This window comes from Ailuropoda melanoleuca, chromosome 17 (assembly GCF_002007445.2).
Source record: "Ailuropoda melanoleuca isolate Jingjing chromosome 17, ASM200744v2, whole genome shotgun sequence".
Taxonomy (NCBI): Eukaryota; Metazoa; Chordata; class Mammalia; order Carnivora; family Ursidae; genus Ailuropoda; species Ailuropoda melanoleuca.
The window spans coordinates 40,633,629-40,705,248 of NC_048234.1; the positions used below are offsets into that span (position 1 = coordinate 40,633,629).

Here is a 71,620-nt window from a genome sequence, read left to right on the forward strand (position 1 = left end):
TCCAACACCATAGACCTCACATTTTCCAGACACACCCTAAATTTCTTAACTTCTGAGACTTTGCTCGCCCTTTCTTTTATTGATAATGCCCTTCCCACAGTCTCTACCTGCTGAAATCCTATCCTTCCAGGCCAAATTCAAACGCCATCTCCTTCATGACATCTTTCCTGATCTATTCATCCCTTTAAGTCCCATTCTGCTTGATGTATTCCTTTTTAAAAACCAATGCATCATATTCTATATTATATTTAGTTGTACACCTATCTTCATTTATCTAACATATTTCTTTTCAAAATACAAAAAAAATTTGTTGCCTTTGTTGTTGTTGTTGTTTTTAAAGTTGATTTACTTAAGCAATCTCTACACACAATGTGGGGCTCAAACTCATGACCCTGAGATCAAGAGTCACATGCATGCTCTGCTGACTGAGCCAGCCAGGCACCCTGCCTTTTTTGTTTTATTTTGAATAATTATAGAAATGGTGAAATGCTTGAAAAAATAGGAGAAAATAAACACACTTACAAAAGTCAACTTTGGGACAATCTGGGGGATTTGAATATGAACTGGGTATTATGTGACATAAAGGAATTATTGTCAATTCTGTTTGGTGTAGTAAAGCAGGGTGGTTAGGTTACCAGAGGAGGAGAGAGGGAGGGGATCAGGTAAAATGGGTGGGGTGGGCGGGATGGGCTTTCAGTTATGGGATGAACAAGTCACAGGGATGAAAGGCACAGCACAGGGAATACAGTCAATGATGTTGTAATAGCGTCGTATGGTGACAGATGGCAGCTACACTTGTGGTGAGCAGAGCGTAATGTATAGACTTGTCAAATCGCTGTTTTGTACACCCGACGCTAATGTAACATGGTCTGTCAACTATATTTCAACAAAAAAAAAAATCCTTCTTTGTTAGGAATCCATAATGAAGTATCTGTCGGTGGAATGGGACGATGTCTGGGATTTGTGTTAAAATACTCCAGCAAGCAATGAGAAATTGGAGGACAGACAAAACAGAACGGGGAAATGTTATCAACTGTTGGAACTGGATACATGGGGCTTCATTATTCTATGCTATATCTGTATGTTTGAAATTTTGTTGTAATAAAAAGCAAAGTAAAACAAAACAAAAATGCACATATATGTGTCATTATATTTATATACATTTGTAGGGAAATAGAAAGAATTAGATTTTAAGGTTCCTCGTGTCAGCGACTATGGTCCTGTTACTCTTTTTATCCTGCCCGGAATCTGGAACAGTGCCTGGGTCTAGATGGGGTGCTATGCTCAGTAACCAGCTGTGACAGGAATGCACAGAAGAGGCGAACAGTAGCCATAGACCTCCCACTGGTAGTGCTTAAGCCTGGGGGCTCGGAAATCCATGACTTGCTTTACAATTTCTAGTGAATCTTGTAACCTTCTAGTGTTCCCATCTGTAAAGTGGGCAAAATTATAACAGGTACTTTGTAGGGTTTATTCTTTTTTTTTTTTTTTAAAGATTTTATTTATTTATTTGACAGAGATAGAGACAGCCAGCAAGAGAGGGAACACAAGCAGGGGGAGTGGGAGAGGAAGAAGCAGGCTCCCAGCGGAGGAGCCTGATGTGGGGCTCGATCCCAGAACACCGGTATCATGTCCTGAGCTGAAGGCAGACGCTTAAGGACTGCACCACCCAGGCGCCCCGTTCTTTTAAGAAATACTGTACTTAACTGAGTGCTATGTTCCAGGGATGGTTCTAGCCTTCGGGGATACAGTAGTAAATACCATAGCCAAACATCCCTGTCTTCAAAGAGCTAACATTCTACTAGGGTAAGAAAGACAACAAACAAATAAGTTGGCTAAGTATACAGGATGTTAGAAAACACTTAATGCTGTGGACAGACTTAGGCAGAAGAGGGAGATAGGGGTGCTGGGGGAGCTGTGGATTGTATTTGCAGTTTTAAGGTAGGGGGGCAGGCGACCCCTGAGAAGGCGACCTTTCAACAAAGACCTGAATTCAGTGAGGGAGTGAGCCATGTGTCTGTCTGGGAGACAGAATGTCCAGTCCTGGTGGAGGGAAGAATGAAGTGCAAACGTCCTGAGGGAAAACAGTGCCTGGTGTGTTTGAGAAATAGCACGAGTTAGCATCATGTCTGTACAGTGGCCAGAGTGAGTACATGATTTAACGTGGAGACGTTATATTCTAAGTCAGGGCTGGCAAGCTTTTTCTGTAAATGGCCACACAGAAAATATTTTAGGCTGCGTAGGCGGTGTGGCGTCTGCCCCTGTGGCACGAAAGCAGCCCTAGACGACACAGAAATGAACCAGCATGTCGGTGTTCCAATAAAACTTGATGCACAGAAACACGTGCCCGGTCTGGATTTGGCCTGGCGGCTGTCGTTTGCTAACTCTCCCTCTCAATACATGGCTCCCTCTAGGATTTTGGAAAATAGAAGGAAGATAGAGGGAAAAACTAACACACAACAAAGGACCCGCTCCCCTATTCTCCGTCTTCCCATTGGTTTCAGCTCGCCACCTTCTCGGGGAAGGACGCGGTGGCGGCGACGGACGCCTGTCCTGGCCTCAACGCCCCCGGCGCCGCGTCTGACTCGGGCTTTGCATTTGTCTCTCTTTCTTCCTCGCCCGGTGGTTGCTCAGATGTCCGGGCCTCGTCGGCCGCACCGCCCGGCTCCCACGCCTCCCTCGCTTCCTTTCGCCTCGCGCACTCGGTGCCGCTCGCTCGGCTCTCTGCCTGCGCCAGATCCCGCGGGTTTGTGCCCAGGACTCCCCCGGGGCCTGAGCCACCAGGAGTCGGCTCCCCCTCGCAGGCCCTCCTCCGCCGCACCCGGGCTCTGGAGACACTTCCCTTGGCCTTGGTGCGGAGTCCGACTTGACCAAGTAAGGATCCTGGGGTAGAGGGAACAAGCACGAGAGGAGGAAATTCGGCAGGGGTCACAGCTGACAGGTGGGGACTTGTTACCCAGCTGGGGGCGTTGGGGCAAGCGCGAGCACGCATGATGTGGCTTCTGTCATCCCAGGTGGGCGCAGGCTCTGTCCTCAGTCGAGGAAGGGTAGTTCATAAATGCAGCCATCCTCCCTCGCTTGCACGTTGCAAATGCCATCTTAATTGTGTGTGCCTTATGATCACGAGCCATTAGAGACCATTAGTAAATGAACTATGAGATTTCAATCGTGAAATGCAAACTCTCTTGTGAAATGCAAACCTAGCCTCACATATTAATTGCTTCTAATTAAGGAGGAACATTTTAGCCAATTAGCTTTCGGAATTTAAGTGTAATCAGAAGGATAATTCAGAGATTTGCTAATTGCTTCCTCCACTGCGGCAGTTTGCCTTTAGTGCAGACATATACTCTGTGCACCTGGTTGTGCACCCCCCCCCCGGGGGGAGCGGAGGGGCCCAGAAGCTTGGCTGCTTTGGAGTGGTGCAGACAGCAGGCGCCCAGACCTTTGAAATTGACATGGAAAGCACGGGTGGTGGAAGGGAGGCGATAAGATAAGGGAATAAGAACATCAGACTGCACTAGATTCGGGTCTGAAGTCTGGCTTGACCCCTGAAGATGCTGGCGAATGTTAAGGATGTCATAGCACTTCCCCGGCCTTCTTGGGTCTACGATGGCCAAGGCCTCGGACAGCTTTGGCCTTCCATGATTCAGGACAACTTCCCAGGATTCATGATAACCTTCCACGAGTCCATGTCAGGTGGGAGCTGAAGAAGAAAAGAGAAAGCATCCATCGGGTAGAAGGGCCAAGTGTCCTTATTGACGCTTTGGTCCCTATAGAAGTATTTTGGGCACCAAGGGCTCTCACAGCCCCTGGATGTTTTGAAGATCTTTGTCTCTGGGCGTTGAGTTCTATTCCACTTTTTTCCATGCCTCTTCCTCATTTGAATGGTCTCGTCCTAGTTTTGGTGGCCCTGTGGCCCTTTCCGCGGCATCGGCCTCATTCTCTGGACAGCTGAACACGTGCCGTCTGACGGAGAGCTGTTTCCTGCTCAGCCCGCAGCGGACCGCCTCCTGCTTTTCTCCCTTCCTGCCTCATCTTGCTTCCGGCCTTGCTGCACAGAGGCTCTCACCAGGAGTCCACCTACTGCCGCCGCTGATTGAAATTTGTAATTACAAAGATTATCCTTTTGGCATCTTCGCGTGGGTTTAAGGCTGCCATCCTCACCAGTCCAGACTTGCTCATCAATGCCTCCTCCATCTACGTGATTTTTCTCTTTATAAAAATAAAACCGGTTCTGATCCACCACCACCCCTTTCCACGAGAATGTACGCTGCTGTCCGTTGTGTACAAAGGTGTTGCTGTTGACGGAGGTATTTTCTGGGCTTGCTTTAGTGTGAACTCTTCTCTGGGTTTATTTTTGCTTCGGTGATAGCTAATATCACACTCCTGTGCCCTCGGTCTAGGTCCTGTGGGCAGGAAGCAATGAATGAGAAGAACACACCGCAGGAAAAAGGAATGTAAAGGGGTTGAATTGACTGTGAGGAAGCACGGCGGTGCTTGCCTCTTCTAGCGACGCTGCTCACTGGGGTGTGTCTCATTGTCAGGGCAAAGGCTCCCTCTCACTTGAAAGGCCCATTCTCTTTGCCCTCAGAAAGGGAATTCCTAAAGAGTAGGTGGGAACCAATGGTAACGAAAACACCCTGCCATGTAGAATGCACCTGCTTTGGCAAGGCCAAGCTTGATTTGGGTCATCTCTATGTAACAGAGAGCCCTGGGTCCCTCTGTTTTCCTGAGGTCCACCGAGTTCCTAACGAGATCCCTAAAATGGCAGCTGTTGTCATTTCCGGGCAGGGAACCTTCACAGAAAATGGTGTCCAACATACTCTCCGTCACGACAATGTGGACGACGAGACAGATTTGTGTTCGAGGCGTATTCTCGTTAGGTGCAACCTTCGTTAAAAGTAATTAAAACTTGGCAGATATTCTTTTTGGGTGATTAATAGGCTATCTCCACTTCTCCTTTTCGGAGGTCAGTTGCCAGTTACCAAAATGAAGCACCTGCCTTTACATCAACGTGGCTGCTGCCCGAAATTCAGCAGCATGCAGCATTCCCAAAGCTGTTAAATATGCCCATCGTGCCAAAAATAATGGGGCCTTATGTTTACCTAAGTCCTGAATAAATATGGTGGATTTTGGGACACAAATCTGATTAAAAACTTCTCCCCAGGCCAACATGAAAAACTAAATTAGCTTACTTAGTTAGGTATATGTAATTTATAAAGAATATAAAATTGGATGGCAATGAATGGTCATTTTGGTGGTATAAAACACGTCTAAAAGAAAGCGTCTCTCAATCTGAATTCCAATTAATGCAATTAATATTTTCCACGCTCGGTTTCAGGGAGTACCTATTCCCCATGGCCAAGTGAGCATTATGTATGAAGTTCACCACCCAAGGGCTTTAGGAACAGACTGTTGATTAGACCAGGAGATAGGAGGATGAGGTTATAAGACAGGAAACCCTGCTTAACACTTTACGACTATTGTTTTTAGGTGAAGCATCCATTAAGGAGGACATCGTATTACCCCAAGTGTCTTATTCAGTGTGGGGTCCACAGAGGTTCCCTCTGGGCCAGACCTCATCACAACCATCACTGCTTACGACCTGCGGAAGTCTGCAAAGGCCACACATTATCTTTAGTTTATATACAGATGAGGACACAGAGGCTCCAAGGTTTCAAGCGACTTGCCCTGGTCAGAGTGGGTCAACAGCAACGCTCTCAGCAGCAAGGGTAGATGGGGGTCTGGCCTGGAGTGGCCTTCCTCCCCTGCCTGTGGGGTCAGAAGCCCACACCCTCCATGGGGATCCTGCCTCACAGCGGTGGCAGAGCACTGAAAAGGAATTCCTCTCTCTGGACTCCCAGACACAAATGCGGTTGACAGGTCTCCACTCTTTCCCATGGGCGAACACGTGTTTTTGTGGAAAGACCACACAGAGGAGCTGGCATCTCCACACTGTTTTCCGATCTGGCCTGCACGGGCCGTGTGGCCCACGTCAAATTATAGAGCCATGGCCACATGCAGCTGGAAGGGGCTTAGGGGTCGTCTCTGCTGGTGCATCACAACCACACACAGCTGGTTAGCACATGGATCCCTGGGCCTCACTCCCCGGATTCTGACTCTGTAGGTCTGGGGTGGCCCTGAAGATTCTGCTTTTCTGGAAAGCTTCCGAAGCACGCCAATGCTGCCGATCCTGGAACCCCACCTGAGTATCACTGGCCTGGGATAACCCTATCTTAAAATGGGTCAGTGAACTGTCTCAGGGGCCAGTTGGAAAATCATCTTAGGCTCCGTAGGCTGCACACTGGGTCACAGCTATAAAACTCTGCCACCGTAGCTGGAAAGTGGCCACACACTATCTGTATGTCAGTGGGTGTGTCTGTCTTCTGAGAAATCTTGACAAGAACGGGAGGCCCGTGAACTGCAGTTTGCTGACCCCTCAACCAGGTGTTTGTAACAACTTGGGTCTCAAGTCCTTCCCCACCACTCCTTGCTTTCCGATGGGTATGATATTCCTTGTCTTATTTTTCTCCATGGCTACGATGAAGATGAAATGCAATCATATCATAAACACTCGGAAAAAGCCATTCTGTATCAGGCTACCCTGTTTAAGTATGGTACCTTCATTTATTGTAATAATCATCACATTTGTCTTGATCAATGTTCCCTCTAATTATTAGGCATTACATAAAAAAAATAAGAATGTTAAGAGATGACAGAGGGGATCATCTTGAGTGGTATTTAGGAACTTTCTTGGCGTCAGAAAATAAAGACCTATAGTTCTTCTTAGGAATGCTCCTGTGAGGTGGAACAAGAAAGGACTCTTTAGCAACGTTACTAAGACAAAACACGAAGTTTATGGTGGCCTGACAGGCTAACTGCCTTTGTAAAACATTATAATTTAAAAAACATTCTATCAATAGGGGCACCTGGGTGGCTCAGTTAAAGGTCCGTCGTCTCTTGCTTTCTGCTCAGGTCATGATCTCAGGGACCTGGGGTCGAGCCCCACGTTGGGCTCCACACTCAGCACGGAGTCTGCTTGTCCCTCTCCCTCTGCTCCTCCCTGCTAGCACACACACGTACACACTCTCTCTCAAATAAATAAATAAATACATAAAATCTTTAAAAAAAATTCTATGAACAAAGACATAACCAACAAGTTATATTATTTTTATTCATGTTAGAATTTCTATCAGTGTTTGAACATTAATATTTAGAGAGTTTGTACATTTTTGCCTTCCCAGGTTTAAAATGAGAACCACACTAGGTCACAAATGGTAACGAATACACATTTCACAATTGCATGAATATTTACTCGATCTCTCACTCTCTTAACACTGTTAAACATTTTCTTTTCCTTGCTGTACTTTACAATGAAAAGTGTGCCCCACTCATGTCTCAGCAAAGTTCCAGACATTATGGATTCATCACATATAAATTCTTTAAAAATATACTTCTGTCGAAAGACTTGATGACTAGTACTATGTACACTACAAAAATAAATTTTCATATAAATAAATTATATGGCATACTTTTATCTTTGTAATTGAAATGACGCAAACCCATTTCTGCCAAAACTGGCAGACAATGAGACCCAGTTTGAATATTTACTTCCTTTAAACTCCTTACACTAACACCTACCATGAGTCTTTAATGAAAATGTTATATACTCTGAACTATTTAACATTAGTAAGCACTCTATACAAATAAAAATTCTGTTCAAAAGTAAAACATAGCTGTAATAGTGTTTCCAATAGAAATAAAATCCCTGCATTTTTTTGTTATAAACTGGCATGACAAATACTGTAGGAAAACATTCTTATGATACAAAATTATAAATATCAGCAAAGATTTAAAAAAAAAATTAAAACACCCAAATGAACAAACAAGACAGACAAAATAAAACTATTTTAAAAAGAGAGAGAGAGAGAGAAATTCTGGCTGCCTGCCTGCCCCCGAGTTCTCCTTTGCCAGTGTGACTGTGGGAGAAAGTTCCACACCGTGCAGAAAGCGGGGCCGTGCGAGCTCTCATGCACCACACAAGCTGGGCTCAGGAAAGGAGCGAGGAGGGCATGCCACGAGCCAGAGGGAAGCAGACCTCAGAATTTTGCACCATCTCTCTCTTGAACGCAGGACGTAAGTTTTCTGAGCAGAGCTGGGTGTTAGGTGGACAGTGTGGCTGACGGAGGCACCGAACAGTAGACGCGGGCCCGCGGGGGCCCCTGGCACATGAACACACACACCTGGCGGCCACAGGTGGCTTCCAATTAGTATCTTACAGTTTTGTGGCAAGTTTTCGGGTCTGAGGTCACTATACTGCTGGGTACTACTGGGAGCCCGTTGCCTTCTGACAGTTTCTGTGGGGACGGGAGGGCACAGTAGGAGCTGCCATTCGCGCGCTCTGACGGTAGCTGAGTCTGGGTACCGACGGCTTCCCTGACGCTCGCTGGTCTCCGGCTAGGGGCGGAGGAAGACCAAACCTCAGAGCAAGACAACAGAAGCAAGACAGAAGCAAATCTTTAAAAATAATGCCTGCTTGAGATCTGCCTCCATCCACGATCTTCAGTGGGGTGTGTGCAATGGACATCGCCCTGCTCTTCGGTAAACGTCCCATTGAGAGAACACGAATAAGGCTGAGAAGAGGGACACAGTATTATTTCGGAAGTGTGTGCCCGTAACATTAATATTCACACACTGGGAAGGATCCTTCGGAAGCTCTTAGCCTGCAGAACTGCTGACTCCCTATCACCACACGGGAGGCTCCCTATTGATTTTTCAAGAAGATACAAACAGATCCAGAAAGCCCCAACCAACTGTGCCATTTAGGAAGAGGGGGGAGTTTAAATTGCAGGACTCAAGACATCACCTCTGGACTCACTGTGGCCCGGATGAACAGGTTCTTCTACTCATAGCAGGTCATTGTCTCTGAAAGATTTCCAATGTGCCCTTAAGCTTTTGAGGGTGCGTGTGTGTGCGTGTGTGCGTGTGTGTGTCACGAGAGGTACAACGAAGGCTGCATACTCTAGAGTATACGTTCATGGCCCAGCTGAGGCTCACCACTAAGCGTGTTCTATAATAACGCTTTAATACCAATGAAGATGAACAGATGTTAGCTCTAAACCCTGAGGTTCCAACGTCCACCACAACGATCCACGCAACGGAGCCCGTCTCCTCTGAGGCATGAATTGGGAGTCTCTGGATAGCAGCCAATGATCGCAAGAGATGCCCTGGACCTGAAGCAAGTCTGGCGAAAGGATAAGGCGACATTCAGGGCTAGCTTTCCACCAGCACCAAGCAATAGAGATATCCTGACTCTTCCAGCCTAACTAGGGCAGAGCCCACTTAAGGATTATAGACAGTGAAAAGAAACAAAAAAAGAAAAAAAAAATAAAGTCACAGTACAGTACATTGGGAAACCACACACGTGTTCACACACACACAGCCAAACAGAACCACATCCAACAACACCTGGAGAAGCCACCGGGGTTAACGTACTTTCTTCATATCTGCTCATTAAACAACAAAATTATCACGCATAGCGTGTTTGAAGTTAACAGTAACATTTCATACTACCACAGGGTTGTGATACGCAAATTTAAAATATTTTAAACAGAAACCTTTACAAAATAACCCTATTACATAAGCCATATTTGCATAGAATTATACAGGTAAATTATACAATATTTAAGCAGCATCAACATATGCTGAAATTTAAGACTAAGTTAAGCTTGGTTGTGGCACAGAGACCCATGCACAAATCGGGAGGGGCCCCGCGGTGGCCTCCCCACCGCCCACTCTGGGGGCAGGAGTGGAGGAAGCCCAGATCGCACTACTTTACATCCGTTCCTTCGTATATTACATATGTGTACACCTCTTAAATATTTATAGAACTATTTCACAAAATAATACAATCGGTTACAGTAACGCAGAACTGCTCTCCGGGTGCGCATGTCTGTGGAACTCGAAGCGGTTCTCTTCAAGCAGTTCGGGGGCGCGGGGTGGGGGGCTTCCAATCTTTGGCCTCTTTGCTTCAGATTTTACTCACCCTTTAAAAGAAGGAAAAGTCAGTCAAACGAAGCAACAGGTGTATGAGTCCGTATTCAGAAAGCACAACATCAAGGAAACTGGTCGATGGTATTAGAAATCGGGACGGGGAGCCGGGTGAGGGCAGGAGGGGCTTCCCGGCGGGTGGGTCCCTGTCCCGAGCGAGCGCCGGCCACGTGGTGTGTTCCCTGTGCTACCACTCACCCAGCCGCATCACACATTCCTGTTATGGTGCTTTATCAGGATGGAAAGACAGGTGACAGCTAGCGCCCCTGTGAACTTGCACTAACCCTCAACAGCTCAGCAGCGAGGTGAGGGACCCCGTGCGGGACTCGACCGGTTCCCCAAGGACGACAAAGCTTGGACGCGGCCGCTTTGCCTCGGAGATCGGAGGTCACTGGGGTTTGCTGCGGGCCCCACTGATGCCCAGGGGCTCCCGAAGGATGCGGGCTGAGAAGCCCTGCTCTGGGCGCCCCCGCGTGTCCCTCCACTGCTGCGGCGGTGCAGGGAGTCCCGGACCAGCGCCCCCCGCCCCGCCCCCCGCCCCGCACGCACCTCAGTTGGAGCTGCCGCCCCGGGGCCTCTCCTCACATTCCACGTCCTGCAGCTCTATGACTTCCACCTTGGAATCCCTCCTCTCGCACCGCACGTTAAAAGGCACGTGGGGGTCTTCAAACAGCCCGTGGTCAGTCTCGGGGTAGTCCCCGTAGCCCGGGCACAGGCCCCCTCGGGGGTTCCACGCGGAGCTGGGCCCGGGGGCAGGCGGGGGGTGTACGGCAACAGTCACAGACGCAGAGGCCGTCACAGTGGTGATGGGCTGGCAGTAGCTGGGCGCGGAGCTGCCCATGGCAGTGAACGCTGGGCGCCGAGGGTTGTTAGAACGGGCTCCCCGGGGGCCCGCACGGTCCCTATTGCTAGGGCCAGAATGCCCGTCAGTAGAAATTTCGAAAGCGTCTCTGCGCGGTCTGTAGGGGGGTGGCCGCAAGCCTTCTCTGGGGGGTTCCCTCCGGGGCTGCTGGCCTGGTCGTCCGGGAGGCAGGGACTCTGAGTCCAGGGGGGGCTGCTGTCGAGGGTTTGAGGGGGGGTGATGTCTCGCTTCGGGATGGACCACCTGCAGAGGGCGAGGGCAGGTTAAAACAGGCGGGCGGCTAACCCCAGGCGGGGCATCGCCCCTCGCTGCGCCCAGCCTTCCCTTCTTGGCTCGGGCTCCCGCCGGCCACCCACACACGCTCTCTTCACCAAGTGCTCAGTCAACCCCACAAATGGCTGGGAGAGGCCCCGGGGAGCCAACGGGCCCTTCCACCCACAAAAGAAAAACCTTTTCTTTTAGAACCTCCACGACGTGGCAGAGGAGGGCCTTATTTGGACCCTAGGTCTAGGCTCTGTCCAGCACAGCTGGCCGGACACATATGGTGTGGCCCATAAATGCAGGGCTGTGGTCGGAGAGCACCCAGGCTGCCTCCCACCCACAGTCTGCAGCCCCACCCTGAGCTGCAGGGTCAGATCCCCAGCTCCTCCTCTTTGAACACTGCTAAGCATCTGGCTCCAGCTCGCCCCAAGGCAGCGTGTTGGCAGGACTGTCTCTACCTACACTGTTGAATACGGTAGCCACCAAGAACATACGGCTTTTTCCACTTAAATGAACAAAATTCCAAATTCAGCTCCTTCATTGCACTAGCCGCATTTCAAGGGCTCGACAGCCACATGTGGTTAGTGGCTCCTGTATCAGCAAGCACAGAGGGAGCATTTCCATCCTCATCGCGGAAAGTTCTACGGGGCAGCACTGCTCTGTCCGGTTGTTAGGAATCTGGTTTCTGGGTCTCTATACAAAGCATGGAGCAACACAGTGGCCACATCAATCAAAAGGACCGTGACCAACTTCAAAGTCGTTCAGCTTGTACCTATTTTTAGGCTCCCGCTGAACAAAACCAGATTCACACTGCAGCTCAGCAGGCATCGTCACGGGGGGTAAGAGGAGGAAAATTTAGGTTATTTGGTTGGCCTCTCTCTCTTTCATGCAAGGGCTGCTCTGGCCTGGGACTGGAATACCCATTTCCTGGAGGGACAGCAGGAGGCCCTCAGTGGGAGCAACACGAGTCTTAGAACCTTCCTCGGGTTTTGTGTCTGTGCTCTAGGCCTGGGGGGCTGAGGACATCCTGGGGAGCACAGAGTGCGGGACATGGCTGGGGCTCTCGGAGCCTCTGAGAAGGCGCTCCCAGGCTGCGTATGGCTTTCCTAAATTACCGAAGGCTAAGCTTCCCACTTCTGGTAAAGTCTTAGACATTAATAACTGAAATCATTTTGTACCAAGGGCATTTAAATGTAACAGAGGTGGGAGGAAAAAAAAAATCACTCTGTTGGCAATAAAAACACCACTACATCTTTAAAAAAAGTATTATTCTAAAATGACATGCAGCCTAAAAAAAAAGAAGAAGAAAAAAGAAAAGCAGCAGCGGCAAGGCATGCTTTCCCTGTGGCCCTTAAGGTCAAATTGCACTTAGCCCGGACAAGATACGTGCCAATGTAGCTCATAGCTAGGGTTACTGGCCCCCGCCCTTGGCAATCCATAGGACACCCAGCCACATGCAACTGACGTTTTTATAGTGTAAGAGTCAAATATTGGCAATTTCAAAGGATTCTACCTGATCTCTACTTCATTTTAAACTCCTATCTGTCTGGGACCTGCAGCTCAGAGGAGGCAGGGGCTGTCCCCCCAGCGTGACTTACAGTGGAGCGGGCAAAGACAGGGTTTTCTGTGGCTTCCACGATCACTTGGTGGGCAGGGCCCCCAGTGCCCTGCTGGGCCTCATAGTGCCGAAGCTCCTCGCTGATGCCCGACACTGTCGTCTGAGAACTGTACTCCGAGTCAGAGGAATCCGACCCATTGTTTGCATGACGGGGGGGCACGGCAAACCGGACCACACTGGGGGGCGGCTCAGGGGAAGGGGTGGGCAGTCGGTTCAGCCCGTTGGCTGGAGACACCTATTTAAGGAAATTCCACATTAAAAGTGTTATCATCCATTTACCTGCTGGTCACACTCGAAGCAAAGCAAAGCACAGTACTGTTCAGGGGTCTCTGTACCTGTCCCCCCACTGCCTTGGCCTCTCCCACTCCCCAGTGCTCACCGCCCCCACTCTGCCACCTCCAGGACCATCGGGCCTGGCAGCTGGAGCACAAGCAGCTTTTGCACTTTGGAAAGGCAGGCTGTGCCCTTTTTCCTTATTTTCCAGCCCGGATATTCATCTTGAGTGGCAAATGCTTCACTGATACAGAAGTGCCGGACGCAGACTGCCAAGTTGGTTTAAAACACCAAAACAAACACGGTACAATATCCCCCAAACTATTCAGTTGAAGGGAAAAAAGCCAGTCATCAAAATGTTTACTGAAAACGTAAGCAGTAATGTTGAGATACCTAAATATCTCAACGAACAGGGACCCCGGGACAAAGAGCGTTCTGGTGACCTGAGAAGAGTACATTATACCTGCTGTGATTACTGACCTCGGGGTACGGTCCGAAGAAGGACAGAAGGACTGGGAGCAAAACCAGCCCATTGAGAACGCCCAGGATTGTTAGGATTGCCAGGACAGCAAAGAAATACCTTGAAGATAAAAGGGAAACCGGAACATTCACTGTGGTGAAAGTAAATGAAGCCAGCCTTCACGTGGCCAAATATTATGCAGCACGTCAAAAAAACCCCAAATTAACAAAGCCCACGCGGTTGCAAAGGCTGTTATAAAACTGTGGTTCAAATTCAGCATGAGATTAGTTTTTTTTTTTCTTTTTTTTTTACCTTGTGACTCTCGAGGACTACATTCCACAACCCAAAGTGTTAGTTCGTGAAGGGAAGAGAGAAAAATTAGTGTGTTAATTTGCTGAAATCTCCTGGCATGTAATGTTATTTATGAACGTGTTACACAAACACAAAAATATGGAATGTGAGCTGAATGGCTGAGCAGATTGGAAGCACAAACACAATGCAGAGGGGCCCCGTCCGCGAAAACCCAGCAGAAGCAAACAAATGGACTGAAGGGTGTAGGATTTAAACAATTTAGCGCAGGAGGAAAAGCAGCCCACTTCTGCAGGCAGCTAATCCACTGTGAAATGCTTCCGCATCTTGGAGCAGAATCTCTAATGAAGTCTCCGGCGTATCAGGTAAGGCTTTCCCTGGGCTTTCATTAATCACAACTTTCTGCCTAGAATTCTGTGAGTTCCAGTTTTACCAAACGGCTCCAATCGCAACCTTTTTAGCACACAAGAACCAGCTTTCTGCAAAGAAAACGCTGCCCATTCTGTGGTTGCCGGGGCGTTTGCGGGGGAGGGCGGTCCACAATGAGGGGCTGCTCCGTGGGCCGATCTTTTGTTGAACAATTTAGCATCTCTGAACACTCTTGTTTTGCGTCAGCCAATTCAAACATAAAGGCCGCAGCACCATGAAGAAGAGGAGAGTGCACAAGTGGCCCTGCTTTCCCACCACTGAGGGCTAAGGTCTGGGATCCCTCATGAATACCAAGGTAAACCTGTCAGCTCGGGACGCTGCACACAGCTGGAGGGAGTGGGCTCCACGCAAGTGCACGTCTTCTGGAACTAACAATATCTGGGGCAATTTTGCTGGAGGGAGGCTGCGGTGGGGGAGAGCTCAGGATGTTCTGGGAAGAGGGAGGGCAAGATATCTATCTGTTAATGGCCCTCGTGATCATAAAAGAGAACAGGCACCCAACTTTGCCATGACTATGTATGTTTCGACATTAGATGAAAGGAGCGAGAATCCCTATAAAAATACAAATACCTCGCAGCTATTGTAAACATTAGAAACTTCTGAGCTGCATTAGTAAAAAGCAAGCCGCCAACGTCTTGCTCTAATGTAAACTGCGGGGACTTCAGGCTGAAGCATAGATCAGCAGCAGCATTAAGACGCTGGCATCCCATCCATCTAACTGCAGAATAAACAGACCAATTAGATTTCTGACGGCTTCGTGTATACAACGTCTGCTCATTTAGCTGACCTCGGTGAGGGCTTTATCAGGTTCATCCATCCTGTTCTAGAAAATGGGAAGCCCTTTTAAGTGCTTGAAACAAGAACCCTGATATCTCTGGGAGAGAACAGGAAGCCACAGGTTAGATGAGAGCTGGGATTCTGCCTTCCATCCCGGTTCCCAGCTGGTCGCTCCAATTCTGGCAAAGATCCCCTCAGCATCCCAAGGCAGAGTGAGATCCTCTGCGATCCCATCGCACCCAGCATATCCCATGCTTCCGAGTGGCTCCCTCTCCCCCCACAGACTGTAAGCCACATGGAGGGGGACAGCGTCCACGTTATTCGCTGCTGCGTACGATGGCACTTGTAAGGTGCTTGTTACATTGTGTCGAGGGAGAAATCATGCAAAAGAAACTCTCCTTGACACAGGGGTTTTATACCGTAAAGAAACATCTACTAACGCCCGTATACGCATATGCTAAGGGAATAAAGGAAAAGCCAAAGTCAAGTTAAGAGCTGAAAATAAAACTCTGGCCAAAACCCTGATCTAATTTAGGCGTACATCTACCTGGTACTGCAAACAAGAACGCACTAATTGGCTCGTCGGCCAACAGTGTTGTGTTGAGAAGACCAGAGCATGGGTATCACCTGGGAGCCGGCTGGAACGGCAAACTCTGCTCCACACCCTCCCTGCCCCCCACGAAATCCGAGCTGATCTGCAGAGCCTGGGATGATTCATGAGCACATTATGGTCTGAGAAGTTCCGGTCCGCACTGTGACCGCCGCCCCGGCTCCCCATGAGCCCGCACTAACTACTCCGAGGGAATGCTGGCACTCCTTCGAGGACGGCTTCGTCTATGCTGCCCAACTGCCCAGTGGGGTAGGCCACAGACCAATGGCCTGATCTTTTTTCTGTAATAAGGAAACTTGGACTGAAACTCAAAACCCTCCTCTTTTCACTTGAAAATGCAAGACCTATCACAGGCCCACACAGCGAGAAAGCCTGGTTAGATTCTCTGTCCAGATTCCTGAAGCATGCCACGCCAGGCAATCATGTCTCACATTCGGTTCTGCTTTACCGTGATTCTAATTCTGGACTATCTTTCACTTCTGGATGGTTCTGGCCTTGCCCCTTCACGGAGCAGTGGCATTCCATCCAAGAGTGGCTACATCCCAAAGCCATGGGGGCTGTTCACAGAAGAAAACAGTTTTTCCCTGCAGTGCTCAAATTTTTTTCAGAAGGCAAACTTGCTCTCCTTTTCTACGTCACAAACTCGTATTCTTCATAAATCCACCAGAAACTGCTTGCCTGGGGATCCAAAAAGAAGTTTCCAAACTAGGTCTGGATTTCCAAATTTGACACTCAAGTCACACATTTACTGCTCCCTAAATCTTACTAAGAACTTGAATGTGAAGTCTGGGCATGCCACCTTTGCTTTTTAGAAGAAGAAAATGTAGGTGACAAGTTTAGGTATTTGTAAGTTTTCTTTTCTATCGATTTGAAAGAGAAGTGAAGGTCAAACTCAGCAAAGGGAAACCAAGGTCAGAACTGGGTCGCGGGTGGTCCCCTGGTTTCATGCTGTGGAACTCTTTGCTGCTAGTCACACTCTCCATCTCTCCCCCCACCCCCAAGATGTTCCCTAAGTCGGCTCTAGAAAGAGCTTGTCCTCCTACTTCTCGGTGGGTCTCTGAGGTAAGAAACTCAGCAGATGAGTTGCAGACTGTGGCAATCATTTCACAATGTATTTGTATAGCAAAACATCACGCTGTGTACCCTACAAATATATGACTTTTATTTGTCAGTGATACCTCAATAAGTCTGGGGGAAAGAGAGTAGAGTCACAATGAAGGCTCGCTGCTATCTATAGGATACAGAAAGATATACGCAATGGAGTTCCTAAGTGTGGCAGTGATTCTTAGAAATTAAGAACCATCTCCTCTCCTGCTTACCTGACAATGAAATCAAACTCAGATCCTGCAAGCATCAGCACTCCCAGCAGAGTGGAAACGGCGCCGTCCAGGACAGGTGCAAACATGTGCTCCAGGGCGAGCACGGCCCTGCGGTTCTTATCGCCAATGGCCGTTAGAAAGGCCTGTGCAAAGAGAAGAGGCGGGATGAGCAGATTCCCGGACTGAGTGCGGTCCACGGGCAGCTCTGTCCAACATGCTACCAGCTGTCTTACTCGGTCTGTACAGACCTTCTCACATCTTCCTTTCTAGCTGCTGGGTATTTAATCTGGGTTGCTCAAGTACGTAAATCTAGGCTTATGCTAAAATGGCCTGTCCGTGATACTGTGTCATATTCAGTGTGGATATAAATCTTGAACAACAACAACAAAAGACAGAAAGCATATTTACTTTAAATTAAAAAACCAAACCCAAACTACACAAACATGAGCAAAATGTCCCCTTCTTTACGCTGCTGCTCCCCTCGGGTTTCCTCCCCAACCCGCATGATCTCACGGCTTTCACATGGGAGGCCCACTGTGTGAAGACGACAGCACCCTTCCTGGTTCTGTGGAAGGTCAAGATCCTACTTCCCAGCGGGCTTAGTTGAGGGCTGTGTGCCACTGGATGCCAGCTATGTATTTCCTCATGATGACACAGAATTTCCAGTGCCATGTTCAAACTAACGTGTCTGTAGTACATCTAAGCATCACGGAATTCAAACCAAGCCTGTTCGAACTCTGTGTGCTCATATCCCCACCTCCTTCACTTCCTAAAGCTCCACCAGGCCAAGAATGCTATTGATACCAAATGGCAACTTTATCCAGTAAGCCCCAGCGTATCGGACTGTTGGCTTGACGGGGTGACCCAGGACCATTTTAATGGGAGTCAGTTCCTGTTATCCCCTGCCTAGCCCTTCGTTGGGACCCCAACAGGAGCCGGCACAAGTCCTTTCTCTGCCTGAAAGCTAAAGGCTGCTCTGGGATACGCTGAGAAGAGAAGGCTCGGGAACTCTGCAGGGCACAGCTCTTAAAAATCAAGGCCTATCACACACTGGGTGCACCTCTGTTCCTTGTGTAGCTTCTGGAAGAACACTGAGGTTGTTCTCTTGAACAGATGAAAAAAGAAAAGCATACAAAAATGTGCTATGAGTTTCCGTACTTCTCTCTGAAGTGCACATTCTCTAGAATGTGCGTGCTCTTTCAGAGAGGAGAAGGCTTTAGGTCAACAGAATTGCCTTTTTGTCTTGGGAGGAAAGCACCAAGACAGCCTGGCATCATGTCACTTTGTGCCATCCTTGGGCCACGAGGCTGCAAGGGTCAAGCAGGGTTTTATCATCTCGCGCCCAACTTAGCTGTGGAAACAGTGAACTGACAGGAACCCCGATTCCTTGAAGAGTGCTCTTCGCCAACTTTCTTCCATCATTTTACAAACCTTGAGAGAGCAGTGCCTGCCTGCTGTACACGGACCTTCACATCAGGACCGGGTAGGAAGGCCACATCCTGCGTGTGGATGGTCTCGTGATGGAGGCGTGGGCTGCGGGCACCGCGTGGGGTTACTGCTCACAGAGCCAAGCTGGTTCCTGAGCCTCCCTGAATTCTCGGACTTAAACCCTGCATGAAGCACTGGCATGTGCATTTATGTTCATGCTACTGCCTCACGGGTAAGGCCCAGAGCGCCATGGCAGGCTGCGGTTTTCATTTCCACTGTAAAAACCTGTTCTTGAACACTCTGGTTTGCTATGCTAGCGACCAAAAAAAAAAAAAAAAAAGTGGTTTTCATTCACATCGGAATAAAATGGGTGGATTCTGAGCTCTCAGGTAAAGTTTTCTCCTTTTTGAAGAAATGATATAAGGGTTATTTATGTTCTAAGCTCTAGGCTGGTGGGCTCAATGCCCTCTCCCGCCTCCCAGCTCAATGGAGGTAAAGAATTTGGGAAGGCTCAAAATATAGAGACTGTTGCTTCTGTATTATCACCTTCTTGTTGAAAAAGGGACAACCTCAACAAAACATTCTTTCTGAAACACAGAAGTTCACGGTCTCTAAACTGCAAGACTCCTTGTGGAGAAGCTAAGAAGGCACAAGATAGAGCCTACGTGCAGACATGCACACGTGCAGACATGCGTACCCGTGTGTTGAGCCCCAGGACAATCAACGCTAGTGACCGCAAAAGCAAGACTAAAAGTAATTTGACCCAGGCTCAGCGCTAGGTTTCCTATCTAGGCATTCCAAACATCAGCATTTCTTCAGTCAATAAATATTTATTGAGTGCCTACCAATAACCCCAAGGACTTAGGCTACAAGTGTGGACAGGACATATACCACACACGGCTAGGAGGCTTTGGAATACTTTTCTGATAAATGTACCCAATGGGTTTGTCTCTTGGTTTAGACTCTTCCTGACATTTAACTTCCTGCAACAAGCCCTTAACAGGACTGGAAATAGAGAGGAGGGGGTGGGAACATCCTGTTGAGAGCAACCCAGGTTCTCTTACTTTCCTCTCTCATGGATTTGGAGGCAGGGAGGTTGAAGGAGCTGGGTGGGCTTAGGTGGGGGAACCCATTCCTCCGCCTCACCGGCCCCAGGCTCTGTCCTCGGCTGCTAGCCTGCCTCACCCCTATCCTGCCATGCCTGTGAGCGTGGTCTCACTTTATCTCCGCTGTATCACTGTGGTTTTAAAAATTGTGTGCATTCGTGTACACTCACACACATTCACACCACCTAACTTAGGAACAAAGTTGACAACTTACAGACCTGTCATCACACTAAGGACACCAAATAAGCAGAATCCTTCCTGGCCCCCTGCTGCCCCACCCAGTGAACTTTCACCTCCAATGCCCTCCTCCTTAGACTGCCCAAGAGGGAAGGAGTCCACCTAAATTTCAGCCACTCCTTGCACAGGAACGCCTGTGCTCTGGAGCCTCTTCACTGTGACCCGTAGTACAGGTTCGTTCCTTGCTATCGGAGAAAAACCGTAAGGTCCCCAACCTGGAGACTACGAAAGCTAAAGTACACATGTCGCCTTTCCATAACGTTCTCGATGAAGAGGTCTCCCGTACCAGAGCCACGTGGACGGTGAATTCCACCCCTATGCCGACGGAAGCGATGAGGATGACCACGGGCACGGCACTCAGCTTGATTCCAATAAGGCCCATCATGCCGAAGAGCTCGACCGTCATCAGAGCCAGCACCGTCACCTTTAAGAAGATGCAGAGGTTGAGTGGACGGCACAAACACTCCAGGTGCTGACAACAGGGGAGGGCCTCCCTCGAGATGAAGAGCAGAGAAAACGCCCAGGACCCGGATATAATGAAAGCGCTAACTTGCTTTCACCCTGGACGCCTGTCTTTACTTTCTAATTCACCATCTATCTGCTGAGAAGGGAGACTTAGGGACAATTCTGGGATCGCTGTTTTGGGCCAGCAGCCTGCTTAAGGAGTACAGAGAGGCAAAGCTTGGTATTACTACCGCAAGCTCTTTTTCCAACATATCTGCTCTTGAAAGCAAAAAAGTAAAATAAAAATTAAAAAAAAAAATTTCACAACTGTTCCATTTGAATCATCTAAGAATCACACAAACGTGGACTGGTAACTAGCTACAAGTTTAACATAGTTTAAAACAAGGTATTTCCTTGTGTTTTGATCTTAATCATCAGAAACTGTCCTTCAGTTTATAACAGAATTAAAACTTGAAGAGGTTTTGGTGGCCCCACCCTCCACCCTAAAGAAAGCAGATAGGACGCGTGAATAAAAATTCTTTTACGTAAAGGCAGCTTTGCTTTTGTTCACAGAGCCCATGGGTTAAGAGAGGATGACGAGGGAGAAAGGGGACTTCTGGTCAGCTGACACGGGTCAGGTTACAGGCGCCTTCACTTTGAAGAAATGAGAAGCAAGGCCAGTGGACACAGCAGACAACTAAACCCAAGGAAAAGCTCTTATTTGCCTTCTGTCTGCCTCGTAAGCATTTGTGCAGAGATGGAGAGAAAATCTGCAAGGTAGACTTTGGAGTTTCTTGGGCCAGAGGGGAAAAAACACAAATGAAACAGTAAACTTCCCACAGATGGAAGAGAAGGAGTGAATGATCTTTCCTGGTAGGGGGTGGGGCAGTGGACAGCAGTGACGGGGAAGGACGAGTCCAGTAACAGTTCCCTTCGCTTTCTTTTAAGAAGCTAATGAAAGATGTACGACATCAATTGCTTAAGTACCATGAAAACCCCTGCAGACTAAACATTTACCTTTTAACATACCTGTTGCACAGACGTATGGTGCAGAAATGAGACCTGGTCTCTGTTTTTATAATTTTGGCATTTTGAAGGCTGTACCACAGTTTGTGGAATTTAAACACTGCCATGATTTTATTAGACTCTACATGAAACTTACTTCAAATCTGAGAGTATTATACTTGGAAAAAGGATGCCAAAAAAATTGGCTAGTAATACGAGTTCATCAACGTCTTTCAAGCTTTAAAACACACAACACACAAAACCATCTCGAAAACCATTCTACCTATATACCACTGTCCTAACTTCTCTAATTACCTCCCCTTCCCCTTTTTTAGAAGAATCTTGTCGATGTTAGGTCTGGGATGTAGTCACAAAAGGACCCTTCCAGTAAAAAAAAAAAAAAAGAAAGAAAAAAAAGAAGTTACATTTGTATTTAATAAATGCTCAGAGTGTTTGTGTTTAATAAATGCTAGGAGTGGTTATAGAGTGTGTTTTAAAACTTCCCGGTCTTTACGCAGAGAGTTCAAAGTTGTAGGAGAAGGGACACAAGACCACGGCCGTTAAAGGCTCTGCCTAACCACGCACCTCGCCACCTCCAGCAGAATAAATAGAGCCAGGATGATGCAATCTATACCGTCCTCCAGAGGCCCAGACATAAACACAGCTTCCAGGCGGCAGCAAGAGCTAGGCTAAAAGGAATCTGACGTCCACAAAAACCCTCTGAATGAACTCACAATGATCCCGGCCGTCCAGGGGTTCAGGAGGAAGACAGCACACACCAGGAACGTGCAGGCCAGCACCACACTGATGGACAGCAGGAGCCAGTGGCGAAGGCCGATGTACTGCTCCCAGAAGAGGAAGGGGTAGCCGTTGGGGTAGCTGGACAGCCCGAGGCTCGTGTAGTTGTTGCAGATGGTTCTGACTTTCTCGATGGCTTCCACGAAGTCTGAGGTGTCCCGCAAGCCGTTGAGGTAGAAAGGGAACTGCGCGTACTCGATGGGCTCTGCTGCTGGGACTGCACGGGGAGACAGTGGGAAGAGGCCACGGCTGAAGGCGTGGAGCCCCAGGACAAGGCAAAGGGGAGTGACCCAGGTCTGGAGGAGCCACCCCACGCCTGAGGGCCGGCCCTCCCAGATCCCCACTCTGCACACTCCGTGGTTCGATGGCAATGAACTGACAACGGACAGGGAAGGGCTCTGTCGCAATGTACCCCGACCGCGCGTCTTTCGATGCGAAGCACAGACAGGACCGGGGACGGTCTTTGGGCCTTTACAAGCTTCATCTCTGGTTTACAAGAGTTTTAAGCAATAATCAACATTTGCTTTTTTTCCGGTGGGGGAGGGGAGGAGCCTGGGGCCTGTGTATTTATTTAACCTTTGATTTTTAATCTTTTAGAAGCAGTCACTTTTGTGAGGGGTCCAAACAAGAATTCAATGGCGGGAGCATTTTTTGTTCGACTGACACAAGGAAAAATACTAAGTTCAAACTGTTTTACTCAATCACGTATGAGAACAAAATAACTCGAAAGTCATGCTTTCCTGAGAAAAACGCTTAACTTTCTTATCCTTTTAGTGATCTAACACACTTAAACCTTCCATGCTTCTTTTTTAATGCAATGCTAAGTCTTCAGCAGCAGGGGAAGAAATCCTTACACAACAAGCATTTAGTTACTGCCGTTGTGTGTTCCAGACCCTTTGGGGTCATTCAGTTGACTTGCTAAACATGATTTGCCCTATTATAATCTCAACTATAAATTTTCATTAAGACAAGCCTTGGCTGCTTGCCACAAGGCTCTGGGGTTTAGATACAGAGAAGCTCAACCCGCTTCCTCTCCAGCCACGTTTGCAAAGGGACCCGACTTCTTTGTCACGTCCTCCCTCGGCCTCCTATCCAAGGTGGAAGCTACTAATATCTCTAACATCAATGCAAATTAAATCCATACAGGACCACCTTTCAAAGTCAGGGCTGAGAGGGGAAAGGAAGAGGACGCTGCTGTATACAGACTATTCTCCTCCGGTTTAAACAGCTTTGACAGAGTACAGGTGCTTGGTGGCTTATAGGAATGACCCAACTTGCCAAAAATTCCTTCAACACCAGAGTTGACAAAGTTAAGATAAACATATAATCCCCAGCGATAAAACTCTGCAATAGTAAAATAACACTCAACCTGGAGGCGCCCCCAGCTTTCACATGGAACAGCTGGCATGCAAGAGAGCTGCCTGGTGGGCGTCCTGGGGAGAAAGCTACAGACCGAGATTAGGGACTCTCATTTCCCCAATGTGATAGAGCACGGGTTGTATCCATTACACATCCTCATCTGTCTCCCAGAGTTTTAAACTCAAAGAAATATATTGTTCTGTTTACACTTTTGAACCCTGGGTAGCGTCAGCAGACGAGGGCCACGGCTGAGCTTGGGAGAACCGGGTAATCGGGCCCTGCGCGGCGGGCCCCCATGGAGGGCTACTTACTTCTGAGCCTGGTTTCTGGCATGTAGTCGGCTTTGTCGTGCACCCACTCAGGACGGTGAGGCCGGATGTTGGCCTGGGAGGCGGCGTAAGCCACAGGGTCATTGCTGACCCACGCGGTCAGGTAGATATAGAATGCGCTGGGATTGATGATGCCATCTGCGTCCACCAGGCGCCGTTTGGTCAACTGCAAAATGGGAAGAAGAGGGGTCCTTCAGAAGGGGGGGGGGCATGGAACACACTCCTGTCTGGAGAGCGAAAAAAAGCAGAGCCCTGCACCAGCATTTGCAACAAAGCCAAGAATGCCCCCTCTTTGAACATACAAGAAAATCCCGTCAGAACACCTTTGGTTTCTTTCAAAATGCACTTATCAGAGGATGCAATAATCTGTGTGTTTATAACACGCACGGCTCTGCAGATGGTCCAGGAATTGACCGAACCAATTAAATCTGAATGCTAAAAGACTGTCTGCAGCCAAGGCAGAGAATGAACAATCTGGAGAAACATATTTATAGGAGGGGAAGGGGGAAAAAAACCTGGCAAGAATCCCCATACACGTCTGTGTGCAGTTAACCTCTGCTGTTAACACTGAAGGAAATGCCACCCAGTAAATGGAGGAGAGCTATAAAAATAAAACAACATCTGTATAAATTTTGCTAACACTAGCCTCCTATGACCTGTGTATTCACAAAATGCCCATCGCCAGAGAGTGGAAGGGGATGGCGCACAATCACGGTCTTTCTGGGTACCCCATTTCTGAGCGAGGTGGTCCCACGTAGTATGCCCCATCCTAGGCCACGGAATTCTGCACTCCCTCTATCTAAAGTAGGTCTTGGGGGCTCGGCTTAGGTGCAAACACCGTGAGAGAGACACACACACACATCTACACACACTCACACACACAAATATATTTTTCCTGTTTACTTTAGATTCAGGCCTGACTCCAATGCTTTCGGCCTTCTTAACAAAATGAAAAACACCAGTGACAGCAGTTAATAGAGAAAGAGTGAAGGAAGAAAGAGTCGAGTGACAAAACAAAGTTTCAGGGTCTGGATTCAATTAATCCCCAGGATATGCAACAACCGCATGTCTTCAAGCCGTCTCTGGAATTACAGAGCACAGCTCATGGCCTCCGTGCACGCAACATGCTTTCCTCCCTCCCAGGCAGAGGAAGTGATATCCGGGGGTCTGGCCCAATCCACTTTGCTCCACGGTGTCCCTGGTCCCCAAGGCCCGGCCCAGCCATCGGGCATCCCGTTGCTATCTCTCCCACAGGCTCCTCTGCCCACATCCTTGTCAAACCTGACAGTGAGCCGCGTGCAGCCGTAAAGCACCAAGTTCACACTCCATAATAACTCTGAACAATGTACTTTGTAAATCTGTCACCTTTAATGCCAGCAAAAAAGGGGAGACAATAAACAGAGCTGCTGGGAAGATCATTAGCATGACGGTTTTCTGCCTGAGGGTGAGGCAAGTAAGCTACAAGGAACAGAGGGAATGGGATCTGGGAGAGCCGGTAGTAGTGTTGGACTCAATTGAAATCTGAAGGGTCCAAACATGCTCCCCAACATGCCTGAGGCATCAAAAGGGGGATGCTGGGCTCCGAGCATCACAGAGAAGATGCGAATGCAGTTGGAGAACGTGATCGCCGGACAGAAACAGCTCTTGCTACCCAGGGGTGAGCAGAACGGTGAGAGCACTCAGGTTCCAAGAACCTGTTTGCCTCACGCATCGACAGAGCTCTGTCCTCCTTCTCCACCTGCTGGGCCAGGATGACCCCGAGGAATCGAATGCAACCAACCCTCCCATCCTCCTAGTAACCTCTCTGATCTCCTAGCTCATCCATCCACCCTAAATTCTGCCCATTCATATGACTGTTACCATCCTTCCAAGTTTGAACAGAATCAAGACCAACACGGTAACGAGTACTAGAACTCAAAAGAGAACAGTACAACGCAGCATTCCTAGTATCTGGAAGAGCCTGCAGTGCCTCGAGGGTTCTTGGTTGGAACAACAGCCAGAGGTAGGTAATCCACATGTCCCCACTTGACAGAGGAGAAGACTGAGGCACTCTGGCTTGCCTACAGTCCCACAATTGGCTGATGGGATGAAGTAAACTAGAGCCAACTCAATATTCTACCAGCCCCTGATGCCTCAGGTCTCCAGAGAGTGCAGTCTTCACTGTGGCAGCTGCCCCATAGCTCTGCTCAACGATGCCCTGGGAACTTCCAGGCTGTAGGGCAGGGGGAGTACCTGACTGATGTCGATGGGTTTATCACGGCTGCCAGTTTGCACCAGGAGTTTGTAGGCAAGGACCCCGTCATCTGATCCATTTTTGTAATTGTTTGGCATGATTTTCCCAGTTTCCCAGTCACTGTCAAATGCATCCTGAAGTCCTAGAAAAGGCAAATGTATATAACATATTATGATTCTTAACCATTATGATCCAAGCCCTAATGGGGTGTGCTGAGGACACCGAACAGGACAAGGAAGGACCTGACAACAACCTCACTCTGTGTTCTGCTTGTTTTCTATTTCAAATTCAAGTGACAGATTGTTCATGAATGAACTTCAGGTTGCTAATAATCACTGCTTCAAAGTCAGAAGAGGGAAATACTTGTTTCTGGGAAACAAATATACATATTTTACCTTTACATGAAAAAGAAACCCCTTCTTCTCCCCCATGGCTATTCCGAAAGAAAGGAAGAGAGAGAGCTTGGGAGAGCTGGCTGGCGGGGTGAGGAAGACACACAGGCTCATTAGGCATTTCACGCCACCGGAAGCCGTGGATTCTTCGATACCACCAGAAATCCCACTCAGAGGGGGGAACTCGCATTCAAACTCCCAACTTCAAACAGCAATTCAGCTGCTTCTCCAGCCCAGGGTGAGCGAACACGGTTCTGTCAATTTGTTCCATCTGTTCGACTTGGGGAGCTAATACAAGCTGTGGGATCGGCTGCCAGGTTGTGTAAAGATCACAGCCAACACCTATTCACTCTCGAATGTTCCTCTTTGCCACCCTTCCTCAGAAGGGGGGTGTGGAGGAGGGCGAGGGGAAGGATCTCGTGAGCGCCTGTGTGCGCAGGGAAATGCCTCACGGGGTAAATTTGGATCAGATTGAGAACAGGAAGCCACAGGCCAATACAAGGGGGCTCTGTGAGAACAGATGACAAACCGCAAGCCCAGGGAGGGGAAGGAAAGGGCTTTCTGGCTGTGGGGGATGGGCGAGCCCACCAGCCCACCACACACAGCTGCGCTTGGCCTCTGTAATCAAAACCATCATTACAGACCTGATGGTTTGGCTACAGCTGTAAAGAGATAAGCGTGCTGGAAGAGAAAACAGGGCCCTGGTGACCCGGCCTTAGGGGCTGAGCAATCCCGTGTGCACACACTCTCCCCCGACACCCCCACCTCCTGTCCACCGCCCTGCTCCCCCCCATCCCCTCCCAAGTAGAACTCCCAAGCGCCAGCAGTTCAGGAAACCACATCTTTCGAACTACTGCGTTCGCACGGGTTAGACATGGCTAGTCAGAAGGGAAAAGAGTTCATTTCATTTCATGACATGCCCTGAGTGGCTTCAAAGACACCTCCCCCCTCCCAATACTGGTTCCCTCACTGCTCAAAATAATTAAGCTCTTGGGGTCTGAAGCAGGAGGAGAGGGGAGCACAGGACCCTGTCTCTCTCTCTCTTTAAACCTTGCTGCCCACATTGCTGTGGGCATTGTTTTTACATGAACAATGTGGGGATGAGGCCCGTAGGCTGGGTGGTGAGAGAAGGCCCTGTGGTGGGCGGGAGGGACCACCAGCGGGCCGCGCTCCCAACTCTCGCACACACCGGTTTGCACAGCGAGCTCGCACGCGGCTAGCCACACTGAGCAGATGTTATTTTATTACCTAAAGCCTTTTTTTGTTTTTGAAAAAAAATAAACAGGAGAGGAAAAACAACCCCTCCTCCCTTCCCCACCCCCCAGAAGAGACCTGGTCTGTTTTCCTCACCTTAACAGAATTTTCATCACCTCATGGCCTGTACGGGACTTTAACCCTTTCCCTCTTGACCTGTCACTCCTAACGAGCCACTTGTGCTCAGCGACATTGGGCTGTCTCAGCACTTTACAACGATCACCCGTTGTGTGCTTCCTACAACCACTTCATGAGACAGCCCTGTTAGCCTCAGGCTTCCCACTTTCCAGATGAGGAAACTGAGGCACGGAAAGCAATCTGACCAAGACCTCCCAGCAGGGCTGCAGGGTTGACTTGGACCATGGCTGCTCTAAATCGCCAGGACACACAGAGGCGCTGAGGAAGTTCTCTGCTGAAGGCACGAATAAGATCAGCAGAGTTACTGTGGGCACCAGTGATGTCTAGCGGCAAACAGAGTGTTCCAAAAACGTGAGTGCAGTTTTACAATATTTATGCACTAAGAATCTGGGGACACCCTAGAGTGAACCAGAGGAAGAAGGTCTGATTTGGGGAGGTCAACCCTGTGGGCAACTCAGTTCAACTCCTCATTGATGCTGCCAGCCTCCCTGCGCCATTCACTGTACTTACAATACAAACACGAACGAGAAATAGTCATTGACCTCATGAAAGAGCGAAGTCCTTATAATTAGATTACTTTATTTTCTGACTAGTTACCAAAAAGCTCAAGTAACAATGATTGGCCTAAGAGTACATGGACAGCATAGGATTCTATACACAAAATGGACACAGATTTGCCTCCACTGCTCCTTGGCCAACATTTTATATTCTAACCCATGTACATGGTAGAAAAAATTTGTGACATTTTACCTATTTTACAGCAAAACATAAACGTTTTAGCTAGAACTTTTCTCATTTTAAATGTTATACTAAATATTATTTTCTAGGGAAAAGTTCTGAGCTACTTATCCCAATTGTCAATTTCTCTTTGATAAGGGACCCTAAAAAGAAAACACTAATTTAGGGGCGCCTGGGTGGCACAGCGGTTGGGCCTCTGCCTTCGGCTCAGGGCGTGATCCCGGCGTTATGGGANATTTAAATTTTATCTGCATAATTCTGTGTGAAATACAAACAAACATCATTGGTTCATGATCCCCAGTGTGGTTTTTACCTGCAACTTTGCCTTACTTGCATGTGTGTTTAAAGATGACATGTGATATTATTACTATATATTTCTGTGAGTTAACCACCCCCCACCCCCACCAAACTAGTGGAATGTTGATAAAAACCAATAGCATGACATAGTTTTTAGTGATAATTCTACTGAAAACCAATGAGGGTCCCAACACTTAGCAGCCACACAAAATGTTTTTGAACAATTCAAGAACAGCTGATTCCTTGCAGGAAGTGTTCAAAGATGCAATCAACCACTTGACAGGCCTGAAAACAGTCTAGGCAGCCCAATGGTCCTATTATCTGGCCATTCGCTATCCAGTGCTCTGTGTTGGACCTCGTAAGAGTCACATGCAGAGTTCTAGAGCTGGCTGGGAACCCGACTTGGGAGCATGAATGGGTCTCACTTGGTCTAGGTGGGTACTGTTCACTTAGCAATGAAAACAACATGATTCAATTGCACCTTTAAAAAACTGTGATTCTCAAATCCAACTGCTTTAGGTCTTTAAAGGGATGAAAGCGTAGGGATAATTTACAATATGCTATAAAAAGGTTAGCCCTCGCCACTGCCTGGAGACAATACCCTCTGCCCTCTTCCCAAGCTCTGCCTAACATGCCATATTGCGCGTCCAAAGGAATGGCTGAAGACACTGAAATCAGGTCTACAATAACCCTCCTTCACTCAGATAGCAGCAGAGCTGCAGACCTCTTTGTCATTTGTGGCAAGCTATTTGCATGTCTTTGGCCAATGGGGGAAAGATGAAAAGCAGGGAATCTCTCAACTGTCTGGTCCTGTTTTGACTCATTTTCTGAAAAACACAGCCTCCCAAACTACTGTAAAAAAATCAGACTTGGAACAAATTCACGTTAATCTCGGGAGCATGTTAAAAAACTAATATTAACGCCATGTAGCTCTCTTTGCCTTCTTTAAAAGAAGAGGTCAAATCTGGTATACACGTATGAACAAAATTCTAGCAACAGAAGTCAAGGCCAGAAACTGTATTGAAGAATTTTCAGTCGAACTCAAGTTGTTTACCATTTCATGCAAACTCGCAGGGAAATTGGCTGCTTAATCTTTACATACAAGTGTATTGACTCAAGACCAAAAAAGGCACTCAAATCTGTGTTTAAACAAGTCTAATTAAGTGGGAAATTAAGACAATCATTTGGATAACTTAAGCCAAAAAATGTTGGGGGCCATAATTATTTGGGTATTTCAGTAAAAGCATTTTTGCCTGAATTGTGTGGATAATTATCTTGATTCCCCACTTCACTTTGCATGTGTCAACATGGAATAAATGAACAGATGTTCTTGGAATCACTGAATACATTCATATTCAGTCAGCAGTTAGGAGCAAATTTAAGCCATTTTTTTTTTCTCCAGTTGACTACTATTTCCTAGAAATGTTTCTAAGAACAAGGTAACAAGCTTAAGAAAGGCATCTTAAAGCAGAATTTGATTACTTATGAAATACCGTGAGATATGATTAAGCATTGGTAAGTTTATTTCATAGGCCAAATCAAAAGGTGGTCAAAATATGGAATTTTACACTCTATTCACAAATGATGCAAAATTGACTTGTAGTAAGGCCATAATTTGTCAATAAGTCAGTCTAGAAATTCCATCGACACTCTGATTTCACTTGATAATCAAACTAACCACCGTCCAAAAAAAGAGCATTAAAAGCATCCAGCTCCCTATTTTATGACATACTTTCCCATTTCCTAATGTGCACCCATAAATTCTTACAGAAGTTCCCGAGTCCCCCGTTTGAATTGTTTGCATCATTTTATAGGTAAAAGCCAGATTTGGGAGGCTGCCCCAGAAACAGTCTATACAAGAATTTTAAGCAACACTTAGAAGTCAATGAAACACGTCAGTGTTACGCTATAATCTAACACTTTAATAAAGTGAACAAAGGGAACTTGTGGCAGCTGAACATACCGAAGACCAAATGGCAAAGTTTACAAAGGGCGAACGCCCTCTAGCAGCACCTCACCTTGGAGCCAGTCTCTGAAGTAGTGCAGCCACATTTTGGGGAGCTGTTTATTCTCTTCCAACATGACATACTTCACATTGCTGAAACTCGTGTGAAGGTCGTAAAGTAAGTGCTGGATATTCGGGTAGTCTGCTTTCTGGGTGACTATATACATGTTGTAGAAAGAAAAGTATTTGAATTGTGCAGCAATAAAGTCATATTCTCTGGTTTCCCGAGGCACAATGTCTGTAAGGTCCAGCCCATCGCGCACTCGGGTGGTCCCATAAAGGCTGACCCCCAGCAAGCCCAGGAAAAGGAAGATCACCACGACCTGTAACACAGTAAGAGGCACAAGATCAGAGCCAGAGGACACGACTAACTCTCCCTTGACCAAAGCAAGCTGTTCGGTTCAGACCTCACTTTTACCCCTACAGTGGCCCTGATGAAGCATTCTCCAGAGGGGAAAAAAGTAATCATAGTAATCACATTTTAAAACAAGCTCATGAAAAATAAAATGTTTAAAATGTTAGGAGTTGATCTAAGTTCACAGAAACACTGGCTACATAGAGATTCACTCCTGTAGAAGATGAGCTCATTAAAGCGGCCCCACATGATAAATGCGCTGACTTTTTAGGAGCCCCAAAGTAAGTCACACCCAAAGAAGCAACCTGATGAATTCCAAAGGAGACTGTTTTGTTATTTCTTGAAGAAGACAGGAAGAATCTTCTGTTTTGGTAGATTACCTTGGCTTTTGGTTTCAAGAGGAAAGGAGCATAGTGTTTCTCAGCAAAAGATGAAAGTGTCCACTTGGTGCAGGGGGGCTCAAGGCAGTGGAGGCTGGAGTCGGAGAACTGGGAGAGCAGGTCCCTCGTGGAGCTGGTGCTTTCTGGGCTCTGGCAGCTGAGGGTATCCTGGGTCATGGTGACGGGCTGCACGGAGATCTCGGAGCGCGGCTCAGCAGTGGTGTAGTACACGTGTGTATGGGGGTCGTACTCTGTGCGGAGCTGCACTGTGGACTGCATGGTGATCTGGGTTTCATGGGTGAAGCTGTGGCTGCTGTAGGGGGGCGGGGGGCTGTAGCGGGTGTTATCGTGAGTCTCCGTGTAGGCCTGAGGTTCAACCTGAATCACTCTGCTGACGCAGGGGCTAAGAGGGGAAAATATGTTGCAATGGTATACTGAAACAAGGAAACAGTGCTTTCATTTTTGCCAGTGACTGACAGTATCCATTTTACATAGCTCTAATTCAGAAGAAAAATATCATACTGTTGAGCTCCACAAACATCACCTGATTTAACCATCTGGACATAGACATGAGTAAGTCAAACGAGGCCAAATGGATGGCTGATCCTGAATTTGGCAAAATCAAGTTACATGCGGATGAACCCCTTTCAAAGCACAATTCCTAAGAAACACACAACCCCTCCCCCCAAAACCCCACAACACCCAAAGGGCTGTATTTTTTCTGGATGATTGGTTTTCAAACCTTTGTTCTGCCTGAATCAACAGAGATATGACACACTCCCAATAATCCGCCGAAGTGATCCACACAGAAATTGTGAACATGTGCATCACAACCCCGGAGCTGCGAGTCTTTAGTCAGGGGAGGGGAGAGCCTCGGTGACTAGATATCCCCAACAAAGCATCTTCCATCCATTATCTCCTCTGCCTCCATCACACTGGTGCCAGCCCTGTTAACTGCATTTACTTTCGAGTCTACAGACTAAAAAGTTCTCTAAACCTACCACTCTGAACCCAACAAATAAAGGCCACAGCAGCTCATGAAATTGTACCTTGTAAAACAGCAGAAAATATCCAATCTCCTGTCCTCACGTCGATACAAATCCATGCTGAGAATCGCAGGAAAAATGAGCAGAACCATAGCAAAATTGAATACCACTACGACAGCCGCCTAGAAGCAGGAAAAAAAAAACCAGTAGAGGTCACCAATATGTCTCCTCCCAGTCAGAGGACTGCTCTGAAAATAAAAGAGGTTTTAAACAATATCTTTCTTTCAATTCCCTACTAGAGTGTTTAAACTTGAAATAGATGTTGGAGTTTCTCATCATTTTGCTGCTCTTCCATCATTAAGAGACCATTTGACAAGAACAGGCCGCATCATTCCGATCCTTTCCATCTCTTAGAATTTCATGAACCCATGATGTACAAATACAGGAAAGAAATGAGCGTCTTGCTAGCAACATAACCAAACCAAACCTACAAAGGCCGAATACAGAATATACTTGAGACATTTTAATTGAAAACAAACATTCCCCTTTCAGAACATTTCTAAGTTTCACGCAACTCTGATTTTATACTCAGAATATTTATACGTAAAGTGGATTGGGGATATCAAAATGTCACCTTTAAAACATGAAATAAAATTTCCAACACGTCCCCTGAGGTTTTTAATAGGCACATTCCAAATAGCCTCTGGAGTAGCCTGTGGGGTGTGCGAGCACAGTAACAGAAAAGGTCAAGGAGAGTAAGGCAGAAAGAAATTCCTGTGTGTGATTATAGTATGCAGAATAAATAAGTACAGATTCAAAAGTCACTCCATAACCTAGAATAAACATGGGGCTAGATTCTGTAGTGCTTTGGCAAATCTCCTGCTGACCTAGTAAAAATTACACAATTGGGCTGTTAATAGGGGAAAGTCAACAGAGGACAGTTGAAAGGGCTCTCCCATTCAGACAGGAATGGAGAGAAGCGGCACAATGAAAAAAAAATTCAACTGGAATGCTAAGTAACCAAGAAATCATCAGAAAAGTTTTTGAAAATTAAAAAGTCTCTGGAAGTTTTCCAAAGACCTACTTAGTTCTAAAATGTCCTCCAACTGGGTAAATGTCTCTGGGTGAGAAAAAAACCTGCTTATAATGGATACCTAATAGAATCAGAAGAGAACTTTGCAAAGGGCTTCTGACAATGATTGCATATTTATGCTCAAGGTGAAAGAGCAAGGCTGAGGTCTGGAAAGGTACCTTTCAATAATTAATTCCCTGTCGCATCTACAAAACCAAAAAATCATCAAGAGTCTCCTTCTAAAAACTGCCTAACCCCTCTCTTCTTAGTCTGCTTTGAAATTCCTCATCAACTTGAAATACATGAAATCTGTGAACTTAACCACTCTATTGAATGGTCTTTAAAGTCCTGCCGGATTGGCTTGTTTTAATATGAAAATCATTATTTTGACTAAAGGATTCATCTTAGAGACAAATACTTAGAAAGGGGAGGACACGGAGCTGGGTACTGGAGACACAGAGAGAAATAAGACAAAAACCCTGTTCTCAAGGACCAACACAGCCAGACCCAAAAACAAACTACAATTCAGGCTAATCGATGTAGTAATAAAAGTTTGCGCAGTGTTCCAGAGAAGCCCAGAGGGGGAAGAGTACCCAGGTGGGGGTGTGTGGGGGGAGAGAGGAAGGTGGTCAAGGAGGTGCTCAGGGAGGTATAGAAGACAAAAACAGGACTCTGGTGGGGCCAGGGAGGATGTGCCGCGTGGAGGAACTCGACAAGCTGTGTCTGAGAGGGAGACCTAGAATTCTGTTGGGGGCGGAGAAAGAGAAAGGGGGAGTCATGGGCAGCAGGTGGTTAATACATGATTCATTGATCCCACAGCCACCAGGACAGCCATCATCACTGTTGACACCAGTACCTAACAGAGACTCCAAAGCGGAAAAGGATGGGCACCCGCCTGTGGTTACTGAGTAAATCGAATTCAAACCCAGGCTTGATGCCAAAGCCCTCAGCCTGACTGAGACCTGGGAGTTCTTGTCACCTGGCCACCTCCTGAGGGGATGGACACGGGCTGGGTCGGGGCTCCTGACCAATCTGACCACAGGGGTGCTGGCAGCGATGGGTCTGGTTCTCAGGAGATTTTTCAAGAAAATTCAATCCTGGAGGTGGAATCCTTTCAGCTTTTCTTTCTATTATAGGAATGTTTAGAATTCGGGGGTGGGGTGCAGACGAACACTCCCGGGCACCTCACTCTGGACAACAGGTCCTGAGGATGAGGAACTCGAGTGGCCCCAGTGCTCTGGAAGGAACAGCCCCGAGGCTTCCACGGTGGCTGGGGACGCGTCTGACATCAGCTTTATCCCCCGGAGGCATCCGTGGAGGACGTGAAGAACCCCAGACTCGGAAGTGCAGCATCTTGCCCACGCTCACCGTCAAGGGGCATATCGCACACACAGAGAGAACATATTCTGACACGAAAATGGCACAACTTCAACGTCCCATTCAAGGGCACCTGAACAGTAACAACCAACAAGCAGCAAGGACCTCTCAGCAAGGGACAAGTGTCACTGCTGGCACAAAGGGGGATTTAAGACCTTGTAAGAAAATCTGAAAAGATGACGGGGATGATTTGCACTGTCAATCAATTCTAATTACTGTGCTTGAAGGAAATGTCCCCACATCCTCTGTGTTCCCCCCACCCACGGCGGAATATCCATGGGGCCCTGCTGAGACACTTGCAGAGCACAGGGACAAACTGACCCTGCCCAGAGGGCCCTCATCTAGACTTCCTTACTGTGTGGAACAATATGGCATTCTGTTCTGGGAGCTTCCATTGAAGAACAAACACCATTCAGTTACCAGCAAAGCCCCAGTGCAGGGCATTGGTTCCCAAAGAATTAGATGGTGCCACTGCTTTCTGGTATAGAGGTGGCATTTGGACAGATGGATGGAGATTGACAAGGAAGTCTAAGACGGTTTCTTTGGGGGGAAAAAAGTCTATTTATTTTGGTAAAGTTAGACAACTGGAAAAGTTCCACAAAGAAAAATCCTAAATTAATATGGATTTATTACTGGACAGAAGCGCTGTGGGTCTCTTTCTTTTGAGGCTTAATCGATGGCATCCTAGAAACACCAACACAAATGGATACCCAGAGACACGACTTCAGACAGTTCACTAAAAGAAAGAGAAGCTACATCACGATTGACTTTGAATGTCAATATATTTAAAAGGAAACCAGGGTAAATTTCTGATGACTACTGCAAAAATGATGGCACATTCTCTCTCTTCTTACATTTTCTTTTTTTTTTTCTTTCCTTTTCCTTGGTTTTGTTAGTTTTTTTTNGTTTTTTTTTTTTTTTTTTTTTTTTTTTTTGGACAGACAATGAAACAGTATTATGGGAAGCCAGTCTTTAATAAATGAGGACTCCTGGAAGTCCTCAATTTTCTAAAGTGGTACCCCAGGGGCTTGGAACAGAAATGCAAAACCCACAGTACTTATTTCATCTCGGTAAGGTGCTTACCTTGGGAGAACTTTAGCGTACTGGATTTTCTAAAAGGCGTAAGGAAAACTCATGTAGCTTTTCAGACCACCACACCATAGGATATCATTAAAGGAGAGTATGCCTTGAGGAATCATCAGTGTGTACTGAGAGAGGAGAGGAGAAAATGAGAGAGAGAGACAAGAAGAAATGAAGGAGAAATAAAGAGCAGCGAGAAAAAGGCAAGCGGAAAAGGAGAGAGGCGGGAGAGGGCCCCACTGTTAGAGGAGGGGGACAATTTCTCAACACCGGCATCTGCTATATGAATGTGCAGCAAGAGCGGGAGACCACAGGTGGGTGTGCAGATGCCCGTGCAAAAAGGCATTCCGGAACTGTACCTGTACTCCAGCGGGCACCTTTCACTTATCTTCTAGATCTCTGAGCAGTTCAGCAGTTAGATGGGAATAGTTTCATTTTCCTGCACTTCAGCTGTTGAACTTTATTCATCAATTCACTTAATACTTCTGCTTTTAGATATTTCAATAAACCCTTTATTATTTTCATTTTTTAGTATTTTTCTTTTGGGGGGTGGTGTGATTGGCACAAAAATCTTTTCTCATGTTCTATCTTACACTAAATGTGAAGTAAGTCTGGTGTCCCAAACGGAGCTGGGTCATTAGCTGCTCCGGTCTCCATCAGCCATTGGTGAAATGAAATTCAAACGTGAAGACTCCAAAGGAGCCACGCGTGTTGACAAAAGAAGAAAGAGAAACCTAATTTGTGATTTGTCGGTTTCTCTTCCTGGTCGCAATCACCTTTTGGTGATTACTCTTAACAAGAGTAAGCTGTAGGAAGAAGCTGTATGTAACAACAGCTTACAAAGTGACACCAAGGGGCGCCTGGGTGGCTCAGTGGGATAAGCGACCCCAGCTCTTGGTTTTGGCTCAGGTGATGATGTCAGGGTCGTGAAATCAGGCTCCAGGCTGGGTGTAGAGCCCGCTTAAGATTCTCTCTCTCCTTCTCCCTCTGCCCCACCCCCTCCCTCTCAAAAAAAAAAAAAAACTGACACAAAAAGTAGTTTCCCTTAAAAACTTGGCCATCTCATAAATTACACATCACACTGTAAGAGAAAAGGAAGGGGGGGGAGCCACCACTCCTCTTCTGGAAAAGAGTTGAAACTGTAAAATTTGAATTTAATTCATAAAACTTCAATAACATCTTTGTGATACCAAAACCTGAAACCATTTGGGGCTTATGAAGACCACATCCCAAACTGGTCAGTTAGCTTTCCTCATCTGCTGTACTGGCCGATTTTAGGATTCCTTTGAGATTCAAGCAGCTGCAGAAGCCATGCCAGCGCTCCAGGCCGAGCATAGAATGGACCAGAGCTGTGTCCCCAGCCTAGGGAGCTCTCCATTCTTCCCGTTCATGTAAGCTGGCTCTCTGTGCAAAAAAAAAAAATATCTTGGTGGCCTCTAGGTGTGGAAGGGCCTGGTTTGGGAAGAGAGAGCAGAACAATGCAGGAGCCAAAGTGCTGTGCAGAAGGAAAGCAGAAGAATTAGACTTTTCTTGTGTAGCCTGAGAGGGGAGTAGGAGACCAGAAGAAGAAGGAAGGGATGGAAGAGACTACGGAGGAACTAAGGAAGGAGGTGGCAAGCGAGGGCCCACCAACAAACCCCCTGCAGGCAGCGAATGGCCAATACGTGGGCACGGAGGAAGCTGATGCGGCAGACCCTTGAACACCACGGGTTTGAGCTGCATGGGCCCACTTAGAGGCTGACTGTTCCCAATAAACACAGTGCAGCACTCCGAAAGTATTTTCTCTTCCTTATGATTTTAATAACATTTCCCCCCAGCTTACTTTGTTGTAAGAATACAGTTCATAACACATGTAGCAGAGAAACTATCTGTTAATTGACTGTTTATGTTATCAGTAAGGCTTCCAGTCAACAGCTGCTATTAGTAGTAAGTTTTGGGGAGTCCAAAGTTATATGAAGATCTGACTGTGCAGGTGGGGTGTCAGCATCCCCGAACCCTGTGCTCCTCAAGGGTCAGTTATCGCTTAGCTTGGTCTATACGGCAACTTCTTCCTCTTGGCGAATGAGGTCTGCTCTGCACAACTGCCTTGTGTTGGGGCTGCTTTAGGGAAAGAGAGAGGGTGGGTGCTGGGGCTGAGGTGGTCAAGAGGCAAGGGGACTAAGCACAGAAACCAAGTGGGATCTAGAAGCAGGGACAGCCAAGAGCTGACTGCACTGTGGATGACACCCAGAGGACTTCTGGTTACCTGGAACGGGGGCTTCTCAGCATCCTATAAGGAGTGGCCCTGGTGTCATTTTAGTCTAACTATGAAGGGAAGGGCCACTCCCTAAAGCACCAGGTCGTGGGGATACCCAGGCCCCAGGCATCTGGGCTCTAGGACCGAAAGGAGGGGAAGTATTTTAGAGGGCATGTCAGGGTTGCTGCTTCCACCCAGAAGAGCCCCAGATGCAGACCTGCCACTTGTCTCCACGGCAACAGTACCGTAAGCACGTTAGTGAAGAATGGGAGACGGGACGCTCGGCATCCATGCGGGGCTCGCCCCAGATGTCATCACTGCAAACTCACCTGGAGGGAGAAGGCTCGCAGGGCGGGAATGGGGATCAGTGCAGCCATAAAGAAGGCTGTGACATTGCTGATGGACGTGAGGGCCACACTGGCTCCCGTGCGCTTGAGGCATTCTCCAGTCCTGTCCTGAGGACGAGAAACCACAGTGCTGAGAACTGCACAGCACAGGGTCCCCCCAGATCACAGATCGTGCCAGTAGTTCAAATACACAACAGTGAGACAATGGGTAGTTTATCACGCTGACATCACGGTCTAAGAAAGGGCTCTCTGCCCACCCCCTGACACTGGCATTGAACACATTTTCACGACTATCCCCACAGTCCTGCTACCCCCACGACGATCCCCATTGTTCCTGGCTACCACATCCAAAGCACAGAGCTGCAAGACAATGATGGGAGTAAATTTTTAAGATGAAAAAGGTGTGTGTTGGGAGGATAGGACAGATGGGGACAAAGTGCCAAAAAAACCCGACAAAAAAACTCAGAAAAGAAAATATGGGCTTTGGAATAAGTGTTCTGAGATCCTTCTGATTTCTTTTACATATTTAGAGCCAGTAACATGTCATTGACTTGGGACTAAAATATTTACTAGGCCAGATTAAAGAAAATTAAAGGAGAAATACTCAAGAACAGAACAGATTTGGGCTGGCCCCAAAGCTTTCTTCTCTTGTTTTTCTATTACCTCAAAAGGGATTCTTTTATTCTGTCCTGTTTCACTAAATGCATGTGCCAGAAGGAAAACATCGTCCACACCAACGCCAAGAGCGAGAAATGGCAAAACCTGCAGCGAACACAAAGGGCAGCACATTAGACACGGAAAGTCCACTTCGGATCATTCTAGAGCCATTGAGAACACTGCCCCTAGCAGCTACCCCAAGGATAGCTTACGTTAGCTCACTGTGAAGAATCTAGTTCCAAGGGTTAAAAATTCCCCAGATCTAGCCGTTTTAGCTCATAGGAGGCCTTGTCCATTTCTATTTTTAAGCTCCACCATTTTTTTTAAGCCTATAAATGAGAAGGAAGCTAACTCATCAAAAGCACTGGTTCTCAGAGCATGATCCCTGGAGCGGCATCATGGAGAACTGGTAATTAGAAGCTCTGGGGGCGGGACCAGCCGTCGGAGGTGTCAGCAGCCCTCCAGGTGACTCTACTGCCCACTCAAGTTTGAGAACCGTGGCACTGATGAATGGTCTTCACTGCACTGGTAAGTGAAGCGTCTCTACCATCACCAAGCCCGTGCAGACCTTCCACCCACTGCCAAGCACTCCACTTTGAGACAATACCCCCCCCCCAAGTGTGATATCCTGGTGGCTAAGGCTGGAAGACCCTGTAGGTGACACGGACACGTAGGAGGTCGCTGGGCCAAGCCTGGGGAGGGGTGTTTGTCAAACAGTGGATGGATGTCTCCTTTAGTACCTGAGTTGTTGCAGCGTTAAAGGAAATCCCGATCAATGAGCACAGGCCCAATCCTGCAGCCACTGACAGTGCAACCAACAGGACGCCAGCCAGCCCCACGGCACCCTGGGACTTGGAGCAGTCCCAGCGCAGCATGGTTAAACAGGCATAGGCAAGCTGCGAGCAGAACAACCGGGTGGGGGCAGGTGAAGGAATGAGGAGGGGGAAACAGGGAGGGGGAGACACAAAACAAAAGCCAAACATTAGAATGTGTAAGGATTCTAATGTTTTCCCCCACCCATCACCCCAATCAAAAGGTAGAACTTATTAAATCCAACAACAACAACAATTTACATTACAGACATCACACGAAATGATACGAGTCAAAGATGGGCAAACCGCAAATGGGAGAAAATGCTTTACACGACCACTTTTAAAATCGTTATGAAGCCGAGCTCTCTGTCTCTTGGATGCATGTGTGTGTTAAGAGCAGTTAAAAAGCAGGAGCGGTCATGGAAAGATAAAAACTAAAAACCAAACCAACTCCCCCTTACCCCATCCCCCCAGGAGAACTGAACTGAACTGTTACCATCAGTAGGTAGCCGCTGGCCACTCGGATGACACTGACATCAGAGAAGGACTTCAGGATGTCGTCCAGGGTCGTTGTGGTAAAGGAAAGCACCTTCTGAGTGGAGTTCGGAGCGACACTTTGATGAACCACCTGTGGTCACAACATAAAGTCCCAAATGGAATGAAAGCTTCAACGGGCTTCAATAGCACAGTCCTCGGGGGACGTGTCCCCTCCAGTCAACCCTCACTTTTTTCTAACGCACTAAAAAGAGTTCCACCTGATTCAGGTTTCAACTTGGTCTGATGCAAAATGGCCCGGGCCCAGGACAGCGAAGGCCACTGCGCATCAGGTGAGAATGCAGTGCCTCGGCAAGCCGGCGTCATTATGCCCACGGCGTCTCCACGCACCCTGTCCCGAACACTGCCCTTCTTCTCTCCACGACTCTACAACAGATCTGCGGTCCCACCGGCTCCCCCCAGGCCAGAACAACTCATTCTTGTGGCCACTCCTCCCCCTTCGTTTGCTGGCCACTTTTAAAAGGTCACATGCAGCTCAGTAGAGGTCACAGCTTGGGAAACAAAGGCCAGCTCCTGTCACGTGACCTAACCAAGGGGCCTGCAGCTGTGAACAGATTCTATGCTTTGCTAATGTTTTCCAGACACTTTTTCTTGCTAACCCAGTGTTTTTTTAAACACTGTTACGCCTTTGCTCTGGAGTTCACAGTTTGTTACTCGAAACATCTCAGGCGTCCCAATTAGAATTAGCCATCACCTAGACATGAAGGTTTTCCATAGCTAGGAAAGGAAAAAAGTTTTCACCCTACCAGGTCCCCAAAATGACAATTTGTTTTGAAAATAGATTCTAATGAAAAAAAAAAAAAAAGTTTTAAAACATAGTAACAACGAAGTACGTAGTAACTTAGGGGTTTGTACCCAGAATCAAAGGTGGGTGTCGGAATGCCGCCGATTTACCTCTACGTACGTCCTCTGCCAGGCCTCCAGGATGGCCGCTGCCTTGTCCTCGTTCCAGTTGATGTGTGAGACATACTCGTACCCCTTGAAGTGCTCGTACATTTGCTTGGGCGTCATTAACTGAAACATGGTCTGCAGGGCGTGGGCACTGTGACAGGGTGGCAAAGACATGACATCAGCATTCCCAGAAGTTGTTCTCACTGCTTAAAATCCCGAACGCGCACCCCACCCACCTCACTCTCGACTATTCTCTCCTTGTACGTGAGCACATGTTTCCATTAAACGGGACCTGGGTGGTTATTTTATTTAATAGATGGATGTACCATATTAAAGGTGTAACCTTACACACCTTTTACAGATAAACCCCAAAATTAAATTAATAAGCAATTTCCTTTCTCAGTTTCTATTCAGTGAAACAGGAAGGGTAGGGGAGTAGATAGCTTGACCAGATACGCTGGGCTCGGCACTGCGCGCTCGCCTGTGCAGAAATCCCAGCCGACGGCTCTCCCGAGGGAGATCTCAGACGGAGAGCCTGACACTTGACCGAGCGGAGTCGCAAGTCCACCGCGCAGAGGAGAATTCTCGTTCGGCCGTCAGGTGTTGGTCAGCTTAGCTCATACCACGGCACCCTACTTGCTATGACCACTGTTGTCGGCCTGCGTTACACTTGCCCCCATTTTCTACATAATAGATCTTCTAAAATCCTGCAGTCACTAACTACGGTCCCGATGAAAACAACAAATCCCCTCTTGAAAAATTCCCCACAAGGTGGTTTTCCAAGCTGGTCTGGTCCACTAATATTTCCTAATATTCGATTACACCAGACGGCTAGCTAGGATAACAGCTAAGTATTAGTACAAGTGCACTTGCAGACAGAAGGAGGGAAGTGGTTTCTGAGGAAAGGACAAGAATAGATGGCTTGGATTTTCCCTCCATGTGCTGGATTACCTGACCAGCTTCCCAGTGCTGTTCTTGACCGTGCCACCCACAATCAGCTCCTCCTGCCAGTGCATATACTTCCTGGATAATCCGTGGCATCCACCACTCAAAACAAGGGCCACATCAAGAGGCTAAAATAGAAAGACAGCCACATAATTACGGGAATTAGTAGGCAGGTCACATGCCTTGTTAAAATCCAGAGCATTAAGGGCTTGTTTGTTTCAGAGAGAACATTAATAACAAGGCTAATGAGAGGCGTATGGCAAATCTTACAGCAAAATTTAGCTCTACAAACAAACTTAGCTCCATAGACAAAAAAAGGTCGTTGAGAATCACATCTTAAAAATGAAAATAATAGGACTAGGAATGAGGGGGAGACACCAAGCTTTTCTCTCAGCCCCCAGGAGAAGAATCCATGACTGTACTCACTTTGGTTGCGTTTTTGTTGGGGGCTGTGGCGGGGCAGTCTGGATCAGCCGGGTTGAGGCAGGGCCGGTCCATGTAACCATGACCAACTTCGGCCTTATTCAGCATTTCCTCCCAGCTGTCCACTTGATAGTTTATTTTCTTTAACTCTTCCAGGAATTCCAAAGGGTCAAAGTTTGTCCACTGCAAAGGAGGCTTACCTCTGTGAAAGAAATTAGGAGGCGAGACCATGAAAAGAGGCCTTTCCAAGTCCCCGAGCCTAAGCAGGTCCTATACACTGCGTCCCAGTCACACGAGGCTCGGGAGCCCGCACAGAAAACAAGCGCTCCTTTCCCGGGGATCTGTATGCACCCCCGTGTCAGGAAAATACTTCATGAATGGAAATGGCCCGCAGAGAGCTTGTGCATTAATGAAGAGATCAAAGACTCGTTACCGGCTGGTATGTCATCTTTAATACCTGAAATCAAAATTTGCTGAAGGGTGCTTCTAAGCAGAAGACGGAGATCCAAAATTAAGGGGGGAGGGAGGGGAAAGAAGAGGGAATCACCACGCCAAATTAGCACTTGCCAGCCTAATAAATGCTTTGTAAATGTCATCAATCAAAATATTTGATCTCCATTACCTTCGATAATCCCATACGTATGAGCTCTCTCTGACAGCCCGGCCATCGACCCCGCAAGCCCCTGCTGCCTCTGCCATCACCACCATCAAGGCCACTTCCCCCCACACTCACTTTTGAATTTGTGCTGTTGACAGGCCAGAAAGGCTTTTGGCTGCCTGTTATGTGGTTCAAACCACACTGTAGCTGCTTAACCAGGCTGAAGTCATTATTCAGACTCTCCCAACCAGAAAACACAAAACCCCTTATTTCCCATCTAAAACTGTACACCGAGGGTCAGGGTATGGCCACTGCAAATTGCTTCTGCAGATATGTGTAAGCTAGGACAGAAACAATAACCCAAGCACGAACTCTTGCATAATTAACTGAAAACGTCTATACTGATTACTAATTATTCCTTAAATGATGCGGTGTCTATAATATCTGACTGCTAAACTGTGAAGCATCCTCTACCATGGCCTTCAAGGACAGTGGATTTCCCGCTTAAGTGTCATTAATGTGATCCAAAGAAAGGTTTGTATCTTACTCTGCAGGAGGACCTTGAGCTTTAACTCACTATATTTAATTCTGACATGTACGCACTAATAAATTCTCTCTCCTTAGAAAATAACTCAAACCTACGGCAGTGCTTGGTCAGCAAAACTGTACACATTTCATTAAAGAGTTAAAAATCATACATAGGCTGAAAGAATTTGCATTTTATTTGCATATAAATAGATTGGTAAAAGTGAATGAAATTTAATGGTGCCTTCAGAACTTTTTTTTGAAAGGAGGAAAAACATTCTGCTGTCGTCCCCTCTCCCCCAACTATTCACTCAAAAAATGCCCATGGAATTTCAATGTTTTTATTTCTTGTTCAAAACTGAAAAAGAATAAACAATGATAAGTAGCATCCAAAACATTCTAAAGTTTAGAAATCACAGACATCAGAACACAAGATCACACACTTACAGAAGGTATGCTGTCCCAGACTGTAACTTTGCCCCTTCCCAGAAGCAGTCCAAAGGTGTAATAATTAAACAAGGGTAAAGATATTCTATTATCTGTCAAAGTTAAAAAGAACAAGCCACATGTTAGGCTAATGCATATCATGGAGGAATTTTTGAGAATTTCTTGCAAAAAAAAAAAAAAAGAAAGAAAGAAAATATACCTGATCCATGTAACCTGTTTCTGTGATAAGTTCTCCAGATTTGTAACACAAATGTTCCAATTTCCACTGCCTAGTAAAATAGAAAGCAGAGACAAATATTCTCATTGCGTAAGGAAATCAGTGCAAAATCGGAAGTATAGGACATATAGTGAGAACTGCAATTTCTATCACTTTTAAGTATCTGTCAAAACGAGCACAACTTTTGCCAACTAAAGACTCAACAAGCTTGCTTTAATGAATAGATAATACTCAATTGTAATTAACATGTGGGTATTTATGTAAATGAATGCTACCAAAGTACTTGAAAAGTCTTGTTTCCTTAAGTGTTCTCCCAATAATCTTGTTTACACCATTAATCTGCTTTTCTACATACATTGAACAACTTCAGAGAAGATAATTCAGAGTTGAATTATCACAAATTTAAAATAAGTGGAGACTAATTAGTAAGGTTTATAATATATTAACATATATTCAGGTGGGAAAATACTACTTTTTTTTTTTACTGGCAGTTAATGTCCTTATTAACAGATAGTGTTCAAAATGAATTCTACTCTCAACCATGAATGCTGTAAACAACAGTGCCAGGTAGACAGATTTCCTACTTTACAGTCTTTTATTCTTGTTCTATAGAAATGATATTAAATATATGATCAACAATTAGCTCTATTATCTATCACCTATCTACTATTACAGAGTTCCGTCATCTCTAGAAAAATGCTCTGTAAGCCCATGACTTTCCAAGTGTATCAGGGAGATACACTTAACTTGAAAAATGAGGAAATTTGAAAAGGGCGGGGATGGGAAAACCAGGAGAAGGAAAAAAAATGTTTTTAAGGCTCTCTAAACTGCTCTATTTTATTGGTCAGCCTTTTTTTTTGTATTGGTCACCCAAAGGAATGTTCTGGACTTAGCCTATGTCCCTGTGGAACCTTCACATCTATCCCTCAGAGTCCCCAATGAAATGCCACCCCTTCCCACTAGGCTTTTTTTGCCCAGTGCTACAGAAAATCACCACTTTCTCCTGAATTCCAGGGCTCTGCTGGTCCAAGCTGCTTGACACCTGGAGCACCTGGGCCGAGGAGTGCCTGTGGCTTTGTATGTGCCCATCTGTACTGATGTCTTCCCTCTTCCTAACTAGACCGTCAGCTCCTGAGTGCAGGGCTCAAGTTATAAACCCATCCTTCCACCCACTCATCCACCCACCCACCCTTCTACTCGTGCATCTACGTATGTGTTCATACTGAATTCTGCGGTGCACTCATTTACACTTCCTTGAGAAGGGCATGGCTGTGCATTAGAAAAATCCCTGTCTTGGAGCCAGAAGAAAGGGTTTGAAACCTGGCTCTAATGTTTAATAACTGTATGAACTTGGACAAATGCTCTAATTGATCTGATTCCTGGTTTTCTCGCAAAAAATGAGATGGGTTGAACTAGATGTTCTTTAAAGCTCATTCCAATGCATAAATGTTCTCTGGTTCCATCTCAGATAAACAGTATGATTTTATGGTACAGACACATCTTCTCCTGAAGTGTGTAAGTGACAAGTCCCTTCAAGATAGGGTCCCATTATGTTAAAAATGGGTCAGCATGCTTACAGTGGCCCTGGAATGCCCATTTCCAGGTTTGTTACAGGGCCTCCACAAATTTTGCAAAACTGCACTGGGTAGTTGTTTCCTCTACAGAATGGGAGAGATGTGCTGATCGGAGCAAGGTGTGCTCGCTGGTCAAGTCTACCTGATGAAAATGCTAGAATATCTCCTTACGCTTTCCCTTTCATCCATTACACGTATCGCATTTTGTTCTCAGAACCTCCTGAGGTTGGGAGACCAGACGTAATCATGAGGAAACAAGAGCGTGTGACTCATGCTGGACCCTAGGGCTCTGTCTCCAGCGAGATGGGTCTTAGAGCCAATCCAGTTAAGACCATGGAGAGTGGTGGTTACTGTAGCAGGAACAAGGACAGATTTTCCTTTTATTCTCTACCCTCATTCTCCCTGGCCTCTGAATATGTCTACAGTGCCACTTACTCACTTCTCCTGTGAAAAACTGTATCATCAACCACTCAGTTAAAAGGTGCTTCAGAGGGGATGCCTGGATGGCTCAGTCAGTTAAGTGTCCGACTCTTGGTTTTGGCTCAAGTCATGATCTCATGGGTTGTGGGACTGAGCCCTCCATTAGGCTCCACGCTCAGCGTGGAGTCTGCTTGGGATTCTCTGTCTCTCCCTCTCCCTCTGCCCCTACCCCCAGCTTGTACTCTCTCTCTAAAATAAATTAAAAAATTAAAAAAAAAAAAAGAGGTGCTTAAAAAGCCTTGGTGAGGGACAAGATGGGATTAGATAAATGCCAACTCAGTGGTTCCCTGAAAACAGGGTTTAGTGGTAGTCATCTCAATAGTTCAGGGAGAAGACCCAGTTCAAATTTACAATCTAGGCAGTTAGTCACACCAACAGACCCCAAGTGCCCACCCTGATCGAAACGCTGGGGTGCAAGGACGGACAAGAGATGTGGTCCCTGCCCCGAACAACTCACTGTTGAAATAGAAAAGAAAAAAGGCTGTCAGTTTTGATCTGAACTCTTGTATGTTTTTACTATACCCACAGCATTGTTAAATTAGCTGTGAAGCTAAAGGGTGATATTTTGTGAAGCTGTGTATGATTCCTGTCAGTAAGAATTCACCAGAGTGGCTCAACTTGCTATATGCTTTGTAACACAGACCAACTGTCGATACCTGTGGGAGATGCAAAGTAATAAGAAGTAAGTTCTGCCTTCCTCTTTTCCCATTCTTTTTAAGTTGACTAAAGGCAATTCCAATTGTAAATGCTCCAAAAATATCTTAAGCACTGAAACACCTTCAGAATGGGTGTATACCCCCCAAATGGCTGCCTGAAGGATCATGCTCATTTTGGGTATATAGTGCCAAGACACTTACTGAAAATACATTATCATGTATTTGATTCGTTACCAAACTCTAGAAACAAATATCAAGATTTTTTTTTTTAAATCACTTCATTACAAAACTATTTGAACTAACACTTAAGCATATTTCCAGGGCAACCTAACTTACTAAAACCAGCAGCTTCTTCCACCAACTCACCTGTTATACATATATACATGGACTCGGCTGGCCTGGAGTGCTGAGTCCAGGTGTTGTCGGAGAGCTTCCGTGGTCAGGACGTTAGCACCTTCTTCTTTCGGGGTCTGAATCATGAGTTGAGGATTAAACATAGCCTCTTCTCCAATCTTCTGGCGAGTATAATTTAATTCACGACTTACTCGTCCACCAACTGACAAACATGTACAGGTTTCAATTAGAACAGCAACATCCCCAGAAATTCACGTTCTGTTATCTCACTAAGGGCAGGATGCATGATAAACGATCTCTGGTCATCAAAACGTATGGCTGATGTTTGGGGGGGGGGTTTAACATTCACTTTATTATTATGGGCAATGTTCATTTCATCAACAGAAAATATATAAAATATTCACTAAACCCACGAACAACTGTCCTGCCCGTTGCATATGCAAACCTAATGCCTACGGGCTTTGAGCGCCTTCTAACTAATACACCATATGTATAAAGGGGGAGGGGGAAGGAAAACTTGAGACACCTTTTCCTTGCAGACCAGACCAAATACCCCTGTTACAATTTCTTTCACTTGTGTAAACAGTGTGGCCCTGCAGCACAGTTCAAGATAAATGGCTTCAATTTACACTCTTCTCCTAAATAATCTAGCAAAGGTAACAAGGAAATGTTTCTCCCTGTTGAAAAAGAAACAAGGAAAGGTGGCAAACGTGTGTTCAGCACAAAACTTGCCAGGAGAAGATAAATAATGTGATTCATATCAGATGTACTTGAGAGTAAGCAAATCTATCAGCCATGGCCCGGGAGGCCCGTCTCTGGGTCCTGGCTGCATAAGACTCACCTGGTCAGCACCCTGGAAACACAAGTTCCAGGTTCTGAGCTGCCTGTGAGCAGGCAGCCTGTGTTTCAGGAGCTCCCCACATGATTCTGAACCTGCTGCTGAGGCCAGGGCCCCCACCCAGTACCAACCAGCTCTCCAGCAGGCTGGCCACAGGTCAGGGCAACAAGGCACAAGGCACACTGCTACAGCAAACTGCTTTTTTGTCTTCTTTCTCAGGTCCTACATTATATTTCAATTATGGTTTTAGAATGAGCCAAGCTCAGAATGCTGCCACCTGGCTGGGAGGTATGGGGGCGATGAGGGTCAGGTGAGGTTCAGTGGGGTGGAGTCCGGAGCCGACCACCAAGAAAGAATTCTTGAGGTGTCTTTGGTGCAAAATTGGTGGTTTATTAAAGCACGGGGACAGGACCCGTGGGCAGAAAGAGGTGCTGCCCCAGGGTTGTGAGGAATGGCCTATTTTATACCCTCAAGTGGGGAGGGGGCTAGCTTCCCAACAGGGTAGCTGTGTGGGGATACGGTTGACAAGAGGGTGCTTCGATCCAATAGGGTCACAGGGAAGGGGCTGTTCAGGAAGGGGCCAGGAGGCAAGCAGAGAGAGACTCTAGAACAGCTCCCCCCACCCTTCTCCCCCTCCGTACACACATACTCTAAGGCTAGCTGATGACTGAACAGTGAGTCTGAATAGTTCCTGAAGTCCCTGGTAAGTTGCATGTTTACTGAAATACAGGCCTTCAGCTGCAGTGCAGAAAAGACCCTTCAACAATCATCCTCAGCTTTCCCACGAGGAGGAATCCTTTTTCTTCAAATTTAGTATTCAAGGACATAAACATTTGGTTTGGGCAAGTAAGTAAGTACTGGGAACAGTGGGTTGTTTAGTTCTCTTGGCATATTTTATAAACAAGGGGGCAGGCTAAAAAGCAAATAATGCCCTCATTAGGAAAGCTAGTCCAGATTCACAGACTGGCAGGATCATCTGGGCAGGTCCATGCAGATGGCCAAGGCCACTGCAGAATACTGTGAGGTGAGGCCCAACATACTGTGGGGTGTGTCAAAGAGGAGGAGAAACGGTGGGGGGCGGGCAAGGGGGGCAGAGAGGGGGAAATTATCAATCGGTTACAAAAAGTATTATGACTCCTTGTGCAGAAAACTTTGACAGATGCCCTGGGGAATTGCTGAGGGCCCTGAGACCAATCTGGAGTTAAAGAAAGACCACAGGAAAACATAGGAAACTTACAACAAAGGATAAATTTACATGAAGTCACAGGCCTTTTCAGGACGCCCTTCTAAAGCTGCCTGCAGGCAGGGTCTGGCTCCTTCTGGCAGGAATCACAATGCATTATTTCAACCAATTAACTAGTGAACTGAATTAGACTCAATCCACATTCTCTGGAGATAAAAGGGCTGTTTGAGGCTAAAAAGCCAATTATTAGTCCAGAGGTCACTTCTGAAAAGCTACAGAGCTCCAAGCCAAGGAGCTCCAAATAGCCTTTTTGGGAAAAAAGCTGAACTCCTTTTTTTCTGGCTCTATGACATGAATACTCCACACCTATAAATCACTTGTATTTCCTCCCGCTCCTCAAGCATTGGCAGAGCACGTGATCCCTCCTTCTGCTTACAAAGTCCTACTTCCTTTTATCTTTCCTGAAGCTTAAGACTTCAGGTGAATTAAAACCATGAGGTGGGACCACAGACACCCCCACCCTCCTCTCCCCTGCCTTAGAGCAGCTGCCTGTGACTATAACCAGAAAAGGTGAAGACCCAAGAGAGGAGTGCCTACAAAAATAAAGATCACCTACAAGGTTCATGCTCCTGAAAAGAACTTTCTACACTCTTGCAGACCAACCTCACAACAGATCAATTATTTTATTACAGGGGTTTTCAGAAAGGATGCTATTTCCTACAAGATATGAAATGTACCTCAGGGGCTTTACAGTGTCACTTTTTAGACGGTTTAAGATGTATATTTAAGTAAATGGATGTATTCTAATAAAGGGGTGTGTTTGTCACGTCTCTGGAATTGAAAGTCTTTTTGTTCGTTCATCTCTTTGCTCTAGAGATAAATTTAATATTTTGCTAACATGACAACCAGTTTGAACCAACACAAGACTATCATCATAGGTAAAGCAATGAGAGTCGACCCTGAATTCTAAAGTGTCCTCAATCACCTAAGCTGTCTCCTACCTTGAGTACTGTTAAATTCGACTTCTTTTTCCATACTACTTGGCTATATTTTATTTAACATTTCATCTTATATTTAACCAAATATGAATGTTTTTGCAAAATTATTCAGTAACTTTAAAAAAGTTTAACATCCACTTTACTTGACAAATAGCCGTAACATGATTCATGCATCTGGCGAGCCTATGAAGGTGCCTGTTGTGTGCTGAACAGTGGGGTGTTATGGTGGGTGAGACCAGCATGTTCTCTGCTCCAAAAGGCTCGCTGGCCAGTGAAGCACACAGGCAACAGACAAACACATCAATAAGCTAATCTCATGGCATGACAAGTGCCACAGAAGAAATAAAGATGGTGATGCCACGAGTCACTGGGAGGTGGGGAAGGGGGAAGCCCACTTCAAATGGAGTGGCCTAAATGGAAGTAACATTTAGGCTGCCTTTGAAGAGCTGGGGGAACAGTGCTGGGGCAGAGGAACCAGCAACCGTAAAGCCCTCCTGTTTGGCTTGCTACAGGAAGAGAAAGGAGGCCAGTGTGGCTGGAACTTGGTGAGACCATAATTATGTCATTCACTTGGTTGCGCTGGGAGACTTAGCTCCTTCTCGGGTGTACCTGTCATAAACTGCCCAGCATTCATACACTCTTACATCAGTATTCACCCACGGTGCTCTGGAACGAGCTACCAGAAACAGAAACCTCTCTGGACAGAGCCATTTTATGGACTCACTTGACATTTGCTACCCTAGCAAATGCTTATCCTAAATCACTACTGAGTGACAGCCCAGAGCTGTTCCTTATCTAGCCAATCTTCGTCATCAGGCGTCAGTGTGAAACTACACCAGTAAGGAAGCCCCACAGAACCTCGTTCAAGCGCCTGAAACTGCAGGTGCAGTCTGGGGGAAATGGTTTTTCCCCCTTCTGTCCCATTGTCAAGGTCAACGTCCTTCTTTATTATTTAAAAAATAATCTGTTCATGAAGTACTGCATGATTATTTTTGACTACTGAGCAGAATGAGCCATAATACTGAGTATTTGTGATGTAGGTACGTACAGGTATATACTGACACCTATGTGAGCAGCCACTATTGCTGTACGGCAGTTTATGGATAATATTTATCCATTTCCCTTTTTGGGGTTTATTGCTATTTCTTAATTTTTCTGCATGGAACTGGCACAATTAAAGACTTCCATGTGACAAAAGGAGAAAAATACGAAAGCTACTTGGTAGGGTTCTGAATGAAAAACAAGCTCAATGCAAAAATAACATGCATATTCCTCATATTCTGAAGTCCTTTTATATTCTCTTCCTTCTTCCAAATGCAACAACTTGTAACAATAAAATAACAACCAAACTCTTTGAAAAAGACTCATGAAAAATGTTAACTCAGGATCCTGGGACACAAAATAGCCTTTTAAATTTGTATATGTTTTCCATTTGCAAAGCCATTTCACATGCATTCTTTACTTATTTATAAACATTTTGCTCAGTGCTCCTCCCCCATCGGGCAAGCTGGACTGGACAGTCAGGTGATGAGAACCAGGATCAGAAGGGCTGGGTTCTGAGTCGCAGCTTTGAGACAAGTCCCTGACACAGTTGGGCCTCAGTAACCTTCTCTGTGAAATGGGATGAAAATGCTACTACTAACCTCATAAGGTGGTGTGAGTATTAACAACACGTGTGAAATTTCCCAAACCCTTAACCAGGAGCTGAGCAGGCATCCATTCATCTGGTCATTTATCACAGGACATGTAGCATCACCCTTACTTTACAGAAGAGGAAAAGCAGCTGCAGTTTGGGTGACTTGCCCAAGGTCACACAGCTGCTGGAGGGGGAATCGACCCTCAGCTGTGCGTCCAACTGCCCTGAGTCTCCTGAGCACTTGTTGAGGATATGACTCCAGGAGAGCCAAATTCCACACAGCAGACTATGTCAAGCTCACAGCAGAGCTTTCAGAATGCTCAAAAGTATTACACAGGACAAACAATTGGTATTTTTTATTTAAAGGACAACAACATTGTCTCCAGAGTGTTTACCGCCACCAAGGAAATAGTGGTTTCAGTAGAGTCCCAAGGGTGGCCGAGAACAGGCCCCCATTTTCCTTCTGGTCCCCAGAGAGGCCTGTCTTAGAGGAGGGCAGAAAGATGAGGGCACACAGAAAATAAGCTGTTTTATGCCTCTTTACCTGGGAATTCCCTAGAAATCTAAGGCTTAAACCAATTTTTCAAAAGAGGTGGGGTAAAAAGCATCACTTGTGCAAAGACGTTCTCGCGCAAGCTCCGCTGATCCTTTCCTCCCTAAGTCAAACCATCATGGCTTTCCAAGGTGAAGAAGGGCCGACACAGGTGGGAAACCATTCCACGCAGGCATCCATACCTCTGGGCCAATGCTATGCCAATCCACGGTAGACGAGAGACGCTCCCTTCGTGATGCTCTCTCACCGTGCACCATTCCTTAGCACGGCCTCTCTGCAGAGCTTAATAAACGCCTCAGCATTCATGCAAAAAGCTTTTAGCAAAAGCTGACTGTGATCCACATAAAGGTGATCGGAGGGGCCAAACGGAGTGCTGTTCCCAGTAAATTCCAAATCCTTTCAGGGAGGCACTGCCCGCTGCCCGCTTACCTCGGCACGCTAGGCGCATGCGCAAACTCAGCGTGTCAGAGGAATGAATGAAAGAACAGCTCCAATACAGAGCCTTGGGAACAGGCAGTCATCTGTATAAGATATTAATTCTTCCCAAAGCCTCAAAAAGTCAATCAGTCAAAACAAATGACCCTTTCAGCCTGAAAAGTACCCACTCAGAGTCCAATTAGGAAAATGGGGTCTGTGTATATGCAAGCCGAGCATTTGCATTTGATTAATCCCATGAATTATCTAACAGCCTCTAGAGAGATTTTTTTTCTTCCCCTTTAGTTACTTCAGGTCCTTCTTTCAATGTTGCGATTAGTTATTGTGAGGGTGAAAAACTACAAATCTCCAAAAGGGTGTAACTGCAAAATTATTAGCACCAGCTCATTTTCTAAACTGAAAAAAATGAAGATTCAGTAATTTGGGCAATTGGCTGAAAACTCCTGAGCTGTGAGTTTTAGTCACTCTTCCAGCCATCTCTTTTATTCATGACTAGCCAACTGCTGCTTAAGCTTCTGGGCTGTTTTTCTCCTCGTGGGATTGTGCCCTTGGGTGTTGCCATGGGAAAATGCTAGAATCAGATAGCCCAAAGAGAATTTGCCTTCATGAAGTAAGCCCAGGGAGTGAAAACCACAAAAACAAGACAAGAGCAGGACACATCCCCACACCTCCCCAGGGACAGCCTGGGGGGGGGGCCGGTAAGGAGGGCGGAACTTGGTAGAAGGGGTAACGGGCCTGAGCATGCGCCCGCCACAAGCCCCCACACCAGCTGTTTGTGGTGCCATCTGTTACCGCCCAGGCTGCTTTCTGAATGGCTTTCCCTGAAGCTGCCCGCTCACCCTGTCGGACACGATCAGGTCAGCCCAGCACTGTGCCCACCCTGGACCTGCCGCCTGCCACAGCTCCCCCCACCTGGTATTCTCTCCAGGGCCACCAGCTCCCAAGATGACCCTGCATCAGCTGGGAGACCCGTTCTTCCTCGGTCACTTGCTGCTGTGGCAAATGAGGGCTGCGGTCAACCCCACCAAAGACAGGCCGCACGACGTCACAGCCCCGGGGACTCAAGGATGTTCCTGGCGTCAGACGGGACGTAACAGAATGGAGCTCCACTCTATCTGTAACTGCGTACTTGCCCACTGTGAACTGTCCCAGGTCCTGCCATGATTTCACCTGAATGCTCAAGTTCACGAGTGAGTAGATGCAAACCCAAGTCCTGTCCTTCTGCAGGAGCTACGCAGACCTGGGAGGGTCTGACACAGAGCAGTGTGCTCAGTCAGAGGCAATGCTAGACCAAGAAGCAGAACCTGGGACCAAAGACAGTGTTGTAACCAAGTCCTAAGTTAAGGCCTCCTAAAGTCTTCATTAAAAAAACAAAAACCACACAACCCAACCACAACAACAAAAGCCAAGTGCTTGCACAGTGGTGGTGGGGCTCTCTACCCCAGCATTCGTACTGCTGAATTAACATTAGCCCCAGCTCCCTTCTCTCAGCTTCTGTGGGGCTGACATCACCTCTCTGCCCTGAACAGTTTCCTTGCCATTATCCAGCCTGGGCCTCTTTGCACTGGCCTCCTCCTTGAGCACGCACAGGGGAGAAGACAATGTGAGTCCCCACCTCCACAGGCAGCCTCTGGGGGCCCTGAGGAACATCACTCGGGCCTGCTTTATCTCCCACACCCTCACCAGGGGCTACTTTCAGGATTTTGTTGCCATCAGGATTAGCTGGATTAGGGGCTGATGCATAAGGACCCCCTAGTGCTGTGAGGAAGTTTCATCACCAGGTCAGCCTGGTGTGAACTATATTCTGTCACCACCACTACTCCTTATAGCCACCAAGTGAAAAAGGGGAGGGGACAGCAGAAGTGCTTTGAGTGCAAAATGCATGAACTGGGCACAGCTATAAATTCCCCTATCATGCATTTCCAAGGGTGTGGGCCGCTTAAGACCATCCTCCTTTCAAGCAAGAGCCCTACTGAAATGGGTCTGATAGTGGCGGTAAGTGGAGTGGTAGGCAGAGCTGCCCCAGAAAAACAACACAAAGAAACTTCCAGTCCTTTGCTAAAACCAGTCAAGCAATTTGGGAAGAGAGCTGTGCTGTTGGAACATTATATTATGGTCCTATCCCATGGTGGTGGTGGTGGGGGGTGTTTCCCATTTATCTGAAGGAAAACAATGTGGGCAGGAGTGGGGGGGGGTGGGCAGTAAGAGGATGGTGTGAAACAGAGGAACAACTCTTAGAGCCTTTTAAAAATTCAGTGACTAAAACTTTTCCTTCCAAGAAATCACTCGGCCCTTTTACCTACCCAAACCCGCATCCTGCCTGCCGCTCATGTGCACCCTGCATGAAGTAAACACAATTTCTAGAGCAAGCAACGGGATTTCTGCAAGTGTGCGTGAGTGCGTGCGTGCGTGCGTGTGTGTTTTATAGAACAGTCCCTCTTGCACAGAACTGGGCTGTTCCATCAAAGCCGTATCTGTTATATTTCTGTCTTTCTCTCCTGTTTGGCGTATTCACCACCAAGAGAAAAGGAGGTAAGCTTTGGCGGCCCTGACCTGCAGCTGGAACACAATACTTTCGCACAGCCCTGCCGACCCCTGACATAAATTTTACACCGCAGCTGGCATTTACACACTCAGCATTACCATATGTATGGCCGCTCGGTGCTAATTATGCTAATCGCCTGTCTAACTGGCGGCTGGGGAAAATGGTTGTATTTAGCACTCCAGTGCCTACCAATGCGGCTCACTGTGTGGCTGAGATGTACATTCAGACGGCCCTGAATGGCAAGATTCTTCCACGTTGCTGGCTACATTCAGGCCCCAGAAAAATTTATTCAAGTCAACTGGTTTCGGTCCGCAACAAAAAAGTTACGAGAAAAAAGTGAGTGTGTTCTTGCCCTAACATTCTGGATCTGCTTGCAAGCAAAATGATAAATCAATTGGTGTGGGAAACAAAAAGGGAGAGAGATTTCTTTTGGGAGCCATGTGAAACTGTAGCCTATTTAAAAAAAAAAAAAAAAAGGAAAAAAGGGTCATCCTATTCCCCAAATCTCTAGAAAGAGCAGTTAATAGATATTTAGCCCTAATCCCAATTCTCTCAAATTGCAGCCTTTGTTTGCAATTAAGCAAGGTATTAAACATGTGCAATTTTTTTTCTAGATCATGTATGGACTAAAATGATGGCACCATATTTATCATTTTTAAACTTACTGCAACAATGTATGAACCTCATGGGGAAAAAACAGGTAAGAGGAAAAAAATAATTTCTTAGGCAGCTAGGGAAAATTCTTTTATTATGCTCTCTTAGAAAACTTCTATTTAAAAAGACACTGTGTGATATTTACGTCTATTTTGTGAAGTTTTCTGGTTTCTCCCCTAAAGGAGCAAAGGAAATCAGGGAATGGGGGTGGGGAGATGGGAGAATTCAAAACAGAAAAAAAAAAAAGTGCTGGGGGAGGGGTAGAGCGTCAAGAAGCCTACATTTTCCTTAATCTCAAAATTCCCATTTTTACCATCACTGTTTCTAAAAGCAACGTTCTCAGGTCACTCTATAGTATGGATTTCTAAAATCGGGATAATATTATTGCAAGTTGTTTAAACAATTCCCCAAGTTCAAACTGAAACCCTATTTCCTCCTAACGCACAAAATACCTTCATATTAATTTGTTTAAACATCCTAAATTAGGTAGTCTAAGGACTGCTTAGTATTAGATTATTGGGATGTACAGATAATGTCTAGGCAGTTCAAGTTCCTCAAATCGCCTGCAGCACTGTAAAAACGTGTTTTACTGGAGGGGCAGCCCAAAGTGTCCAGTGACTCTCTTACCTCCAAATGACCATCATTAGTAGGCGCTTTACTAAAATCTAGAAACTGGGAGCAAACTGTTAGGCCATTTATTTTGCAAATATATCTTGGGCTGCCCCCTCCCCCATGCTATAAAACACCAGAGCAGCTTTGTGACCAATCTTAGGTTTAAGCACAGAAGGTGCACCAACCCAGCAGGCTTTCTCAGACCCAGGAGAGGGTGGTCAGAGAAGCTGGTCTCTCCTTGCCTTGCTTCACCCACCTTGCAGTTTAACTCACAGCAGATGAAAAGGGTGGCGCTCACAGATGCTGCTAGGAAAACAACAGCTTTGTTCCTATCAGCCCCTCCCCGTTCTGTTCAACATTTTATAAACTTATCTGACCCAATGAAGCAACGTTACCCAAGCCACATCTTGCTCTCTTTGGCATCCCAATTCAAGTGGCTTTTGTTTGCCAGTAAAAAGTATTAATTCATCTAGGTTTTCGTAGTTCCAAATCCTGACCGTGCAGGCAAAACCCCAAACACCACGACCACTCCTGCGCCACTGTAGAGACGAGGGCTTACCTCTCTTACCCTCCCGATCTCTCGCTCTTCTTTAATAGGAGATGGACCACCCTGCCTCATGGCACAGAGCAGTGTTTACATTGCAGTACTTGACTGTGTAATACATCTGGCATTTTTGGGCAGGATTCCTGAGCTAGGGGCCAGAAGCCCTTAAGCAATGATTTAAGGGGAAAAAAATCATGCGCATTAACTTAACAAAGCCCACTTCCAGTTCCTTTTGCTCACTTTTGTAGATGTTTCATCAATAACTGAAAACTACCTAGGCTAATAAACTGGAGAAACCTACTGTTTCTTTTCATTTGTCTTAACGACAATAATCAAGCTTGTGTGGTGGTACAGAGACTTGTTTCACTAGCCTCGCCTTCACGGCCATTAGTGTTTTGGGACCCACAGGCAGTGTGGACTATTTGTGCCAACTCACACCTGGGTTTCTAGAAATAAGGTCCTACCTCCACATTATAAATCTCTCCAACAACAAACTTGTCATTCATTAGCAGGTACCTGACTGCCCACCGACACAGTTTCCCTAACACATAGTTTTTCCAACTATGCTCTAAACCCAAATGCAACACAACAGTCAACAGTCTTGAAGGGACTGGGGACAGGATGCATCTTTCCTATACCTTTCTCTGTAATAGTTAAGGGGTTTCTCAATGGCAGCATTCTATTATTTTGGAAGATGGGATTTTTTGTGTCAAACCTAAAGATACACACACGTAGAAAAACAGGTATGTGAGGGGGAAAAACAACCCTAAATCCAGTTTAAGGGAAACAAATCCAGTAGGTGTTATCATGAAGGACCAAAATTCAGAGTTTGGAAGCAAAGAACAAGTAACAAAAGTGCTTATATTTTGATGACCTTGATGTATATACCTGCTGAGTCAAGGAAGGGTCCCACTGAGAAAATCCCAAGGAGTTTCCTCCCTATGAACTGCTGGCAGTGCCTTCACGAGCAAAACCCTCTGCTCTCTGAGACCTCTCATGTGGATGGGCCATCCAGTGTGGCAGAGCCAGCCAAAATTTGGATAAGGAAATCTGTCCTCTTCCATGTTCCTTTTGGCTTTGGTGGGAGTTCCATCTGGGGAGAATCTGAAGTATGGTGCCTGGGTCAGAATGTCTTGGTTTACATTTCACTTACCATCTCAAGAAATGCTTAAAGGCCCAATTCTTCCATATTTCACACAACACATTAAACACAGGGGACCAAGACTTATTTCACAGGCCATTTGTCAATGAGTTCTAAGGCACCTCAAAAGTCCATAAAAATGCCATGACTCTTCAATAGGGGAAGTGCATCTTCTGCTGACAAGACCCCATTAAAGAGTAAGGTCCTGGAACCAACCCTTACCAAGATAAGAACCCTAAGGATGCAAATGGCAGCTTTGCATTTGGTATCTCCCACAGCTGGTTTGAAATAATACATTTTCTAATTCCCTCCTGTCAGTTTGTGATTAACCAGATTTACTACCATTTCAGATTTCACACTAGTAACTCCAGAGATCCACTGGGAGGAAATGATTAGGGCAGTTTAGGAGTAAGTGGGGGGAAAGAAGGGTGGGAGGGAGAGAAGGAGGAGAGGGAGAAGAGGTTCTGGGAGCCATGAGGAGCAAAGGAAATAGCATTATAATGAAAGAATCACACAGGTCTGGTGATTATTTAGGGATGTCTTTTTTCAAAGTAGCATCAAACCAGGGCTGAGCGAAAATACTATACTTATGCAAAAGGGCCTCTATGAAATATGGTCTCCTGTATAATAATTTTAAAATATTTCTGTATTTGTTTTAAAAGCTAAAAAGACCTTTAAAATCAAACCCCCTCCACCTTCCCTACTCCCCACCCCCATAAAATAGACTACTCTTATGGGTCTAAATCTGGGCAGAGAGCTGGCATGAAGCTGAAGAAGGGGGGGTGGTAAACCACGAAAGCAGCCCCTTCCGCTGCACAACTGTGACCGCCCCCCCCCACAACAGGAGAAGGGCAGACAAGTTACAGCTTGGCCTGAGTGGACAGAGCTCCAGGGGTCACGGGGAGGTCAGCTTTGAAGGAGAAATCCCAATGAAATATAAACACAGCATTGTGGAAACCAGACAAATCTCCCATAGCTTGTCCAGCCAGCGTTAATCTCGCCATCAGCTGTGGTGCATAATCCAAACAAACGGATCCGGCGGTTCGCACATCTGGAAGCTGTCATCTTCTGGAGCCTCCAAGCGGCAGTCCGTGTATTTGATACAGCCCATCGCCCAGCCTGGCTTCTACGCTCCTTGGAGGCTCAAGAGCGGCAGGCAGCAAAGGGACGTGGAGGATTCGGAGGGCCAGGCACCGTGGGGAGCGGGCACCGGAGGCTATTTGGTATTTTAAAGCAATTATTGTTGGGTGTTAATTTTTCAGTCATTTTTCTCCAAATACGAAGAAAAACCACAACTCCTTGCACCTGTATGTGGGTGCCCGCTGTTGCAATCTAATCAATACCTACCTAATAAACATCTTAATTTTTTAAAGTGCACAGGGGACCAAGGAGAAGAAAGGAGCTGCATTTCAGTGGGTCTTTCTATCCCTTGAGAAAGGCACCCAAACTGACAGCCCCGGAGAGCAGAAACTGGGGGACAACTTTGAAAAGGGGCGGTAAAATCAGAGCCCATACGGCCCATACAGGCTCAAGGCCTCAGCCCCTCGCTAAGCCTTTGGCTCTGCTGCGGAAGGGCACCCGGGGGAAAGTGGTTTGTGGCAGGGGCATCTGGAGGAGACCAAGACCACCAAAGAGCTAATGGACTGTGCCCGCTGCCAAAAGGAGCTCTCGTTTCAACATGGACTAAGTCCAGTGGTGTCTTTTCCTGCTTTTAATGAAGTCACCCTCATGCTAAAACCTTCATCTTACTGTTCTTGAAATGCAGCAAGGTCTGTCTTCAAAATTAAATTACCCAAAGGAAGAAAATATTCTTACATACAGCTTTTTCTTTCTTCCATGGCCTGCCCCCCCCAACCTGTCATGCTGTTTTTATTTGCTATTTAATGTAATTTTAAGAAAACAAACTTAAATTATTAGAATAAAAAAAATGAGTTACCATTTGTTACCCAGATCAGTAGATTCGGAGATGGGGAGGGGGCGTTATCTTAAAGAGGAAAATTCTTTTGCATTTATGGCAGTGCCTTTGCAGCCACAACTCCATCATAATAAAAGCCTTCCATCTGCACAGCATGGGTCTTCCAATTGGAATCTATTATCTAAACCAGTGCTTCTCAATTGGGGTGATTTTACACATCCCCCCCCCGCCCCCATTTGGCAATGACTAGAAACATCTTTGGTTGTCACAACTGGGAGGTTGCTACTGGCAGCTAGTGGGTAGAGTTCAGGGATACTGCCCAACATTGTAGAGTGCACAGGGCAGCCCCCATAACACAGAATTATCCAGCAAAATGCCAAAAGTGAGAAACCTTGCTCTAAACTGAAAGAAACCATGGTGAAGTTCATTTATCTCCTACAACTGCCTGAGTTCAAGCCAAGAACACTGAAGGCGTCATATGCGAGCAAGGAACAAACTTGAGAGCACTTACAAACATCAAGCAGGCATTAAAAACATTTTTAAAAATTAAAAAAAAAAATCGAAGTCACAACTTGTGTTCTCTTCCCTTGCTAGCCTCCAGAGATGTTAATAACCAAACACAAGGCAATATGGATTCATTTCAAGGCTGTTTATTACCCTTCGCAGTAAAAGAAGCCAGGGGCTGGGCAAAGCTTGAGGGGAAAAAAGAGCTCAAAGAGATAAATGAACGTTCTGTCACTGCAGAGCTGTCACAACAAACTTGTGTCGGAGACAGGGCTCAAGTGGGTAGATATGAAGAGAGACAGGAGGATAAAGGTGCTAAGCAAAAAAGAAAAGCCAACAGAGAAATGCGCAAGATTACAAATAAAGTGACTTTCCTTCTGTGCCCATAAGGGTGAAATCCAGGTGAAGCACGCCAGTAGCAGGGAGGGCCCTAGAGGCCAAGTATGCTAGTATGGACAATGAGACAGGCAAAGAAGGGCTAAAAGGAACAGCTGGCAGCCACTCGGCCAAATGCCCTGCACACACCAGACACCTTCCTGCCATGCGGCTTGGCCTTCCAGGCCTCCGGGCTTCCTACCTCAGACCTGAAGTCCCAACTAGAAGCAAGCACTTGGGAGTTCTCCTGGAGGCCACAGCCCTGTCCACTGAGCCTTGGTCCTGGAATGCCCCAGCACCCCCACCTCTCCAACTCCTGGTGCCTGGCTCAGTCTCTCCCTGTCCAGGCTGTCCTGGAAGGCGTTCCTGCCAGCCTGCCAGCCTGCGTCTAGTCTGTGTGCCCCTGCTGGCTGGGGGTCCTCTCAAGAGCAGGGACTGTGGCCTTTCACCAACACCTCTCTGGAGCGGCGTGCAATGCCTGGCACAGAGCAGGCACAGAGAGCGTGTGCTGAAGGAATATTTTTATATTTAAAGAACAATTAGTCTCTCCCTGACCTTGCCGCCACTGGCATGTGCTTCAGTAACAGATGTCCACTCCATCATTCCACATACTCTTTTCCTGAACCCCATGACTCCAGTCACAAGTGAGCTACATCTGATATTTCTGACTTGCAAATACTAGAACCGTAAGACCTAAGCTAGCACCTAATGCATACTGAGTTTCTTGAAAGAAACTGGTTGCTGTTGCAATGATAACAGCAATCATTGTATGAACATTTTAACAACAGAATCAAAGAGTTCTTATCACCAATGCGATAAAAATAAAAGAGAGTCTTCCTTATCTAGCTTATATTGGTCAGCACAGTGTGGCCAATGTATCCAAACTGTCTTTAAAAAGCCACATTTCCCCAGCATGTTGAAGCATGAAAGTCAAATCAGTGATACAGCCTATCAAGTGGATCCCTTTAATTTGCTGACTATATTAAAAAGACAATAATTATTTTGGCAAATACAAGGATATACATAGGAAGTCTGTGGATACACAAATACAAAGGTAAGTGGAGATACACACAGTTGAACAACACAGGTTTGAACTGTGCAGGTCCACTTATATGCAGATTTTTTTCAATAAATACAGTACAGTACTATAAATATATTTTTCTTCCTCCTGAATTTTGCAATGTTTTCTTTTCTCCAGCTTACTCAATTCTAAAAGCACAGCATATGATACATAGAACATACAAAATATGGGTTTATCGACTATCTGTTATCAGTAAGTCTTCCAGCAAACACAGGCTATTAGTAGTTAAGTTTTTGGACAGTCAAAAGTTACACATGGATTTTCAATTGTGCAGGGGTCGGTGCCCCAAACGCCCCACACTGTTCAAGAGTCAGCTGGTACATACATGTATCTGTGTATAGGTATGTAGACACACGTATCTCCAGTTGCCTTTGTATATTTATCTATATAGTGTGCATGGTATGTCTTTTTTTAAAAAAATCACAGGGGAAATAAACATTTTCCCAAACAGCATTCCTCTCCCCTTAAAATCTCTTATGTTTTCTCAGTCTGTTGCTTTTTAACTAGGGAAATATGCAATCTGTATTCGTTTGGTTTCTTTAGTGTAGCAAATACCCTTGTTTATGCTCAGAACATTTATGGTTTCCATTAAGAAAACCACCACCTAACAGACTTCTTTGGTGATAGTGATGAGGAATTTATCAGAGATTAAAGTACAAATTAACCTGCATTCTGAGTCACTACTCATTTTACTCTGCTACAGTCTAGGACAGCAAGAAATTCCAACTCCCGAAAACAAATGCTTACACTACTTACTGTTGATATTAGCATCAAGCTCACATCATAAACAAGAACTCCCCACTGTTATCTCTTCTTTGAACTGAAGTTAAAATTATAAAATGGTATGGTGGCCTCATGGGATCCCTGGTTGAGTTTACTTGTATTTATACAATTGCTCCTTCTACATGGGAAGAGTCTAGCACACAATGAATGAATGAATGAATGAATGAATGAATGACAACAGACCAAGCTGACTTAAGTCATTAGGAGGCAAAGTGGACATTTTTGTAAACTGGAACAATACTTCAGTTATTACATGTAAAAACATCACATACATTATCATGTTATAAATATAATAATAGATAACTACTTTACTGATTTGTAAGGCATGTAATAATAGATAATAAACAGGAATGGTAGTTGAGCAACAAGTGATAGTATTAAGTAAATAACATTTGGTTAAAGAACCAGTGAGCCATGCTGAAACTACCAAAACAGAAATGGGAAGAAAAATAACTCAGAGGCCCAAAGTTGGCAAAATGAGTCTGTCTGAGGTGTCACTCCTTTACACTCTCTCACTAGGCTAGAGCCCAGGGGGGACTGCCACTAATCATATTCCTCCTCCTTCCAGGACTTGAAACGAATTGTCTCATGCAGAAACACAGCTGCTTCTAGAAATAAACACTGTTAGGAAAATAAAGCACATTATTTCTCTCTACTTATTAAAGGTCTACTGAAAAATCTTGCTCAAAACAGCCAAAAGTTGTCTTTTGTCATCACCACTGATACCGAACAAATTTGTTGGTTTGAGTGGTATAAAGTGAACAGACGGACAGAGCTGGGAAGCCCCTCAGTTCACCCCTTGTTCTGTCCTAGAACCGACGGTAGCTCCCCGCTAGTAGCCAATCACATCATTTCCCAAATACAGCCCTACTGTCCTAGGCACAACTGTGTCATGGCACCCTATTCCCACGACACCAGGAGCCTCTACTCAGCTTGGGCCTCTGCTTGACGCCCTTTCTGAGCTCCTGCCCAGACATCCCTTCCTCCTTCTCTCTCTCTCCAGGTCATCCTAACTTACCTCACCCCTTCCAGGGAAGCTTTTTTCCCCCCATTTGACTTTCATGGCCCACTTCAACTGTGAGCTCAAATTTACTGCAAGCCCACTCAACTCCAGTATTTCTAAGTGCCTGCGTTTGTGCACAAGGAGTGTCTCACAGACTTCACTGACCCTTACGGTGCCTACCTAGCACAGCGCTAGGGACATGATAGGTACTCAGTGAACTTGGTGCTAAGATATCATAGGTGCTCAAGAAAACTCTTCTTTTATCTACCAATGACAGGGAAGTGCTCAACTGAGGTAAATTACCCCATGGATTCAATCCAAAGAATAGTTTTGTATTAATTACCAACCTACTTAAGGCAAGAATGTTTTCTGGTCTTAATTATTTGGACTATTATTTTAATTGTCACTTCTCAATTAAAGACTCCACCGTAAGCTTGCAAAACACGGAGAGCTGAATCTTCACAAACAAGGCAAACTTAAAGTATTCTCCAAGGTTAGTTTCCCAACAGCATTCTGAAAGGGGTCATTGATGTAATTACATATATAACTCTTAGGCTTCCAAATTTTACGTTAGGTAGCTTTCACTAGGAAAGCTCCAGATACTCTGCTTTGAAATATCTACGTGATTACTTCAACCCTTCCTTCCCATCCCATTGTAAGAGATATATCCAAGGCAGTATTCAGGGGTTAAAATATTTCCTAGTAGCAAGACCGTTACCTTCCAGGAAGAGAATTTAAAAAAAACAACCACCCATAACAAGAACCCAAAAAACAGAAAACCCGTATCACCAAAAGAATGTAAAATGTTTCCGTCTTGAGGGGCGAGGGGGATCTATTTTAAATTTACAACTGCTTAAAAAAAAAAAGGCTTCAAGAACCCCCAAATTGAGGAATGTTGGATAAAAGACTGGCAGAACCCCTTGGAGAGCTCCCGTGTGGCCCCTCCCTCCAAACCCGGGGTCTTAAAACACATTTCTTCTTTCAGCCTGCAAAACGCAGCTTTGCCCCGAAATCATTCCATTTAAAAGGCCCCCACCCTCGAGGAAACATTAATCTACTTTGCAAACATGCGTTCCAGTCTATGCTTTACTGTTTTTTTTTAACTCCTTTCCTCCCCACCCCCACTTTTTTTTTCCGGTTGACAGACCTGCTGCTGTTGCTGCTGCTGCCGCTGCTGCTGCTGCTCACACGGCGGGCGCTGCTGCCGCTGCGGCCGCAGCCGCTGCCGGGGAGTCAGACCCTGCGCCTTCCATTGCCACATTGCGCGGGGGTCCCGAGGTCTCTGCGGCCGCCGCTGCCCACATCCAGTTCTCCGGAGGGCGAGAGCCGGCGCGCGGAGCCAGCCTGTCCTTCGGGCGCTCGCGCGGCGCTCCTCGAGATCCCCAACTCCCCCTACCCGCCCCCCGCCCCGCGCCGCGACCCCTTCACTGCAGAAAGCGCCAGCAAATCCCCGCCGGCCTCGCCGGCTCCCTCGGCGCCTCCCGGGTCTCCCGAGCGGCCGCGTAGGGTAAGCGCAGAGCCACCGCCGCGGGGTCCGTGGGTGCCCGGTGGGTCTCAGCGCTGCCGGGCCGTGGCAGCCGCCGCCGCCGCTGCTCTCGCGGCGGCTGCTGCTGGCGGTGGCGGCTCCTGAAGCTGCTGCTCGGGCTGCTCGGGCTGCTCGGGCTCTGGCTGCTGGGTTCGCGGTGGCTGTTCGGTCCCGGACTCTGCTTTCTTGTGCTCTTCGCCGACCCGCTGGACCATTCTGCCCCAGTGCAGCGCGCCTCACTCGCTCCCGGGACCTGGGGACTCCGCTCTGTGTGTGTGCAGCGGGCAGCGGCCGCAGCAGCTCCTTGATTCAATAGATGAGATGGAAGAAGAAAAAAAAGAACTCTCTCCATTTGGAGAAAGAGGAGGAGGAGGGGAGGGGGTGGAGGGGGAGAGACCGAGCGAAAGAGAAAAAGGCTGGAGCTCCCGCCCCCGGGGCTGTCAGATGGCTTGGGTTTCTGCGACGCGATTGGCTCGCGGAGGGCAGAAATTACTCAGCAAACATGACTATTATTAGCTGCTTAGCAACAGCTCACCAAAGTAGAGAGACCACCCAGGTAGGCAACCCCAGTGTGTGCATCCCCGGCTTCGGGGGGAGCCTCCGAGAGCGCCAACCTTCTCGCATGCAATACTTCCATTAAGGAATGCTCCCCCCTCCCTTTTCTTTCTTATTCCTTTTCTTTTCAACAGTGTCTTCTTTTTGTAAGACGCCTTTTGCGCGCGCACACACACTCTCGCACACACAAACACCCACGAGCATTTGCCTCGCGATAGATACGGGGGGAAATGTAATATTTTTTTAAGCGCTTAAACAATTTCTGAAATTCCTCAAAGAAAACCCTTTCAGAGGCACCTTGGCCCCGAGCTGCAGCAAATACTGGGAGGTCCGGCTTGAATTCCCAGGCCTGCACCAATAATGACAGGGTGCTGGATGGTGCGCCAGTGCGTGCCAGATTTTTTTTTCCCTCTCTTTTCTTTTCTAACTAAAGAGAAGACTTAGGCTCTCGCAGGGAACAACTCCTCGCATTAAGATAAACAAAATGGAAAGTTAAAGAGGAAAGTAAGGACGTTGGGAAAAGCCACCCTTTCTTAAAATCCTCCCCCCTCCCCCCCCCAAAACCCACGGCAGCACAGTCCCCGTTTTAAGGAGTCAGTGTTTTAAAAACGTGGAATCCAGACACCGAAGCAATCTTGTGGAGGCAGAGGCGTTTTTATTTAAATCTTTAATATGACATATGTAAAGGAGAAACAACAGAATCCTTTTAACAACCAGGAGCAACGGAATTGTTTCATTGAGAAAAAGTTCTGACTATTTGGGGTTCATTTGGACTCCCCCCTTTTATTACCCGCATGTCCTTGTTTAAATTATTTAAAGCCCGTTTTAAACGTTTTAATTTTTTTTCCAAAAACTGGTACGCATCCTGTTAGATTTAATAATAGCGTGACGTTGGGGAGAATAAAGGCTTTGATGTTGGATTCATTCGAAACAAATTGTGCGCTGATTGCGAGGACTTGTCAGTACACTGCGGCCAGTGTCACCGAGACATCCCGGGGATTCGCTTCCCGTTGGGGAAGAAAACACGCGACCCTCTAAAGTGGATCCTGAGGCCAGAGACAAATTAAACTACCTACATAGTTCCGCTTTTTATTTAAAAATATAATTTTCGAAGAGCGTAATTTGTTTTTCTTGTTTGCAAGTTATTAAATCCTCCCTGGGATAGGCAGCAGACCCACAAACTTTCGGTTCTGCTTCATTTTAGTATTTTTCCCTTTCTTTTTTAAAAACGTGGTTGAACTGCCTAGGGGGGCCCGCGGCAGCTAGAAGCCGACTGCAGCCGTGAAATGGGGCAGTGTGGCTTTAAGATGCACACGGTGTGTGTTCATTGAAAAAAAAGAAGAAAGAAAGGAAAGGAAAGAAAGAAACCCAGATGGAGGGAAAGGGGGAGGAGCGGGGAGAAGGCGGAGCCCATGCGACCACGTGACCCAGGGCCGGGCCGGGGCGGCGCGCGCTGGGCGGCCGGGAAGCCTAAGAGCGCGCGGGCGCGCGCGCCCGTCTGCGCGCGCACCCGAGGTCCGGGACTCCCCGCGCGGCCCAGGCGGAGCAGGTAGGGAAGCTGGTGCGCTTGGCTCGCGCCGGGCGGACTCCCAAGTCTCCAGCGCGGCCTCCCGGGAGCCCAGAAGAGGCTCGCGCCCCGCCGGCGCGGACGGACGTGCCGGACACGCCGTAGTACATTCCTGAAGGCGGTCCGGCCCCCTTAACGTTGCCCAATGTCCGCGCGGCCTCCCCGCGGCCGGCCAATGGCCGAGCCCACGGGTCCCTTCCCATTCAGCGGTCGGGTGTCCGCGGGCCCTGCCCGAAGGGGACTGCAGCGGGGCGCTCAGGCCACCGGGGCAGCCCACGCGGCTCCCGCGGGGGGCTTGTCCGCAGCCCTCCCCGCCCTCTTCCTTCCTCTTTAGCGGTTTCCCCCTCCGTCCTTCTTTCCCTCTCCCCTTTCCTTTCTCCTTCCTCTCTATCCAGCCTCACCACCTTCCTTCTAGCTTTTTCTCCTTCCTGGTTTCAGTAGGAGGCCCTGTCTCCTGAATTCCAAACCCACGGAACGTGTGCGGTACCCCGGGCGGGGTAGGGTGTCTCGCAGAATAGAGACAAAGACAGCAGAAGTGTCTGGGGGTGTTTACGAGATCAAGAAGAGGACCGGAGTACCCGGCCAGCGCGGAAATTCAAAACTCAAAACTCCGAAGGAGCACGTGATTTTGTGCGCCGCTCTGGGAGGGCTGCTAAAATCCAGAAGGGAAGGCAAGCACCGTGCAATTAAAATGACACATTAATAAATAATATCGCAGGAGGATTGGGCTCGACACATAGCAAGTTTAATCTTGAAGCTATATCCTGATTTTTATTATGTTTGATAAAGAACATAAAGTAGGAAAGGAGATTTATTCCACCTTTTCTTACTGAGTGGTTCTGCAGACGTTTCAAGTCAAACTGTTAAGTGCTTGCCGCTGGGAATTATTTTTTAGAAAGTTGGGGGTTGTACCCCTAGTTTTACATGTCAGTTTATATTTGAATCGTGCTGTACAGCAAGGTAATCATGTAGTCATAGGTTGCTACGTTTGTCTCTTCAAATTATTTTACGGCATTTTAGACCAAAACATTAGTTGTGCCTCCCAATCTTTTATTTACAGCAATTTCAGTTTAGCTGCTTGGATTATGGAATTCTAAAATGAAATTATAGGCTATGTACACATCATGGCTCCTTATTACGCTCTGCACGCAGCTGCATAACCCTTCGTGCTCACTGCTGCTGCATGTGCACTATTTCAATGGCAAAGCCTCTTCCACTCGGGCTCCTTTCCCTCAGTTTGACTTAATTCCTAAACGTTTTGAACATTGATCTCCCGGGTTCTCAGCGCCCTCAGCCTCCTCACCCGCTGTTTGATAGGTTAACTTTTCAGCATCTCAGACAATAGTCCCGGCCTGTAAATTCTACCCATCGGTTCCAGGACGCAGTCCCCAGCCTGGGCTCTAACAAGCGCTATCTTAATCTCCCCACCCCCACCCGCCGCTTCCCCTGTGGTCTGCTTTTTTCATACACAGAGATGAATTACTTTGAGGATCTAATTGGCCTTGTTTCTGTAACGTTTTAAGAAAGGGAAGAGGAGCCAGTGTAAAAGCCTGCTCTCGACTTGGGTGGTCAGGGCTGAGGCTGCCCCCAATTTGCCTCATTGCTGATGCATGCGAGTGCGACATTCCCAGCGATAATGTTGTCCCTAATCAATCTGCCCTTATTTACATTTGTAAGCGTTGTCGGCTTTAATATGCATGCCCTGTGCAGGGGACTGCTGCGCCACACCGGGTTTGTTAACCTCAGCTAACCATAAGAATTCTTCAGACCTGAGATGAGGCTGGCTGCAGGAGCCAGGCCTACGAAGGTGTCTGCTGGGAAGACAGCCCTTTAATGGCCTCTCTGCAGCGTGGCTGTCCTCCTGAGAGTTACCAAATAAGTGAGAGCTTGGGGTCTTTTCCACCAGCAGGAGTTGCTGGCTCTCTATGGAGCAACTGTTGAGTGTTCTATTTCCCCTTTCCAAGTGAAGGGGAATGCATCATCTCAGTGCATCAATTGTCATTTAGGTCTTCCCACCATGATCCAAGACTTCATAGGGCTCTGTAGTTTTCAAACAGATTTCCTTAAACTTTTAAAATATGAATATGAAAAATGTTTCCCCTTCTCTGCTCCAGTACTTAAAATATCTGTGGCCACACCACACACATCTCAAAAATGACATCTGATTATCCAAGTGATAACAGTGAAATGAAACATCCGCCCTTTGTATTTGGACATTCCAATGATAAGCAATTGTGGGAGCTGGACGTGGTTGAGTAATGAGAAACCATAGTGAGATTTAATTTTTCGCTGCTTTCTCAGCTCCAACTAAATGGGTCTTTAAAGTCTAGTGTAATTTGGCTAATTTTTGCAAAGTAGAAATGAATAAAGGGGTAAATGTATTCTGGTAAGTTGACCTTTGGGCTTTGTTATAATTTTGCCTGAATTTAATGGTCTTTTCCACAAATGCAAAGAATTGCAAATGTTACATTAAGTCCCACAGTATGCCTGTTGAGAGGCTGTGATGGGGAGAGGAACTGGGGATTTGGTGTAATATTCTATTTGTGGGTGGGGAGCCCAGGGTACAGGATGTGAGTGATGGGCCAGACCCTGAGCAGTTGAAAGCAGGTACTTTGGATAAGGAGCCTTGACTCAGTTCAAGCCAGTATGCCACCATCCACCACGTTTTCTTGGCTCTCTAAGAATGCCTTATTATTTTCTCATTGGCAGCTTTTGTATTTACTTAAAAGGTGATGGTAGAAAATGAGTCTAAAATGTTTCGGGGTGGGGGGGAAGATTCAGCAGCCACAGAATGAGAAACCCCTAAGCATGACTCCCCTCCCCTTCCCTCCTACCTTGTTTCCTCCCCCTATTCCCTCCTCCCCAGGACTGGAGGAAAGGGAACAGCTCTAGCCAACTTGTCAAAATAATGCTGCTAATTACCCCTGATCTCCTTTAATGGGAAGCTGCTCCCAATTCCACAAAGGAGTAAATGAGGGGTCTACAGCACAAACCCAGGAGCACTGGCATTTTTTGAGCCTGCAGTGAGCTTGGGATGGGGGCAGAGGGTGGCAGAGAAGAGATGTCCTGAGAAGGTCCCAGAAATCTCCACATTTATTGCTCCAGGTTCACATACTAGCTTGAAAAGGGGTATTAGACTTTATGCGGTGCCAAAGCTTTTGGTCACCAACTACAGAGAAAATGTTCAGAGCCTACAATGAACTTGAAAGAAAACATAGCCTTGATCCTTGTACTGATTTTCCCCCTTCTCAAGTATCTTCTTAGCCACATTACTCCAGTGGATAGAGATGTATGCTAGAAAGACCCAGACTCTGAACATTTTTTTCTCCATCTCTCTCTTGCCTCGTCTCTATCTCCCCATCTAATATATCTATATCAAGCTTTGCATTTGGCAGAAGGCACACCATTCATTTCATTGATCTCTGCCATTGGGTCTTGCATGAAAAAGAAGCTGAGCAACATGATCCCTTTGACC

At 46.7% G+C, this 71,620-nt stretch overlaps 1 protein-coding gene across 2 annotated transcripts; it reads right to left on the reverse strand.

Annotated features, from left to right (window-relative positions):
• Window positions 1-7,149: 7,149 nt before the first annotated feature.
• PTCH1 (patched 1) lies at window positions 7,150-48,407 on the reverse strand. 2 transcript variants are annotated; one of them, XM_034646810.1, is made up of 22 exons: window positions 47,711-47,841; window positions 44,617-44,686; window positions 44,418-44,509; window positions 42,851-43,049; window positions 42,431-42,552; window positions 41,483-41,630; window positions 40,530-40,661; window positions 39,962-40,117; window positions 39,228-39,326; window positions 38,547-38,672; window positions 32,516-32,634; window positions 31,467-31,869; window positions 30,745-31,054; window positions 25,907-26,049; window positions 23,657-23,840; window positions 21,923-22,203; window positions 20,026-20,163; window positions 16,969-17,111; window positions 13,545-13,644; window positions 12,772-13,026; window positions 10,600-11,155; window positions 7,150-10,046 (listed from the first exon to the last, which is right to left on the reverse strand). In XM_034646810.1, exons 1-21 carry the CDS (start codon window positions 47,839-47,841, stop codon window positions 10,601-10,603), a joined length of 3,906 nt encoding a protein of 1,301 aa, XP_034502701.1. In that variant the 3' UTR covers window positions 7,150-10,046; window position 10,600. The 2 variants fall into 2 exon arrangements, with proteins under 2 accessions (XP_034502701.1, XP_034502702.1); XM_034646811.1 differs by lacking the exon at window positions 39,962-40,117 and having other exon boundaries at window positions 47,711-48,407.
• Window positions 48,408-71,620: the final 23,213 nt, after the last annotated feature.

Bases quoted from the DNA above. Each gene is read 5' to 3' on its own strand.
- PTCH1 (XM_034646810.1), bottom strand. From the start codon at position 47,841: ATGTTTAATCCTCAACTCATGATTCAGACCCCGAAAGAAGAAGGTGCT. The intron at 44,687-47,710 runs GTGAGTTGGTGG...CTATTTTACTAG, and splicing joins CATGTATATATGTATAACAG to GCAGTGGAAATTGGAACATT. The intron at 11,156-12,771 runs GTAAGTCACGCT...CGCCCTCTGCAG, and splicing joins CTGTCTTTGCCCGCTCCACT to GTGGTCCATCCCGAAGCGAG.